This window comes from Hippoglossus hippoglossus, chromosome 6 (genome assembly GCF_009819705.1).
Source record: "Hippoglossus hippoglossus isolate fHipHip1 chromosome 6, fHipHip1.pri, whole genome shotgun sequence".
Lineage (NCBI taxonomy): Eukaryota > Metazoa > Chordata > Actinopteri > Pleuronectiformes > Pleuronectidae > Hippoglossus > Hippoglossus hippoglossus.
In genome coordinates this window covers 20,353,489-20,413,627 of record NC_047156.1, presented here as the reverse complement: position 1 = coordinate 20,413,627, position 60,139 = coordinate 20,353,489, and the positions used below count along the sequence as shown (strand labels likewise).

General features: G+C 40.8%; 4 protein-coding genes and 1 non-coding gene across 7 annotated transcripts in view; all 5 read left to right on the top strand.

Moving 5' to 3' along the window:
• Positions 1-2,119: 2,119 nt before the first annotated feature.
• On the top strand, positions 2,120-45,860 carry pik3c2a (phosphatidylinositol-4-phosphate 3-kinase, catalytic subunit type 2 alpha). Its single transcript, XM_034588929.1, has 33 exons — positions 2,120-2,443; positions 7,476-8,718; positions 18,744-18,835; positions 19,938-20,098; positions 24,655-24,775; positions 26,256-26,367; positions 26,601-26,680; positions 27,207-27,270; positions 27,986-28,132; positions 28,239-28,272; positions 28,624-28,864; positions 31,757-31,879; positions 31,995-32,162; positions 32,818-32,935; positions 33,084-33,226; positions 34,724-34,915; positions 35,178-35,271; positions 35,454-35,548; positions 36,553-36,733; positions 36,839-36,943; positions 37,720-37,812; positions 37,990-38,119; positions 38,826-38,962; positions 39,551-39,720; positions 40,767-40,923; positions 41,689-41,798; positions 42,204-42,411; positions 42,543-42,667; positions 43,309-43,426; positions 43,694-43,775; positions 44,121-44,227; positions 44,318-44,443; positions 44,579-45,860. Exons 2-33 carry the CDS (start codon positions 7,558-7,560, stop codon positions 44,759-44,761), a joined length of 5,178 nt encoding a protein of 1,725 aa, XP_034444820.1. The 5' UTR covers positions 2,120-2,443; positions 7,476-7,557; the 3' UTR covers positions 44,762-45,860.
• Positions 45,861-48,618: 2,758 nt separating this feature from the next.
• rps13 (ribosomal protein S13) lies at positions 48,619-51,810 on the top strand. Its single transcript, XM_034589053.1, has 6 exons — positions 48,619-48,728; positions 49,255-49,303; positions 49,396-49,474; positions 49,999-50,168; positions 50,971-51,071; positions 51,734-51,810. Exons 1-6 carry the CDS (start codon positions 48,706-48,708, stop codon positions 51,765-51,767), a joined length of 456 nt encoding a protein of 151 aa, XP_034444944.1. The 5' UTR covers positions 48,619-48,705; the 3' UTR covers positions 51,768-51,810.
• Positions 51,166-51,295, top strand: LOC117763924. The gene has a single exon (XR_004614277.1). It is a non-coding gene; the product is annotated as a small nucleolar RNA SNORA19 (small nucleolar RNA).
• Positions 51,811-52,565: 755 nt separating the features above from the next.
• Positions 52,566-57,829, top strand: LOC117763665. 2 transcript variants are annotated; one of them, XM_034589001.1, is made up of 3 exons: positions 52,566-52,997; positions 54,024-54,916; positions 54,950-57,829. In XM_034589001.1, the coding sequence occupies exons 1-3, from the start codon at positions 52,835-52,837 to the stop codon at positions 55,304-55,306; spliced, it is 1,413 nt and encodes a 470-aa protein (XP_034444892.1). In that variant the 5' UTR covers positions 52,566-52,834; the 3' UTR covers positions 55,307-57,829. The 2 variants fall into 2 exon arrangements, with proteins under 2 accessions (XP_034444892.1, XP_034444891.1); XM_034589000.1 differs by having other exon boundaries at positions 54,024-57,829.
• Positions 57,830-59,290: 1,461 nt separating this feature from the next.
• The window catches only part of ppp1r15b (protein phosphatase 1, regulatory subunit 15B), a 3,655-nt gene continuing 2,806 nt past the window's right edge, over positions 59,291-60,139 (top strand). For both annotated transcript variants that reach the window (XM_034588983.1, XM_034588982.1), the window contains exon 1: positions 59,291-59,715. In XM_034588983.1, the coding sequence (XP_034444874.1) occupies positions 59,553-59,715 (163 nt within the window). In that variant the 5' untranslated portion in view covers positions 59,291-59,552. The remainder of the gene's footprint in view (positions 59,716-60,139) is intronic.

The following is a 60,139-nucleotide window of genomic DNA, read 5'->3' as shown; positions in this document are numbered from 1 at the left end:
GCACCTTTTCTAAAAAAGAACACAAACAGTCTAAAAAGCCAAATAAAAATAAAAAAGTGTATTCAGTCTCATTGGTTGCATCATTACAGAGTTTCCATTTACAATGTGTACAAGATAAACTCAGTTGTCAGTTTGTAAGATACACTTGACTAAAACTAAGGGCATCTAATACAAAATTACAAATCCTCCCTCCATGTTATAAATTCACTTTTTGTTGTAAATGTTTTGAAGAGGTGCTGATTCTTCATTTTGGAGGATGTAGTGTGGTGCGCTAACAGCACTTCAATTGTATTCAAAATGTACAGTGTATTATTAAAAATAGAATATATGTTGCTGTGTGGAATATTTTCTGACACTGAAATGTGTACTTATGTACCTTATTAAACAAAAAGGCCCCTCACAGATATAGACTGTTCCTTGTAATTCACACTGATGCATTCAGTTTTTATGTTTTTACATTTTAATGTAAGTGGTAATGTAACAAGCAGCTGATACCTCCCTTTGAATACTGGTTTTAACAGACGACATCACATCATCCCCATCCTTGCTTCTCCCAATTGGCTCCCTGTCCGTTTTAGAATTGATTTGAAGATTTTACTTGACATCTTTAAAGCACGCCGGGCCCTGGCCCCAAGCTACATCACAGAAACGTTGACCTCTTATGTGCCTGTTTGCAGCCTTAGATCCTCAGGTGGAGCCCTGCTGGCTGTTCCAAAGACTAGGCTGAAAACTAAAGGTGACCAGGCTTTTGCCATCAGGGGCCCTGATGGCAAATGACGTCAATGTTGATGTCTGGCCTTCCTGTCCCATTGCTTCCTTCCGATTGTTATTTCTCTTGAATTTGCCTTTTGCTTCGTTGTAAAAGTCCTTTGTAAACTCTGTTTTTAAAGGTGCTAGATAAATAAAGTTGATTATTATTTGAAATGAAGTACAGTAAAAGTATGTAAGTATCTTAAAACTGTATTTTACTACAGTACTTAAGTAAATGTATTTAGCAGCAATTACACTGCAGCCACTTGGTAGGCCTACTAGATGTACAAAATAGTAAAACGCATTTGAAATTTGTATGAACGTTGCTGTGATTGTGTATACCTTAACACACATAACTGTGTTTATGTTTTGTGCATTGATTGTGTTGTTGTGTAATTATTTTCTTGTCGAGTGTTGTGTATTTTGAAAGCCTATCTTGAGAATGGCATACTGGTTCAGGCTTCAGATTTGATACTGGTATGTGGCAATAGTAATAAATAAGTTTGTACTTTAACTTGTTTGTACATTGTTTTGTATCATTAATCTGAATCTGGAACATAATTAAAGCAATCAATTAAATGTAAATACAAATTGAAATGTTGTGGAGTAGAAGAGTAAAGCCCCAGAAACACTCAAGTAAATGTGCGAGCCATGCAAGAATGCACTTAGGTAAAGTATTGGCTACTTTCCACCATTGAGTGTCTCACTTGTAGCACAACAACATTACAATGACTTTTTACTTAAGTTAAAGTTAATTTAGACAAATAAAGGGACAAAATGTACCCAAGTAAAAGTAAACGCATCACATTAACTTTTCTACTTGATTAAAAGTAAGTAAGGTCAACTACATCATTAACTGTGCCCGCTGCATATAAGGTTTATTACAAAAAGAGTACAAACTCTCATATTGCTAAAGACTGCGATGATGCTACTGAACACACTTTAATTGTGGTTTTGGCTGAGTCTCAGTCTCTTCCATCCATTAGAGGTGTTTCTTCACCAGTGAGTGCAGGAGGCAGAGTCTAATGTTACCTGCCCGCTGTGATGGGCTCAGTGGACCAATTCCACTCTGATTGTTTGTTACTTTTAAACAATTTGAACAAGTAAAGCAGTGTATCGTAAAAAAGGAGTGAAATAGAAAATACAGATATCTGCTGATATATGTGGTGGAGTAAAAGTGAAAAGTACCTGCAAATAAATCTACTGTAAGCACAGGTACATGCAAAATGAACTCGAGTACAGTAGCTAAGTAAATGTACTTTGTCACACCCCACCACTGGACAGGAGCAGTTCTGCTGTGATTACTTCTACTTTTGCCATTTTCAGTACATCCTGCAGACAATTCTTATGCGAGTTTGCAAAGGCAGCATTTTGAATGTGTGTTTTTATACTTGTGACAGAGTATTTTAACTTCAGTGAAAGATGTGGGTACTTCCTCCTGCACTCAGCATGAACGTCCCTGCAGGATTTTTTACTTTCATTCCCTGGTCCCTACACTTGCTGCTGCTGCCCGTGCGATGGCGCTGTTCTCCCGTGTAACCCGCGGTGGAGCGCCCCACTGTGGCAGAAGCGCGATCCAACCCAACCTCCGTCCAACCACCTCGACAGGAACTGACGTCGCCTCTGTGCAAGTGGATGGAAAAAAAAAATGCAGCTGCAGGAAAAATGGCTCCAGACGCCACACCGCTGAAAGGTAAGAAGACAAACCTCCAGGGCAGTGGACGTGAGTGTGGAAAAGTTTCAGCCCGCGGTCGTGTGGAAGCGGCGGCGGCTCCGTCGTGCTCTGCCCGGTCCCGACGCACCGAGCCTGCTCCTCTTCCTTGTTGTGAGCGGTCGGCAGGAGCGGAGCACAGTCCTGGTTACTTTTAAATTATTAAAACCACTGTCTCTCTCAGAGCCCGGGGCACTACTCGGAGTTGTTCCCGTTTAGCTAACCCCAGTCCGCCTTTGTGTTCCCGTGAGCGACGCGCTCCTCCACTTTGTGTGCAGTTTTGCGAGCTTTAGCCGCTAAACTTAGCATCCAACAAAGTTAAAGTTGCTACCAAGCGCTACCAAAAGTGTCCAGAAGTGACATTTGATGCGGCTCACCGGGTTGTTTGGCTTCGCAACTTTGATATGACGTGTTGGAATGTTGTTAACTCTCATTAACAAGCAGCTAGCTCGTATTTGAAGAGTCGTGAGGAAAGCAGTTGTTCGTTGAACGATTCTCGACGCATCAGTTGGTGTCAGGTGAGCATCAGCCGACAGGTTGGTTATCTACCAGGTTGTGTACTAGAAAGATGTAAAGCCAGATGTTGTGTATTTTAAAAGCAAAAAACATCCGCTCGGTGTGATTTGCGCTGTCCTGGTTACTTTCAGTTTGTGTTATCAAGACAAACAATCACATTTCCGTGTGTTGAATACTTGATACTAGCACACCACCCCAGTGCTATCAAACCCCTGTGAGCACGTGAACACACTGTTTTTCCATAACACCACACGTAGATTTGAGCTTTTGATCTAATTTAAAATGCAAGAATTAACTTGATATAGTTCAAATAAGTGATCTGAGTTCTCTGTAGATGAACTGTCCCACATAGAGAGGCACCAGATCCCCAAATGTGCATGTTTGTGTTCAATTCCAGGTCTTGCAGTTTAAAGAATTACGAAACTCTTGTTGTTTTTTTCAGTGGTGGTCTAGAATTTTCCTAAATCAGGGGCCATTAAGGGGCCACTCTTTGCACAGAGGGGCAAATTATATGTCCAAAATTCATGCACAATTCCTGATTCAGTGAGGTGCCCATATAAGTCAATCCATGTTTGCTTATAGCTCTATGACTTTGAGCAAAGCCACACTTTATTAAATATATTTTGATAATGATTTCTTGTTCATGCACATTGTGAACTTCAAAAAACTTTGACGTTAAAAAATTCTTACTAAATTGTCATTTTGATTGTTGTGTTATTAAGTGACTAGACTATTAAAAAAAAATATAGACAGGGGCACTTGAGGAGCCAATCAGATTTTTGCTGGGGCCAGTGCTCCCCTGGATCCACCCCTGGCTCCGCCCCTAGGTGTTATTCTGGTTTTGGTTGCATTTTATCAAAGCCGATACATGATTCAGTCCGAGTTTCTAACTACTGTTTCAAAGCTACGTGATCTAATATGGAATACTGTACTAACAGGAAACTAAGGGCTTTTTTTCCTTCTTTTTATGGGCAAAGTTCTGAGCAAGTGCAGCTGAGAATGGCCACAAGTTTTACTGTCTCGTTTCCCTAGAGCTACAGAGCATACTTAACAAAACCTTTAACCTGATCCGGTTACTTATTTTAGTTACTTATATTTATTTTAAAGATGTTGGCCTGTACTTTGATCAGCGGTGTGTTGCCAGTATCTGAATATTGCTGTCCATGGAGTCATTGTCAGTTAACTGAATTCATATAAATACTGAAGACATGAGAACTAACTTGGGCAAAGAAGTAGGTCAGTAGCTGTTTGTTGTGTACAGCTTCGTTTGTCATTTGTCTAGTGTATGCACTGATGCTTTTACACCATAGAGGTTTCTTACTCATAAAACATATTTTGAAGTTGAAGGAGTAACAATGTCTTTTAAATGTTCTTATGGATGTTAGTGTATTCAACTAAGAGTCCTTGGAGAATGCCTATGAGATCCCGTCATTAGGAAAACATTTTGGCAAATGTCAACTTATGATAGTAAATAACTGTAAATGGTTTATATGCATTGGAAAGTAAACTTTTGTGAGTCTCTCTTTGCTGTCTTGTAACACAAAAACACTGAATACATTTATTCAGCCTAGAGAGAATAAATATAACTGTTACTAAAAACTTTGTTCCTTTGTGGTATTTCCATCTACTTGGTACAGTTGTAGTCAATAAATTGCTACATGAGCAGTGGCATCTCTGTGCATCATTGCTTTAATGGACTTATTCACCATCTTATGTAGAATTTAAGGCAAGAATAATAATTTACATTGGTTTATCACAGTTTACTCACACATATTATCCGTCATACGGTAACTGATACTGTGAATACAGTCTTTGAGTTCTTACCTATCCATAGACACCAAGGTCATGCATATGGATCTGATAGATGTGGAGCTTTTCTTGATTCATTTTGAGTCCCAACCCCCCTGTAATCACCTCTACATACCTAAATCTTTTAACTCAAACAAGCATTTTCACAGGAGGCTTATGGTTAGAGTAGCTGTCGTCTTCTCAGTAGAGTACGGATGTCATGCTCAAGTGTCCTGCAGGACATGGGCTCTGCCGGCCTTTGCCAGGGTGCAGTGGAACAGATTTTGCAGTGTTTTTCTTGGCTGCAGTTCCCTTTCCTTCATGTGGGGGTTTCATCTGTTGTATGTCTCCTGCTGCCGTATATAGACCTCAACAATATGGCTATCTTGAATCAGGGTCGTTATAGAAATAGTTTTGGTTATCTAACAAAGCTTGGGTCCTGTTGAACGTATAGTTAAAATAGAACAGGTTGACCCGCTGTACTTAACTCAGCCTTGCCTGAAGTGGGAGCATATTAGATCAACTGCAACGATCCACAGTGTAGAACAGTTAGGAAAAACATGACTGATGTTCATGAAGTTTAATTTCACTGTCTTGTTTCCCAGATTGACCCTGAGTTTATGCCCAAAATCAGGAAGCAACGGCCGCTCAGTGTGTGCTCAATGTGTTAACTTGAACCACGCAGTTAAGGGGCTTTGATCTTTTGATTTTGATGGCTTTACAGTGATATTGTTGCATACATTCTTACTATGTACAAAATAAATAATATACAGTGGAACTACTTTGGTCAGTGACATTTCTGCAGAGATTGAAGCCATCACTGACATGAGTTCCCAAGAGCCGAGCTTTCTTCTCTCCTTCTTTTTATGCTTTTAGTTACCCCAAGCTGTTTTCCTGGTAGAGTTTGGAACTGAGCTCTCCTTGTCAAAGGCTCAATGAATGCAGCCACATTGTCGCTGCCTGCTGGTGTTAGCACAGCTGATAAGACAATCTTGGGCCGTGATGCTAACATAATGCTAACAGAGTGAGTGAAAGCCAGAAGAAGAGAGAGAGAGACCCATTGGGCTGCTTAGCATGCCAAATTCCTCAGCTGCACAATAGTGCGAGGATAGCCTGAGCCCCAGCAGAGCCAGCCTTCACCACAATGGGAGGGGAAGCTCAGGAGAGGCCGGTGACGCCTGGAGAGAGAGAAGGAACTCACTCAACTCTGGGGCTGTGATCATTCGATGAATGGTTGCTTTGAGAAGGCGCCGTGTCATTTTAGGACCACAAAACAATCTTTGCACCAATGTTTCTCATGTTTTAGAAATGGGAAACTTTAGGCTCCTTCCTGTTGTTGTGATGATCAAAAACAAGCTAAGATTGATAACTTCACTGTAGGATTTATAATGGGTATATCTTTCACTGTATTTTTATATTCAAACTGAATTGGCAGATTAATTGATGAAGTAAATAAAGGAGCTCACACATTTTTAAGTTAACTGCAAGCCAATAAGTGAGGTGAGTCATATGTCTCCTCCTGGTTAAATAACACCTTGAGCAATTGTTTGATTTGGTCTGTTTTGGTACGTGGTAAGCCTGCTGCACTGTGCACCTTGCAATGTCAAGGGGAAAGACGCAGTAGGGCACTAACGGAAGAGAGCTTGGTGCGAGTGAGCGAATCAATTTAAACGCCATGAACGTGCTGGTTATGATCCCCATTCTAGTTGTATGACCTAGCTGATGCCCTTGACTCTAAAACAAGCACAAGCAATTATTGGCCATGCATGTGTGACAAATGCCTGCAAGTCAATAAGCAATCGAAACATGGGCCCAGGGAAGCCTGAGATAAAGAACTGCCAATTAACAAATGAAGCTGAGCCTTGGATGGCTGTGGCTCAGGATTAAGAGCATGTCATACCTTACCCACATGCTGCAGTGGACTGGAGCACTCAAACCCATTCATTCATTTATAATATGAAATTGCATATGTGGGGAAGGCACAGATAGCACTATATATGCATGCAGTCAATTAATTATTTGTCCCTGTGGTTTCCAGATTCATGTAAACTGGCTTATTATGGGGTTTTCATACAGTTAGGCCATGTAAAATTTCCCTTTGTTTTATAATAACCATTGGTTTTCAGAACGGCATGGTAATATGGTTAAATTCATACTGACAGCAATATTATACATAGACATCAGCCACGCGTCTTGTACTATAAACAATATATGATACAGATTATATTTACATCAAGTTAAACTCTTAGCGCAAACTCGTAGCTGTTAAAGTGATATGGTGATCCTAAAATGCTTTGCACATACAGAATCAGGAGTCATTTGTATCAAATTATCACACCTTTGGCCCACACCGCCACAGATCTTGACATCCTGATTTTGTTACACAAGAAACCTACAAAATTTTTTCCAGCTCTTTATTTATCTAAACATTGCGCCATTCCCAAACAAAAGCATTATGAGCGATTGTAGTAATATTTATTTTAAAATTGGTTCATTAATCCTAATCGAGGTAAAAGTTTGAAACAATCGTGATATTGATTTGAAGTCATTTCACCATCTACGTTTGATCGAATGAGCAGTTGTCAAAAAAAACATCCTTCAGTTGCTGTTAGATGACATAAACATTCTAAATGATGTACAGCTTTCTTTGAACCTGCTTGACCACCTCTTGTGTTTGTGTTACTAAACCAAATGTTTCCCCTTTTTGTAGGTGTTTAAAGCTCTGCTCCACAGCCTTTTGGGCCACGCTGACTTAAAAGCTATCATACTCATGGCACCTTCCAGTTGACAGAATGGCCCAGATATCAAGTGGTAATGGGTTCAAGATGGATGTCCCCAAACCAAAGGGGGTTGTGGGTAAAGAGGAAGCCCTCCGAATGGAAGAAGAAGCTTTGGCAAAATTGCAAAAGGAGAAGAGGCCCACTCTTTCAACTTCAACACCCTCATCTATGTATGCAACGTCCTCATCTTCCTCAAAACCAAAAACATCTAAATATACCACTACTGCTCCTCATCCTTCACCCTGTGTTAGGAGACCAGAAAAGGACCTCATTGTCTTCCCAGAGACCAAGAAGCAGGCAGAGCAGGTCAGGTTCAGGGATATTGATGTGGACAAGCTAACCAATGAAGAACTTGAAAAGCTCTTACTGGATGAAAACTTTGGGGCTAACAGCAAAGTCTCCCGCCCCTCGTCACTGCTGGGGTTTAATCTCAGTGCCTCTTACCCTGGAAGCCATTCCTGTACCTCCTCACCTTTCCAGGGCAGTCAGTGGTCACCTGTTCTGTCCACTCCATCAAGCTCTAGTGTGTCTACTCCCACCCATCAACCCACCCCATTGTTTCCCTCTGCTCCATTCCCCAAACCAGGCACTTTTCAAAATGGTTTCACTCCAACCATATCCCCCTTCATGGCTCTGCCAGCACAGCAGACATCCTTCATGGCCTTCACTCCCATCCAGCCCGCTGCTGCCATGGTCTTCCCACAACCAGCTGTGGACCCAGAGATGGCCAAACTGTTTGACAAGATTGCCAGCACCTCAGAATACTTGAAGAATGGCAGATCGGCCAGCACTGACCTAGATTCCTCTCAAGTGGGCACAGCTTCGCTGGCACCCAACCCACCAGCCCAGCAGCCAGCAGGAATGGAATCCTCGAGCGTCAATCGCTTTGACTGGTTAGATCTGGACCCCCTGACAAAGCATAAAGCTGAGAATGAGGAAGGGACCCAGGTGTCAGGAGATACTGCACAGACAGTACCAGTACCTGCAGGGGATCCTTGGGATGCAGTGCTCGAGACTGAAGGGAACAGTAGTAACAGCAGCTCCCCGCTGGAGGTGAAAGCACCACTGTCAGTTCGCTCACAGCCCAGGAGGGCATCCACAGGAGCTGCTGTCACTAGGAGTCACTCGCTCAACATCCCAGGGACCTCCTCCCAGCACAAACCAAACAATCAGGTAGGATAAGATAAAACTTTACTGATTCACACATCAGGGAAATTCAGTTGTTACAGCAGCAGACAAGTCAGAATGAGGAACACCTGTAAATGTTAAAAAAATATTTTCTTTCCTTTTGAGATTTCAGGTTTGTTCTGCAGAAATTGGGCCTTTTCGTGATACTTATCTTGGTGTGATATAGCAGGGAGAGTTATTAACATGAAATGCTCTTCAGACCTCAGACATTTTTGGCAGTTTTCAGACATTTCAATGCTGTTTTGACTGCTCTATTTCACTGGTTTTCAGTGGGTAGGGCTCGGTTAGAATCATTTTGTCGCATACTTAAGTGCACATGTCATGATCAGGATTGGCAGTAATATTTGAGTCATTATCTTATAACGATTGAGGCATTGTTTGCCAATAGTGTCAGACCACTGTTACGTAAATCTGATCAACCAACAGCCACACAGCTCTGATGAAGCAGAAAAGCTGAGCTTTTGAGTGAGAACTTCAATGGAAATTTGCAGTGTTAGTCATTCCATTTCCTCAACCGCATCTTACAATCCAGACCAGTTGGGTTTGAACCTTCCACCTGCTTTGTAGTTGACACCCTGAAAAGTTGATTAACAAGTTTGCAATCCGTCTTTGCATAGCCTATTGGCTCACTTATGTGTGGCAGAATAAATGATCAAATACAACCACAACTCATATAACATGAGTGAGTGGGCCTAAAGTTTAGTCAGGGGAGATGATGGTTGGTCTTCTTGTTCAGACAAAACACATCAAAGTCCTGCTTACAACTGCATGTATACTCTTCATTCCTTTACCAGCACACGCAAAACATCCCCTTTACATCTGCTCCCTGTAATGAAGTTTTTCACTGTGGCTAGCTGCCCACTGATTCACCCCACAAATTTTTCTTAACCACATTTTGTGATTAATTTTGCCAAAGCAAGACACGAGTGATCTAATTTCTTGTGATGAATATTTATAGAATTCATTTGGGACAATGCTGTGGGCAAGTGGCATGGGGCATTGTTTCGTCTAAAAAATCTAAATCATTTTCCCCCTAAAACCAAACAACCATCTGTCATTAGGCTAGCAGCTCTGGCTTGAAGTGCAGAGACAATGCTTGGAAATTAAAGCTTTTCTGTGTTTAATTAGAATTCATTTCCAGATATTCTGTCAGAAGTGAATGGCTCCTTTAGGATGTTTAGGCAAGCAGAGTCTGGTTTTCAATTTGTATCACCCACATCTGAAATTGATAGAAAGTGTTTAGTCACTCCTGTACCAGAAACGTGCATATCCCAGCACACATACTGGTAGATTACACAATACTTAATTCCTAACACAATACTTAACAATAGTGTACATGCTATTCTGCTGGACATTGTGTCTGTGTTTTGCTGATCTCAAGATGCCCACTTCCTGCACATAGTGTTTCTCTGTGTCAGAAACAAACAACTGGTCTCTGTGGTGTGTTTCTCACACCAGGGTGATAATTAACCTTACAGCCCCATACAAGGCTCTTATTTGCTGAATTCCTCATGGATGCGTAAAACCAGGAAATTTGACAGAATTTGAACATGGTGTTTGGGAAGGTTATGGTACAGTGGACCATGACATCACTGTAGTGTTCTAGTTGGTCTTTAAAGTGCATGTGTGGGATTGGAATAGACAAAGGCAACTTCTTCAGTTGTACACCAAGCTGTATCCTCCACAGTCTCTGTTTCCTTGGAAGGATAAAACTGTGTTTGTTTACACTTGCCTATATGTTATGTCTAGGTTCAAGCCTGCGTTTGCAGGTCAGACTACCACGTTGTGTAACCTGAACCCTTTTAGCTCAGCGCTCTTCTCATAGGCCCCTCTACACTCTCATCTTAATATTGTATCTAGTTGTTTTGTATGCGAGGTTGGTGTGTGCGTTTGCTTGCACTGCTTGTTTCGTCAGCACCCATGTTGTCATAAACAGGAACAAGCAACACCAGAATGACCGAAAACAAAGTGCCCTCAGTAGTTTCTGCGCAAGCACTCCTCATTTACTCTTGGGAGAAAGAGATGCTGTATTTCTTCTCTAAGTTTTGGATTCCTCTTGCAAGCCATACTTTATAGTGGTGTGATTAGAAACTGTGATGTGGGCTATTAAAACAGTACTTTCAATACCTGCTTCCCCAATAGTCTGTGGATGGAAAGTTTGTAATTTGAAGCAACAGCTTGAAATGTTCTATTTGCAATAACAGCTATGCAGTTCAAAACTGAACAACAAAATAAAACAAGCAGAAAGTAGGCCCATGTCTGCAGGGTGTAGGAACATGCATACAGAAACCACTCAGCTGAGGGGGTCACTGTAAAGTTTGCGAGGATTGACCCTGCTTTCCAAGAAAGACTCAAATACTGCCCTGAACATAGTTTTCACCTCACTTTCCTTGAATGACCAATGTTTTTATGCTGAAATTGCTGAGTGGTTTGCATTTAGATTGCATGACTTAAAACTTGCTGGAGCTATATAAATCTTGGTAGTGTATCTATCTCCTTTTTAGTGATGTCAACATTACTTTATACATCTGTGGGCGTGGTAGTTTTCTTAAAAAGGAAAACCTTTTTGAATAAGATACAGTTGTCAAAGAGGAAAACCAATCATGGATATTATAATGGGAATCGGACAGGACTTTGCTTTAAGAGTTGATATAATGTCATGACATTTAACAATTATAATGACTTACTGCCAAGCAATGACTCGATTGCAGTGGGGCTTCAACTTCCTATCAGTAAATCTGTTTTTATTGGAGTCAAACAGATACTAATAACTTTGTTATGCTAATAACACTGTTGCAGTAAATATGGCCTGTATGTTGGCTGATCAGTTCCAGTACAGATCCAGACACAACTCACCTCTCAACCATTGCTCTGAATGCTTAAAGAAACCTTCAGCTACTCAGCAACACTTTCTGAAACAATGGTTTGAGTCGCACTGTGGTTGAAAGTTGACTAGTGTTTTTCCAAGCCACATAAGAAATCTCTTTTCTTCCAAAACATTACATCTCCTCATTAACAGACAGGAAAGAAAATGGTGCACAGTATTTTATCTGCCCTGTTGTTACACTTGCAATGTGCCCCAACTGTTTTTTATGCGTGTCCCTGTGCATCAGCCTGCAGTGGCCAGGCCTTGTTGTGGTTGGCAAGAGTGCACTGTAAAATGTGGTCGGCCGGGCAGAGGGCTTTAAAATGGAACAAATAAAACATAGTCAGAACAGGGCTATCGAATGTGTCACCCCACCGCTTCTATATGCTTCATTCTCTTTCGCCTCTTTTAGTCTCCTCACTTTCTGTTTAACTTTTTTTCTTCCATTACTTACCATTTCATTCTCTGTCTTCACAGTCTCTCAGTTCATGTCCTCAGCTTTTTCACTTAACTGCATCTGTCCACCTTTCTTCTCCCCCGATCGTCTTCCACCTTAGACTCACTGACTGCCCGTGACTAGCTGCTAATCCGTTCCTTTGGCCTCTAAGTTGGAGGTTAAAGATAATCAGCAGTCAAACAAATATCTCTATCTAAAGTTCAGTCGTCACACCTCACTGCACCAATTCCTGTTCAGACCTGGCTCTGAGAGTCCATGCGTCATTTACCTCACGTCGCCATGTCTGAGGCAGAACAGATTCATATTACTTATCTTCATAATTGTTTTAAAAAAGGGTCATTTCCTTGATTCAGAGTTACTTGTTTTTTGGTTCATGTAGTGGATCAACAAATCCGGAGATCAAATGGTAAGAACTGAATCAAGCTACAAACTTTATTAGTCTGCAGAGAGAGGAAGAGTGAAGGAGAGTATGAAGCAGATTTGATTGTAAATGTATTATTCGGGATGAATTACTCCTTGTTTTTGGTAACACTAATGATGCACAGTATGAGTGTGGTTAATGGGAATTATAGTTATGTAATAAGATGACAACCCGGTCAATTAGATTCAGTTTTTGGGAGTAGTGTTTAAACACAGTGAAATGTTTTTGCTTGCCCTATCATTGCAGATTGGTCGAGCGTGTTCATGCCTGTTTGTTCTTGCCCTGTTACCTGAAAATGATCTGCAGGCTCAATTCTATCTGAACTTGTTTTGTGATTCAACATCACTGCAAATATGATCATACAGTATGCCCGAACGTACCGTACATTTTAACACTGACATATCTCCTGCCTCCGCAGACTTTAAGTGCTCTGGGAGCTCTTTTACATCTCTCACACCTACACACCCTCCCACTCCAGACTCTGCCCCATTTTCTTTTCTTTTTTATATTCTCTATAATTGCACCTTAAGCACAAGTATGAGATGCTGGAGCAAACTTAACACCCAAAATACCAGGAAGATTGTAGGGCTAGAGGATGTTGCAGTGCACGGATGCAGAATGGATTCCAGTTAAGTTTGTGACTCACTGGGCAGACAGCTCTGTGTCTCCTCACCTTTGATCTTGTTTACTGTCAGAAAACAGGGGAAGCTTTGTGGAAGATGAAGTGAGGAAGCAGGTAGAGAGCAGATACATTATAGGAACCTTGCCAACAAGTTGGAAAGGAACTGTCAGTCACAGAAAAACTAACTAAACAGAATGTCTATTTGCCTGTCTGTCCCTAGAATCTGAATTTATTAAGCCTGCGATTTCACTTAATGACAGGAAGTGTGAGTGGAATAGTCACTACTCACTTCCTAATTGAAAGAAGAAGTTGATATGTGCTTTCAGAGCAGCTTGTTCCTCTGATGTAAACCCCAGAGCTTCTGTAGTCACTTAGGAGTCTCATTGATGATGCTATTTTCAAACACAAGTACTGAGGAAACCTTGTTCATCTAGACAGTCAAAAATGTTTTAGCTTACAGTCAGAGGTTGCTGAGAAGTTGCAACCCATTAAAATCAATCGTCATCTCCTCAGTAAGTGCTGGATCAGCATGACAGCACCACTCAACATTTCCCACAAACAGTTATGAAAGCCTAATCTTCCTCTGATAGGAAGGAAGACTACAGATTATTCTTCTAAAGATTTTAGAAGTTTAAGTTCAGTCAACTCCCCATCATTTGTTGCCCTACAGCTTCTCGATTTAGAAAACTATATTTATGTAATTAAATACATTTTATATATGAGTGCACGTTTGCTATGGCAGGGTTTTTCCTGCATAGAGAATTACAAGGCGGCCTCCTCCATCAAATTCCAGGCTGCCTCCTGACAAAAGTCTAGTAAAGTGGAAACCCCTTATAGTGATCACGTTTTTCCCGGGCCACTATGTGATTGATTACTATAAACAAATTGTGTAGCTTCTGTATGATAGACTCAGGACTTGAGAGAAAGGTTACAGTGCCTCTCTCTTTCTCTTTTTCTCTGACATGCAGACAGCCAGACACACACACTTGCACACACACAAACAGTGTGATTGGATACATGTGTAAACTCAGACTGTGTAAAAACAACAGAATTTGTAAATTTAGTCAATTTACGGGGAGCCGGAGGAGATGGCTCGATAAGGCTAGGTTCGATTCAGTTGGCAGTGTGCTATGCGAGTGATAGACACAGAGAGGATCAGTAAATTACTGATAGGGCTGGTAAAACTTTTTTTACGGCCCAATCATGTATGAAAATTCCCAAAATGAACACTATAAGCAGACTTAGTGGCTCCCTGGGTGTCTGCCCCGGGCTTGGTGGCCCTGTGGCCAGGCTAGCAACACTCTGGACTGGGCAGTGGAGCTCTCCGGGGTCCCTGGGTCTGTGCCAGTCTGACAGCTCAGTACCCCCCTTGCCTAATTTTCGGCCAAGAAAATCCCTGTATGGTTAGCCCGGGATCATTTTCATTAGACTGCCACAGAGAGTTAATGAGGTGTCTGATGTCTCGATGTGTACTGTAACTCAATACTGATGTTGGGCCTGGAATTACGACCCGCCACCAGTCGTAGCTGGTGTTGGTTAAGCCTTTCAGTTCTGCTACTGTGCACAGTCAGGCTTCCTTGTATGTCTGGTACCCATGAAACGCACCACAAACTCAGAGAGTTGTTGTCTGTCAAATTCTAGCGAAAAACAAAAATGTTTCTGCTAAAATGTGTCTGCTCTGTTTTTTTTGTTTGACCTTGTTTATCAGCCGCAATCATGAAAAGCCTCTGCATGATTGAGCCGTGATTCCGATTGTGATATCATGAGCTTTGAAAGTTATTTACTGTGAAAAAAGTTGATAAACAGTAAATCATCTAGCAGATTAATGAACACGTAGATGTTCTATTGTTTTCTTGCATTACATTAGAACTTCATTCTACTTGCTCCAAATTATATTGGTTTGGATTTTTGTTAGTAAAAAACTGTTATGTAATAAAAGGTTTAACTAAGGCCAGAGATGGAGTTACATTACAACAACTGGCTGTGTTTTGAACATAATTGTTCAAATACTTGCCTATGCTCTAAATATGTTATGGGAGGAAACCTGTAGGGGGCACACTAGAGAGCTCAGACAGTACTGGATAATGTAAACAGTAAACATGGCAACACCCACATTAGAGCCTGACTTATATATCACTCGGCTGATATGAGCCTTTCACAGACATATTGGTGTCTGCATTTATGTTGCAGAGATGGGCCAATGTGAAACCTTTTATTTTACAGAAAAAACTATGCAGAATTTTATATATATCTTACATTAAAAAGTTTATTTTCTATTTCAAGTTCTGTATATTTGGTTGAATGTGTCAATTTTCTTTTTCTTTATATTTATTTTTGTAAGCTTTGGTAAAAAATCAAGCTTCAGTTACCGGTAAACATCTTTGTCCTTTTGGATTGATGATGACATACTAGAAATCATTCTCCGATTTTTCTTTTAATATATATATATATATATATATATCAGCCAATAGATCGGTATCTGAACTCTACCATACTCACTTTGTGAAAGCCTGATCTCAGTGGATCAGTGATTCTGTATGTGTGAAGCGTTAAGTGCTCATCAGATTTCCAGCTCTGAAAAGTTAATGAACATTTCAGATGAACAATTTTTACATTGAGAGGTAGGAGTGGAGGGGGGATCAGATTTTTTTTAACCTTTTGACATCACCCGCCCTATTTACCTGATATGGCAAACTCAGATTCATTGCAGTCATTGCTGCTCTGGACCAATTTCTAGTCATCCATTATATAGAAACTATTTGTATGCCGCACAACCACTGGACTAAGTGTGTATTTGTTGGACTATGTTGGAAAATATATTTGCTAGGATTTCTAAATTTGATTCCCTTTAACCTTAAGCTGTTAACAAAAGTTGTGTAACAGTTACCTTTAATTAACCTAAAAGTTATCCTGGAATAAACACCATAACAATATTTACAGTGTTAATCAATTATGTCTCACTGTCAAGCACAATGTGGCCAACTAAGAGATGAGGACACCCATGACAGAACCTTGTCCTTTAAGGTACGAGACAACTTGCAGCAGGGCTGGAAATGGTGGAAAAATAACTTTTGACAAGTTCCATGTCTAGTCTGTCTGAAAGTGGACGGAAAATGCATTAAGGAAATCCATCATAAGAAACTTGGACGATTAGAAAAACAAATTTGAATTGCACTAAGCTCTGTGAAAAGATTTTGCATCACAAAGTCTACAACTGACTTTCTGTGGATTATAGTCATCTCTGTTGGGATCACTGACCACATCAAGTTACTGGTCACATTAACTCTCCATGACCCTGAAGATCAGCCACCCTTAGGGTTGTAATCTTCCTTTCTTGTACAGTGTGTTCCTGGTATTACAGTCTGTATGGTCACACTCCAGTAGCAGAGGAAGTGTGAAGCATTAGTCAACGTGTGAATCATATAAAGCTCTTCCCATGACTTCAGATACCAGGAGCTCTCTGTCTAGGTCCAAACAAAATCAGTAGAGCGGAACAAAGACGGGTCTGTCCCACTGTACAGCCCGCTGTGTGTGTGTGCGTGTGTGTGTTGTAGTGTAGCGATCAGCTAACATGGCCTCATTGGATTATGTGCCCATGTTTGTTTTTGCTGAAGCAATCCTGTCTTTAAACATAAACACTGCTAATGTGCTGTGAGTCCCGCTTTCTAATGTTTTTAAATCCAGTCTCAATAATAAAATATTACAGAAACACAGGCTTGTGACACATTTTGGTGTTTGTGGAGAATACTTATCAAATATATAGCAATATGTTTGAATACTCATTGAAACTTTAAATAGTAATTTTGAAGGTGAGGAAATCCTTGAGATTTGAGATAAAAAAAAATGTGCAGGCAGGAACTGATTGTCCCTTCCCTTGCTGGGAGATGCAGGTGTTTTCAGTGTCAGGCTTTGTCCTCTTTTCTCAAGTCCATGCTGACTTCTGATTTCTGTCTCATGGTGTTATGTCAGGTGAGCTAAGCTCTTTGGACTTTGAAGCCTCTTCTCTAGGGGCTTTGCAGCTATGGTCTAAATGATAACTAACAAATTAGCCTGCTGAGCGCTGGTATCTTGGTCAGTAGGTTTAGCACTACTTTTTTTTAATTTGTCATTATTTGGGTAATTTTCCTTAATCAGATATAGTCATAGGTAAGAAACAAGAGAAAGGGGTTTCACAGGCATACTGTGGTTATGTGGTATGGGTGATTACCTGGACATCCTCGACTTGGTTTATGTGGAGTAGGATGATTTTACATGGGCTCAGGGCTCGATCCCTAATCATAGGATTGGCGTTTTTTTTTACCATTAAGTGCAGTCCATTCACCAGTAGACTATATTTCTTGTGAAGCTGAAACAATAAATCAAGTAGGCGATAAGATTTGTCGAAGATAGGACCTTTTGATATTGTTTAAAGTTTAATAAATGAAATAATTTGAAGGTCTCTTTCCAGAACTAAATTCATCTAAAAATTGTACTGGGCTCTTTCTTTATGCACTCTCATGACAATAGAAATATCATATTTATAAAAATCACAATAATTGTAAACTGATCCAACAGTTAATCCAACAAATTGTAAAAAAAACAAACCAAAAAAATGGTTGGCGTTCTGTCATCGTCATTGCACATGAAAAGTAATCTCTCTGCCCCTGGGTTCATCAGCAAACTCAAAAGTGTACCAGAAACCTCTCAGGGGAGGAATCGACCAATATTCTGACATTCCAAACTCCCTTTTCTCCCCTTGCTCTCCTGCCCTGTCTACAAACCTTCCTCATTGGGAGTGATGTCAGAGTCCCTGTTATCCAAACTATGACTGAGCACTTTTGCAGACAGCCCAGAGCTGGGCAAAGGAAGGGGTGGTGCCCTTTCACTTCTCATTTCCTGTGCCACAGGAAGCGCATTCCTCAGCCGCTGGCAGTAAGACAGCCGTAAAAAGCCGGTGTAACTGCGATTTCCCGGCAGCAGGCGAGTCTCCAGGAATCTCTTAGAGTAACTCCCAGGAGAGCTGTCTCAGGTTTTTGCGTGCGTGTGCGTGTGTGTGTGAGACAAAGAGACAGATTTACAACTCTTTGAAGTGAACTATTCAAATGTTTAAGAGGAAAAAAAACTGATTTGATGAAAATAAGGAACTTCCATGTATTATGATATTTTTTCCAGTGAAAGTTGGCTCAGCTGCTGGAGGGTGTAGTTGTTCTTGTGTGTGCCTGTGTTTGTTTGATTTTAAAAGTAAACCTTAATTTAACATAAACTTTTAATGCTGCAATTTAAGAGTAAAGGTCATAAAAGGGCTGGAGACCTCAGTGGGAGTTTCAAACCTTTGTCCTCGCTGACATGTTTATTCTCCCTGTAGGATTCATCGCATTGAGGTTGTTTTTAATAAAACTGCCTCTTCAGCAATCCCTAAACGCAAATCACCATAAAGACCTTCGGCATGGCTGTTTACAGTCTCTTGTATTGTTAAACTGATGTCAGGAATTCATACAGTATGAGCTCGACACATTATAATGACCACACACCGCCAGTCCGTGTCTTTGTGTCCTGCCGTTCTCCATCTAGCCTGCTACTGTTTGAACTGTGTAATGTTATTAATACTTGTGTATTTTTTTCAGTTCCCTAAATCTGTTTGTGTTTAAATGTTTTGTTAATGTAGGACAAGGGAACAGGTTTGGTGAAGAACGCCGCCCTGGAACAACAGGACGCTCAAAACCTTGAGGTTGTCGCCTTCTGTGAAGACGTTAAAATGTAAGATGCTTCCTGTTAGATTGAATATAAAATAATCCTAGTGATGTTTTCACTAGTGTGTTTCATCTAAACTGTACAAATTGTTGTTTTTCTTTACCCTACAATGCGCCCCTTATATTTAAATACTTTATATTTACACCAGGAGCGGGTCCTCTCTACGGAGGCCGCCATGTTTTTTTTTTACAGTCGTCTAAACTTGAAAAACTAAACTCCTTTTGAGTTTTTATGACAACCGAAGGCTGCCACAGCTTCTCTGTCATGTTTGGAAGGGGAGGGTGAGGTGAGGGGTATTCAGCTGCAACAAGAAACTTCACCACTAGATGTCACTAAATTCTACACACTAAACCTTTAAGCTTATAACAGTGTGTCAAATTGTAATATGAGAATAATATGAAAGAGTTTTCTTTTAGTATATATTATATTATTATTGACCCGCTGCTCTAAAATTCCTGCAGAAAGAACATCCACATGTACTACATATGCCGTTAAGAGCTGTGTGTGTGTGTGTGTGCGTGTGACTTCTGTTCATTTCCTGAGGCTGTACAGAATTTCTCACTCCCGTAGTTAGTATGGGTGGAGCGATGATGAAGCTGCACTCTGGGAATCCACTTTCATTATGATGAAATAAGTCAACGCCTACTGCTAATCCATGCATGCGTACTGGTCAACACACGCTTTTACACATATGGACTGCAGTTAAAAGGAATTTGACCTCTCACAAGGGTAAAATGGAAAATTAAAAAAAAGTTTAATGATTTTTATCTCCCTTCACTGGTGAAGCCAACAAACATCTCAACATCACAGGCAGATTGATGGGTTATTGAGCATCGATGCTATTATGATTTGGTAGAAATAGTTTGTTGATTTGTGTTTTTTTATGACTGTGTGCATTTGCTGCTAATTCCTGTTCTATTCAGATTTACAGTTATAATCACAGCCCATAGTAAATCCAGACGTCTTATCCAAGCAGTCTGATCCATATGCGCAGCCTGGCCCTGGCTGCACCTCATGTGTTTCCACTGGCCAAATAGATCAAAATATGATGGGAAAAGTGTTGACTCTGTTTCTTTTGTGATTTCTTTTTCTTTTTCGGTCCCACCAGCCTGCGTTCAAAATTCCCTCATGGTGACATCTCCACCAACCCTGGCTTCGTCCTCAGCCCTGTCATCACCCAGAGAGACAGTGGAGGTGACAATAGCTGTTCTGTCAAGGTTTCTATTGAAATCTCGGAATCTCAGCAGCCTGTAACCTTCACCTGTGACGGTAAGAACCCCTGGAGAAAAAAATGTCTGTAATCCGAACCTTCTTTGAACCAGGTCTTAACAGGATTGTTGTACAACCCTTTTTCTTCCCAGTAACAACATAAAACATTTTGTAATTTAACTATAGGAAGTGCAGAAAATCCTTCGGTGCACTATTGCTTTAAAGTCAGCTCAAAGAGAAACCTTGTACCCCCCTGCCTTGGAGAATGAACAGCTCAGATTGCAGATAAGAGACGTCTGAAGGAGGAAACAACATTCACAGCTGCCAAACTCTTCACCCCCTTCCCGTCACATTTTTTCTTTTCCCTTTCATTTTTTCTGTCGTGGGAAGTACACTGCGTTCCTTTTCCGCACAAATAAAGGTTTGTCCCCTCGCCACGGAGTAGCAGAATTTGGCAAAAAGGGACTGGAGTTAAGCCCCCGCCGTCTGAGATAGGTGTCAGATGTATAGTCAAGCACGGTGGAGGCTGTCAGCAGGGGCGGATTTCCTGGGGGGGACAGGGGGTCCGGACAATCTTCTAATGCAGGAGGTCTTCAAATACTTGAAATGTTCATAACTCAGTGAAATTTCAACAGAGATTTAAGCCGTTTGCTTTGTTGTAAATGGCATTTGTGTATTTATGTTACAGAATGCTTTGTTACAGTATAAATGAGGGTTTTCATACAAAAACATTTGTCTATCTTGTTCCCTGAGGACCATCACTGCCATCAGTGTATATATATATATATTATATAAACTTGTGTGTGTGTATTCTGTCTAACAGACTGTCCTACTGACCCAGACACCACTCTAAATAGCTCAGTTCAACACTAACAACCTGTAGGAAGTATATTTCCTACTTTCCTCGTTCTACATCCAAATAGTACTTTCTTAGCTTCCTGCGTTGACTCTGAATTTATCTCCATGTTAATCCTGGTGCTTGGGGTCACTTCCTAGGTATACTTCCTTCTTTCCTGGTATGACGTCCAGTTCATTGTTTCCGGGTTGACTTATGTTGTCAGCAGCGTGTTGACCCACAAACAGTAGCTGGTGTTTGGATTCCTCTGGTTAGACACATCTGCTCTCAGGAACAATAGGTTTTAGTTCTACTCAAAGCTTGGATAGATGGATAGAGTGCTAGAGGACAGGGCAGGTACTTCTATGTATCCTCTGCTCTTCTCTGTTTTGCTCTGTTGTCCCACTCTTGATCTTGTCGTCCCTTCAGAAACTATACACATTAATATGACACATAAGAAATTCACTGCCCTATTTATTTTCTTCTCTCTGACTGTTATTAACTGTGGAAATTTCTACATTGTGTAACTTTGACTAAATAATGCAAACTATTTTGACATTACCATTTGGCTGGTTATCTTGTGAATGATGTAGGTTTACATGTATAGCTTAATGAATACTTAAAAATGTTTGCCCAACAGTTCAAAAAGGACATTAGTATGTTCTGAAATACATCGGTTATTCCTAGAGTCATTGTATTTGATTTTTCCATTCTTTCTAGAGAGTAGGCAAAAAGAGAGACAACTGTTTCTTCTGGGGCTTGGCTGTGAACTACTTATGGCTTCTGGGGATTCCTCACATACTGCTGCTGAGAACAGGAGATGGAAGGAGTTAGAGGGGGGAAAAGAGAGGGCAAGAAATGTAAATGAGGTAAAGAAAGCAGAGTATGAAGAAGGAAGAGTATGAGCAAAAAAAAAGCAGAGGAAGAAAATCATGGAAAAGAAAGAAGAAAAAAAGTGGAAAGACATTTTATAAAGAGAGAAACTAAATAAGTGGGTTAAATTGAGAAAGAAAGGGGTTAAGTAGCAGAGAAAGAAAATGAAACGGAGTAAGAAAATGGGATGTGATGAAAAAGGGATTAAACAGATGAAGACAGAGGGAGTAAACACGCTTGCAGTTTGGCTCAGGTTACTTTTACTGTCTGTGGTTAAGAGGGTGTCAGCATAATTTTTCTCATTTCACACATGTAGAGAAAAGAACTCCCCCCTCTTTTAGAATCTTTTCTTTTTCACACAATACATTTGCAGGAATTTGACTTGAAGGATGCTAATGCACATACACACAGGTCCAAGGTAGCAACAAGCATCAGTCTACCTACACAGTAGCTAGCTTTGGTAATCCTGGAAAAGCTAACAAGAGCAGGCAGCACTTTGAAAACAATCAAACATCCAGCCCAAAGCTATGCCCCCAAAACACTTCCTCACAACTGCTAGAAGCCGACTTTTACGTGGCACGGGCAGTGTGTGCGCAGGCAGGCCGGTTGGTTAGCGACATGAAACAATTTTCGAAAGCGAAGAGAATTGGAAATACAATTGTTTTTTAATTTTAAAAAGTGTTTAAGAAGTAATTTACCACCCCCACCTTCAAGTTGGCTGATCCAAGATTTGTTTCACTTTCTTTAACATTGCGTTAGCTTTGGCCAAGGTTATCGCTCTCTGTGTGCCCTTTAGTATCAAATGTTATTGGCACACCACAGTTAACGTACAATTTGAAACACTAAACAACAGCATTCTTATTTGTTTGCATATGTGTAGTGTGACATTCGGGAGATACCAGCTGTGGGTGAGAGGTCAAGTGGTGAGATTGCTGAATTGAAACAACACAGCAGCACACACATAATGTATTAACATTAGGGGTTCACTCGAGCTCTTACAGTATCCCTTACTCATGTATTCACAAGTACTTTAACCTTATAATGCTTCCATTCTCTGCTACACTATGATACTGTGACAGTGTTCCTTTGCTTCTTCAATAACTATGGTTTTCCAGTTGCCTCCACATTTCGCCTTTTGTATCTGACTGGGAGCTGTTACAGATGCAGAAATCAATTTTTTTCAGTCACAGAGGAATTGAATCATTCCCCTTTTACATCTTCACAATGTACTTCCTATGGATTTAACAAGTGTTGAGTAACCAGTCCTTTCACGATCCTACAAGACAGCGACCTAAAACTTGTATCAAAAGAGTTTTTTACTCTAATGTTACTTAGAAACGCGTGTGTGTCTCAAGTCTACCATCAATTTCTTTGTCCGTATGTTTCCCCCGCCAAAACCTTTCCCCAACCATGTGTGAAATGGTTAGCAGAATGAGGTACAGGAATTGTATCCTCTTTTTAACTGGTGCCCTCAAAAATGCCCTGCTTGGAATTCCCTCACCACCTCAGAGGGCTCACAACATGAGGCGTGACCTGTCTAATTGCTTTGTTACTAAACACTCCAGTACGTATATAACCGCGGCAGCCACCGCTGCCACACAGCCACTCTGGACTGTGAAGCTAAACTCACTGGCATAAGCAGCGAGAAAAGACACCATTCCTCTAAAGGGTGGAGGTCTGTTATTGCTGGAGCCAGGGGTGGTCTCCTACCCTGTGTCTATGTGAACGGCTATTAAGTATCCTCTGTGTGTGTGTGTGTGTGTGTGTGTGTGTGTGTGTGTGTGTGTGTGTGTGTGTGTGTGTGTGTGTGTGTGTGTGTGTGTGTGTGTGTGTGTGTGTGTGTGTGTGTGTGTGTTTTGAGATGTGTGTTTATGTGAAGAGTCTGTATCTGTCTGCCTGTGTTTGTCTATAGGCATTGTTAAGAGTGTGAAAACCTCTGCAGAAGTAGTTAAACAGCCGAATAATCTGCCTTGTGTCAGGTTTCACGCTCCACTCAGTCTTGTGTTGGCCGGACACATCAGATATCGAAGCACACACAAACATCGAGAGCTGACCCCAAATCCTCCTGAATTAAAATCCTTCCACAAAACAGCACATGGCGTTATTCTTTTGATCCGAGGAGAGGTTTGATTTGAAATGAAAGTGGAGACGTTCACAATGTGAGACGATGGTTTGCAGTTGGAGAGAAATTCCAGTAAGGTCTAGAGTTCAGTTCCCACAGCAGCAAATATGAAACCCTTCACATTTTTTGGACTAAGAGCACGGTCACACATGTGTAAATGCGAGGCGAATATCCCAGGTAAGAGTTTAGCAAAGTTTAAATCCACGCAAAGCCACGCTGTGGATTTGACTCGCTACAGGAAGCCAATGTTTTGTTCGCCCCTCTCTCGTGCTGATTGAAAGTGAACCGGGAAGTGAAGGTTCACCTCTGATACATTGGTGTATGTGTGTAAGACTGTAATCAAAATGACACCTATATTGTAACCCTTGACCTCTGACCCTCTAATGCACTTTATACATGTGTGGTTGTGTCCCATGTCAATTACTTTGAAATATGGTAACTTGAACCACCAAAAAGCCATTTCCTGTTGATACACCTTGTATCATGCCTGTTCCTGTTCGTTTGTACAGTGTGTTATGTGGTTTTAAAAAATGTAACCTTATTGTCATTTCGTCTTCTCTCTTCTATCATTCCCTTTCTTCCCCTTCCATTCTCCTCATCTTTCTCTGGATCTGTTTTTCACCAACCTCTAATCTGTCCTTTCTGTCTGGCTTTTTACTTCCACTGCCCTTCCCCCTCACATCGCTCTCTCTCTCTCTCCATCAATTCCCTCTGATCGCCCTCTGTCCCTCCAATACTGTCCTCCTTTTTATCTTATCTCTTCATCCCTTCGTCCTCCTTCCTCAGTGAGTTCTCCGGTGGAGTTGTTGATCAGCCAGACTCTCTGCTGGGTCCATGATGACCTGGATCAGGTCAACTTCTCCAGCTACCTGCTCAAAGTCTGTGGCCAGGAGGAGGTGCTGCAGAAGTGAGTACAAATTATTGTTGTGTTGCAAAACTTAATATTTCCAAACTACTTATTCTTAACCAGTGGAAGAAAAATCTTCTTCTGTGCTGACTTTTTATGCATGTTAATTATTTATATTCAATTGGTTTCATTTTGTTTTCTTAAGCAGCCTTCTGCTTTTCGTTCTCCCTCCCTCACTCTTTCTATCTTCTCTGTTCTTAACTTTATCTTGGCATCCTCTCAAAATTCTCCAAAAATAGACGCGGGGGATGTTTCTATATCTCGCCTCTGCTCTCTCTTATCCGGGATACATGGGAATGGATATCACTATGCCAAGGCTTAAAAGCCTCGTACACCCACATGTTCAAAGTCGCATATTTAATCTTTTGTGATTATAACAACTGATCAGATAAACGCTGCTTAATTATACACTGTGACTAATCATTACAACCGTTTACCGGCCATACTAAATGCATTCATGCTCAACGTTGGATACGGATACGGAAACGGTATGATGTGACTTCACCAGGGCTCAGGGACAAACTGCTGCTTTTGCCTCTTTTCTTTTTTAAAGATTGTTGCCGTGTTTTTTTACTGTCAGAAACTCTTGACTCTGTGCTGCCCCCTAGAGGATGTGCTGCTTAACAACCATGCCAACGTACAGGGCACATTGAAGTATGTGGGCACTGAGCAGTTACGGTTACATTGTGAAACTGACAAATCTCGTTTTGTACATACAGTCAGAATAAATTAGCCTTACGAGTGCCCTTAAACTATTACAATATCACACATTTATTTAGTTTTGTCATTCTTGAAATAGCTATGGAGATTCCTTTATTCTTGACATACAGGAGAACCTAGTGAGAGGCCCATCCACACAAGTGAAAACTGGTTAAAATGTTAGCAAACTAATGCATTGTAAAAATGCTTTTGCCTTTTCTCCATAATGTGACCTCTCGCTGAGTACGATCAAATCAGACCTACACACCAGCCCAAAAGTTAATTTATTCAATCAAGCTGCACTAAATAGCACAAACTCAAAGATAGCAGTCCCCTAAATATAACTGATCTTCATTAAGATGCATTAATGGTAAAATAATGCATGGAATTGATGAAAATGTCACAATGTTGGATCCTCCCTTTGTCAGGATCTGCGTCAACATTTAATGGTTTTTTTCCTGGCTCGTGTCTCATTCTTCCACCAAGTTTTTTGGAAATCCATTCAGTAGATTTGGTATAATCCTACTGACAAACAGAAAGGGGCGAAAACCTAAACTCCTCGGCTCCGATGACAGACAAAGTAGTGCAAATGTTTTCATGAACATAGTGAATTATCCCAAAATTTAGACTAAACAAATCTAATTTTACATTTCTGGCAAGAGTCCGTGATTTTAAATGGATAATCCACTCTGTACTCTTACTCATAACTGCTTGTCATTTTCCTGCACAAACATATGGTTTGTGATTTTCTTAACCTTGCCTCTCTTGCCCTGTGCCACAGTAAACACAGCATCGGCAGCCATGAGTATGTCCAGAACTGCAGGAAGTGGGAGAATGAGATCACATTACAACTACTCTCTCATTCCACCATGAGAAGAGACTTGGCACGCAGTGTAAGTCATGACATCATGCTCACATATGAGATCATATCAACTGTATTGGAGATTTTTACTTAATTGTGACATAATACGATTCTCCCACTGCTGGAAACTGACAATACATCCTCCTCATTTGATGAGGATTTCAACTATTTATAATGATCTCCACTCGTTAGGAAAAGTAACACAACCTGCGATCTTTGCAGCTCATATGTGTTGTTGGTAAATGTTTACTGCTGTTTTGTTAGGCTGAGGATGACAACTCTACAATAGACCTAGACAAGCACCTGGGCCAGGTGGAGAGGCCTTTTAAGGAGACTGTCACCAGGTATGAGGGCCCCACACTTTTTGAGAAAATATATGGAAGAACACGTAGTTACAGAGTTTAAGATTTTATTTGCCAGTAAAGAAAAGTGAGTTTTACTACTTCTACTATTTCAGTTGCTTTCTTTAAACTACATGTGTAGCCTGGTCTTCAAAGTGTTTACCTAGTTTTGAGATAAATGTGAGGTTTTTCTTTAGTTTTCAGGATTGATGAAGGATTAAGTTATGATAAATCTTCTAGAAGTTCTCTGTTTAACTTTACTGATGTGACTTAATGGTTTCTGCAATATTTTCTTCCTAATTCATTTGTGTGAGCACATGTCCAAATTACATATACAGAGGTTTTTGGGGGTATTTTATTCTTATTTTTAAAACATTTAAGACCAAATCTTAAGTTAATTTTATTATTAAGTTGAACGTTCTATTATCTGTTAAGATCTGATCAGCTCTGATAATAAACCAAATTTAATTAAAGTCCTCCTGTTCTTCCTCTTTCACCACTAAACTCTGTCTCTGTTTCTTCTTTGCAGACAAGGCCTGGTTGACTATTTGGAAGGCTATCACAATCAAGTCAACATCTGCCTACAAAATCAGGTACATGTGGTCCCTGGGCAGGTTTGGGGAGTTATGGAAAAGATATTTTGATGATTTCCAGGTCTTCATTTTGGTACAAAATAAAACAATCAAGATGAGTCTGGAAATGTAACATTGCATTGTGCACATATTGCACTTATTAATTTATATGTGTAGACCAGCTAGTTACATGTCCTTAGTATCTGCACTCCTCTGCAAATGTAAGATTTTTTTGATCCCATCTCCAATGCTACACTTCAATACAACTTGTACTGAATTGTGTCAATTAAGATGGTTTTGTGTTGATTCCAATGCTTCACATATAAATATTAATAAACCGTCAGTGTGGGTTGATGTGGAGCTAAATTACTGTTTGCCCCCCCCCCGAGGCCAACTAAAGTCTCATGATGGCATGATCCCTGAATCATAATCCTATCATGCACAGTTGTTAATGCACTATCAGCGTGAAGAAGTGTGCTGTTTTGTTGTTTTGCCTTGTTTAGGCAAATATACACACATTAGGCTGGTGTGATTTTTGAATTGCTCTTCAGATGATCTGTTTGATGCGTTGTTGGTGGTAGTCCTCTCACAGATGCCGCCTGGTGTGTTGTTCTTGAGTTAAACAATGTATTTGACTGTGAAACAAAACAGGTGGATATTGCTTTCAAAGCACTGGTGAAGAGTGATGCAGTTTTAACACACATGATATGCTCATCTTCTCCATCTCTGTATTCAGAGTACGCAGTATAAGACGGTGGACCGGGTGGTGCAGACAGTGAAGAACCTGTGCTGTGCTCTGGATGAGGTGGAGACCCAAGCCATTACAGAGGCCATCAAAAGACTGCGACACTCTGTCAATTTACCACGGACACGCTCACCCAAGGTGGGCTCTGTCACACATATATGACAATATGACAGAATGCTCACTCGTTTACACATGATGTTTTTTTGATGAGAATGACTTAAGACCAGTTTGTTTTGCCTTGTAGATAGGGTCCACATCACCTGGTCAATCATCAGATGGTAAGTTTTATACACACATCACCGTTACGCTCAACGTTCGACTATTTTAGCCATATTTCTTGCTGTCCAAACAAAAAAAGGTACAGGCAGTTTTGAAATGCATCGACAAATGGCTGTAAAACCCGCACAGAGAGTTAATAAAGTACCTGAGAGTGCCAGTGTATATGTCGCTGTTATTTAAAGATCATACAGACGGCATTGTGAGTGTCATAAGATTAAGAAAAGTAACTTCTGACACTTACTTTTCTTTTTCTTATGTGAGTGATTTCAATGCTATTATACTGTATATCTCACATTAAATAGCTGTGTTAACTGTCCTAACTGTTACAATTTGATCTCTCATTTTATCAGGTTACACCAGTCCTGTGGAGGAGAGCATGGCCTTGCTAACGCAGGCTGTCTACGACCTGGCCAAGCTGTACCTGCGCTCCTTCTCTGCTACCTCCTCCTCCTTCAGCTCACGTCCGCTGCCGGAGCCCTCAGACGAGGAAACTGTGCAGGGGAGGAGCAGCAAAGAAGCTTCTGGCACCACAGACCACCTTCAGTTCACCCTGTTTGCTTTGCATGGCATCCCGGCCAACTGGGTCAGCAGGTAAACAGTCAGAGGATTTACATAAAATCACTGCACACACTTTTATTGGTTATAAATAATATTATATTGCACTGTTGATACACTGATCATTGTAAAATCCGACATATTTTATACAATATGGACATGTATTCTATGTGTTTTATAAAACCATACAGTGAGAATTGAGTGGATCAAATAATTAGATACTGCTCATCTGACTATTGTTAACGATTTTATGTCAAAGCCATAAATTAGTGTGTAATTATTCAGGATGTATGATCACATGAAACCTGATCTTGGATCTAGGTTGCACCAGAAAAAAAATTTCAGACCTAACTGGGAAAACATGATTGTATTTGAGGTAGTCGATCCTCCGCTGCAGCATAATTAAACCCTATCCATGCATTTATTCTTACATAATGACCCACTTGCTCTGTATTATTAGTGCCACACACATTTCACCTAATTGTGATATAGTCTAAGGTCAGAGACAGCAGTTGAAGTTAGGTCAGCTTTGTATTGAATTTTTATTTATCAAGTTAGCAGGAAAAGCTTAAATTCACAAAAAAGCATAATACAATGGTCATAATAACATGGTTTGTCTCTTGTATGGTAACCATTTGTTGGTAAGCAGCTGAAATCAAGCAGTGTTTTCACAGGCTGTGCTGTCTCCAGGGTAGTTTTGTTTTCTTCGACGGCTCCGGTGTTGTTCCCTGTGGCTTAATTTTCCATGCCAGTGTCCAGTTTCACCACGACTTTATCTCCTGTGTGCGTCTGGAACAGAGCTCAGCCAAGTTTTCCGTTGTCAGCTCTGTCACGCACCAAAGACCAAGAGCAGTACATTTCATACATGAAACGCAGGCAGAACAATAAAGAGTTCAGAGGCTTTAAAACTGCACAGGAAGTTGAGTGAATATGGGAAGATAGCGTTGTCACCAGTTTCCCTATCACTAAAGAATAGTCTTCAGCTATAGTTATTGCTTAATCACGGGGGTATATTCAGTAAGTCATGGTGAACCAAGACCAAATCTGGTCAAGAGCTGAAAAATGTAGCAAAACAAAACTATATATGAAGTGTAGCCCTGTCTGTAAGATGGAGGCAGTTTAAAAGCTGTCTTGAGAAGCGCTGCTGTCCCGTCTTTCCACGGTAATTGTCTGGCTAGGGAGGCCCTCACGAAGAGAGGAACTGCTTAATAACAGGCCTATTTACTGCAGAACTGCCTCCCCCAGCAGCTATTTTGGGCCAGCACCAAACATTGCTGCAGTGACAGTCATTCCAAAGACACCTCCAAAAATATTTCACTCCTGCCCAGTGGGACGCAGCGAATATAGTATTTCCCAGTCCAGACAAGCAGCCAGACATATCTGTCGTGTTGTACTGTTACTGTAATTGTTGAAGTCTTGAGTTTGGTGTTGTGGCTAATGTGTAATCCATCTGGAGCCTCAGTAGATGCCACAGCACTGCCAGCATATTGAGACACCATGGTGAGTGGTGGAACTGCCAACACAGATGGCACTGTGCAACGGATCAGGCCTGGAGTAGTGAAAATGTGTAACTGATATATCCCTCCCCACTCACATAATGTATCTCTAAGTGAAACAGAGAGGTTATTTTTGATGTGTGGATCAAACCAAATTCTATTTATGAACGATTTGTTCTCATTCTATTGCCTTATTCGAAATGTCTGGATGCATTAAGGACATGTTTCACTCCTTTCACTGTGCACTTACTTTGCATTTATGTGTTCCTTGACATTAGAGGCTATTATCTAAAGATCATTGTTTATTATATTATGTAAATTGGTTATGACATAAAGTGATGACATCAGCAACTTGTGTACCGTGGACTTTCCATGTTGTTCTTCAAACTTGAGGTGATATTCACGTAAACTAAAGTACTCGATTATTCTGACCCCACAGGAACACGCGGTTGCAGTGTGACATGTTACAGTGTTGTTAATACATGCAAGCATTTAGAATTGACAGATGATCAACCCGTACAGGTGATCATGTTTGACCAGCGTCTCCCTCTCTAACCTCTATTTAAAGCTGTCAGGTGCATTTCACTACATTGATAATAGCTTCATTCCTTTTAAAGATACTAGTTCCAGGGTCCTGGTCTTGTCTTGACCTCAGGTGATTCTCAGCATGGCTCTGTCCAAAGTGGAAAGTGAACCATTGAGGAGGGTTGCTGGTTTGATTATAGACTGACAGGAAAATAGTAGTTTTACAGAACAATCAGGGCTCTTTCCCTCATTACCACCACTGAGGCTCTGAACTTGCAACTGTTCCAGTGAAGCTGCTCAGTGTCATTCAGATCAGGCTGTGGCCGTCTAAGGGAGCTCTAGTCATGAGGTGAACAGCTGTGTAGTGATAGTCTGTGCTCTTTAAGCCCCTTTCACAGCCATGGTCAACCCACACAAGCATTTTCACTGACGGTCGCTTAAGTTGATCTCTCCTCAGGTATCTGTGGGCAGGTACCGAGTAGATTCCCTGGAAGAGAATCGCTGAATTGTCATTAGAATAACTGGAAACGCGCGTGGGTGTTGAGAGCCTGATAATACTAGTACAATACTGGATGCAGTTGATGTGATCAGTCGGATTCAGAGCAGTTTGCCTGTTCGAGCCTCAAACTGTTGTAAAAAGTCCAGGTTGGAGAAAATAAACGCGATGTTGATGCCTCTCCTTTGTTACCTATCGGTGGCCCTTGGTGAACGTGGATGTTAAAGTCCGCTTGTGATTCCAAAGTGTAAATAAGCAATCTGCCAGCAGCAGCTGACATCACTGTTCTACCAGAAGAATGTAATGTTTGTTTTGCTTTGTAAAACTCTTAATAAGCTGTAGATTGTGTTTTACTGACTGAGACTTATTAAGTGAAGATATATTGTGTTGTTGTGTGCTGTGTTGTTTCAGCTATGAGAAATACTTCCTGATGTGCTCCCTCACCCACAATGGCAAAAACCTGTTTAAACCGGTCCAGTGCAAGAGAGTGGGCACATACAAAAGCTTCTTCTACCACGTCAAATGGGATGAACTGTGAGTGATTACCTTGCCCGCTGGCCTTTCCTCAATCTCTCTCTTCCAATTGTTTCACTATTTGAATTTACCCCAACAACAGCAACAATGCTGACTCTGTCCTCGTCTCTCCCAGGATCAATTTCCCCATTGCAGTGGCTGTGCTCCCACTGGAGTCCATACTGAGCCTGTCTCTGTTCGGGGTGCTGAACCAGAATGCCGGTGGCTCCCCAGACTCCAACAAGCAGAGGAAAGCTCCAGAGCAGCTGGGCAAAGTGTCTATGCCGCTCTTTGACTTCAGAGGGTGAGGAGAGAGGGACAGCTGGCAGTGGCTGAATTCATGTTTTACTGTATTTGACCTGCTGTATCCATGCACATCACATTGTTTGAGCTTTTCATCCAACCACACAAAGCAAACTGTAGAGGAAGCTCATAGGCAAAGACAAATTATTAGAAAATTGTCCCCATGGCACAGTCAAGTAAAAGGCCTCCTGCTTCTCTTTTACAGGCCCCCCGAGACTGAAAGAGACACTTGTTGCGTTGTAGTTGCTTTTTGTGTCTTTTGAGTCTTTTTATTGTAATTTTGTTCCTCTATATGTCTTTTAGTAGCCCTGTTACATCTGTGTTTGGTAATTCTTCCACCCTTTATGGTCACACTGCCTCCCTTTTGATATTATCTTGTATCTTTTAACTGAGGTATTTACAGCCAGCTCATACAGATGCTCTGACCCAGTCTCCCTTTGAGTTCTTAGGCGCCTGGTCCTGTGACCAGTCAGCCCGTTGATTAATCCATCCATGAAACCAGAAATGAACAATATTCTTGTTGGATGTGGAATATTTGCTGTAGCAATAGCATGTAATTGCAATATTATGAATTATATTATAACTAATGGCTTTGGATGTTGTTGTTTGTTTGTTTGTTTGTTTGTTTGTTGTTTATTGCTGACGGTGTGTTTCAGGGTGCTTGCCAGGGGCAGCAGGCTGCTCTGTCTGTGGACGTCTGCCCAGGGAGCTGCTGCCACTGCTGGCTCTACAGGCGGCCACAAGAAGATGCCCACAGAGAGAATTACAATGCAGGTTGGTGGTGGCACCAGCATGTTTTTGTTTTTATTCAAATTTTTTTTTCCCTCAGGTTACTTGTGACGAAATGTGTCTTCTTAAATTAAAGTTACCTTAGAGGAATAAAGTGAGCCAAGCTTTGCACATGTATTTGTGTTACCATCAGGTGGACTTTCCCAACTCAGCGGTGGATGTTTTATATGTGGGACCCAAGGAGGACCCCAGCCCGGAGCCCCACTCTCTGGAGGAGTTGGACCCAGACCTCCGACGCAAACTGGAGAAAATCTGCAGCCGAGCTTCAAATTTCGGGTAAGGGATTCTCCCTCATGTTTAAATAAATATAATGTAGGGATTGCAATTCAAAGATTTGGATGTGAGAATAAATATCAAACACTTCACACTAACAATTCATGTGTCTGGCTTTTCTGTCGTTTCTGTTATTTCAGTCCTTCAGAGTTTGAAGGGGAATTTAGTTTGCTGGAATGATTTCAAATATAAGGTGGTCTTGATGTTCCTTCTTGAACAAACACAGGAGGCTTTATGTAGCTGCTGGAAAGCGTAATGAAGTCTAAAATTCTGACTTAAATGTGAATCTGCATGAAATAAAATTCAAACTAAGTCCAATTTACAATTTTTCTTTTTAACATAAGCTGCTTTCAGACATGGACTGAACTCCAGATAAACTCCTGACGTTCTCTGGAGGAAATGTATGTGAGAACGCAAATGTGCAAGTGGGCGTGCTGATGCTTTTCTAACACGCGACAGATACAAAACTGAAAGTACAAAGAAGTGTGAAAGGCAAACTCAGGCCTCAGTTTCCCATAAACGCCTGTATATTGCCTGCTCCAGTATCGCTGTTCGCTTCCAGCTGCTCCCGGCGCTGCTAAATGCTCTCCTTTCCCGCTGCCAGCCAAATCTCCTCCACCCTGCCAACATCCATGAGTCTCAACCAGCACTTTAGGACAGAGCGCTCTCTCACTGGGCTCACACCGCCTGCTTTCTGTCCTGCCCATTTATTTCTCCCGCCTCTATTCACTCAGACATGTTGAGCATCTGATGTGTCGTGTGTCCATTTCAGTGTGTGTGATATTTCATCATTCCCTGAAAGAGAAATCTTCAACATCTGCAGAAAGGCAAATGTTAGCTGAGCCTGGGTCAGTAGTGTTAAAGGCATGTTGTCTCCTTGTGTGATTTGTTAATTTACAAGAGACAAGTGACTCTTAACTCTTACGATACGAGTGTATCTTTGTCTCTTTTATTTGCCAAGGAAAGGTGATCTGAGCATACCAGCTCTTTTATTTTTAAACAGTTTCACTTTTACAATCACACAAGACAGGGAGTTATTCTTGATAACCAGTCTAACACTTAGGATTTCTGCTAGAGATGAAGTCATTCTAATGACTTTTGTAATTGCTTAAATGCACATTGACTTGTAGTTTTTGACTAAGAGCAGAGAAGTTATGACTCACTTATCCTGTACTGATTTTCTCAGATGTTCTGAGAAACTGGTGACCTTACAATCACATTGCTGTTAATATATTTTGCACTGCATTTGTGTGATTCTATTTTTCAGTGGTCTGTTTTAAGCATTATTGTTGATGCTGCCAATTAGACTCCACATTCTTCAGTCCCTTTTCTACTCTATGTTTAGTGTGTTGAAACAGAGAAAGAGACTTTATCTGATAACTCTGAGTTGGTTATTTTGATGGATATATGTGATTAGAAATCTGTATGCGATGTAGCTTATACATGTTTATATATTTTTATGTAAATACCATTCTCCTCTCTTCTCCGCTCTGTCTGCAGGCTAAAACGGGCTGATCACCAAATCATATGGGACCATCGGCTCCACTGTCAGAGGGACCACCCCAGCAGCCTGCCCAAAGTGCTGGCCAGTGCACCCAGCTGGGACTGGGCCAGCATGGCTCACATCCACTCCCTGCTGCACCAGTGGCCCACTCTGCCCCCCGTCACTGCACTGGAGCTGCTCGACTCAAAGTATGAACTGTGTGCCCAGTACTTGTAAACACATTTGCTCTGTGGCACTGCAGGAAAATTGCTTTCTCTCTATATCAATAAATGTGTCATTCAATTTTAATTGGATTAATTAGGTTTAATAAGTGTGAAGCTGATACAGTTTGTTATTCGGTGAAGCTAAAGTCCAATTTTAAGTCATGGGGGGAAATTCTCCTTTCCTTTTAACTGTGCTGATCTTTATTGTTGAATGTTTAGTGTCTTATGTGTGTGTGCGTGTTTGTAGGTTTGCAGATACAGAGGTGAGAAGTGTGGCTGTTAGTTGGATTGAGAAGAGTAGTGATGATGAACTAGCTGGTTACCTGCCACAGCTTGTACAGGTACAGCTAAAAACACTTAACATACACATGTCATTGAATCTCTCACATGTCCATTCACCCATTGACTTTATAACTCAACTTGTCTTTCTCATGTAACCCCCCCCCCCCCCCCCCCCCACACCTGTTTCTGCACATTTGCTCAGTCTTTAGTTCTAAGTTCCTCTTCTCTCTTGTTGTTCCAGGCCTTAAAGTTTGAGTGTCACCTAAAGAATGCCCTGGTCATCTTCCTGCTGTCCAGAGCACAAGGCAACATCAACATCGCCCACTACCTCTGCTGGTGAGTGAGTATGCAGCGGCACTGACGCAGCAACCAGACGCCTGAGATGAAATGATGCAACAAGTTTGTCTGATTAATGCTGAAATTAAGAAACAATCTAGTAGAACTGAAAATGTTGATCACAGGAGAGCAACACATTTGCTAATCCTCTTATTAAACATATGTGTCTACACTGCTGTTTTCACAAGTCATTGTATGACATTATTAGTGGAGAACGAGGCATTGTGATTTTGCAAAGAACTAAAATATACCCACCTTCCTCTATCTAATCCCATTTCCTAGACTCTCTACATGAGCAGAGAGTAGCAAGAAAGAATACTACTGATAGAACTAATACAGATTTTTATTTGGATCCGCAGGAAATTTTACACACATTGATACAAACCCCCTATATATGTGATTTTTTTTTTTATCAAGATTCACACAATTCTCTAAGGAATCAACTAAAATGTTCAAAAAATCTGGATGTGCCCCCTGATCAGGCTCCACACCAAACTGTAATTGTTTCTTCCCCCGACCCTTCCATCAAGTTATCATGGAAATTTGTTCTGTAGTTTATTGCGTAATCTTGCTAACTAACAAACATACCAGCAGCCATTATGAAAACATAAAAACGATGAATAGATGCTCCTAGCCAGACCATTATACCCATGTGCAGTCTAAAGGATCCTATGTGTGGTCTGGCCGTGTGTGTTGCAGACAGGTAGCATCCACAAAAATGATCAGTGGACCTTACTGTGAATGGAATAATCACAATAACCTCTGATTGCGTACCACTTTATTTTTCCAATTTCAAGATAAACAGAGTATGATACAGCACAGCTTTAAAGGAGGGTGGCATTGGGGATTTCCACAGAAGGAGAATTTTATCTCTAGCGAGAGGGGGCGAAGGAAATAACGTTCACTTGAAGTTGTTGTAGTAACTTCATCATAAAAACAGGCTCGTTTCCACAGAGAAAGTCTCCTTTAAGTGTTGACTATTGTGATGTGTGTAATGTTTGTAGGCTGCTGAAGGACGCTGTGCAGGATCCTGGCTGGGGCTGGCGTTATGAACGGGTGCTGGGTGCCCTGTTGTGTCTGTGCGGAGCCAAGCTGAGGGCGGAGCTGGAGAAACAGACTCACTTTGTCACCCTGCTGGGAGCCGTGGCCGAGAGGGTCAGGCAGGCCGGGGGCTCCACACGACAGGTTCGTGCATGTGCAGTTGCAATCTGATCTGACATTAATTTAGTCTTTTAGTGTATTGTGTATGTGGATAATAAGATCTGTGTGTGTTTATTTCTGTGTGTTTAGTTGGCACTGCAGGAGGGCCTCGAGAATGTGCAGAACTTTTTCCAGAGGAACTCCTGCCGACTGCCTCTCAGCCCCAGTCTGGTGGCCAAGGAACTAAACATCAAGGTAACACACAGACACACACAGACTGAAAATAGAGAAATTGACAATAATTTTGCATGAACAAAATCGGCATCTCCCTCATATTCATATGTTTTCTTTATTTTATTCAGGTAAATAAAAAAAAGAAGTTTTGACACCACATTTACCTGATCTACAAAGATGACCTTCAGTGAATTTATAATGACGCTTAAAAAATAAATACAAGAAAACCTGAAATGAACTGTGGGTCAGGACAGAGAAAAAGAAAGTCTTTGTAGAATCTCTGAGGATTAAATCACAGAGGAAATTAGCTTATTAAACTACAGTTTCACCAAATAAAAAACACATGTATGCACATACTCTCAAATATCATACAGATATTCGTTTTAAATAATTAGATACTTTAGGTGGTGTACTCCAAACATCTGCATGCATTCTCCGAAGTAATAGAGGGATAACCTCTTGGCACAAAAGGTACAGGGTATAAAATAGCTTTTAATCAGACCATCCTCCTCTGGTTCATTACTCAGGCTTTATTTCAACTGATAATTAAATGTATACCCCTACACTTATTAATTATGGATCTCTTGCATGTATATGATTCAGATATTATGTGTCAGAATTCAATTACATCAGGCCACATAAATGTGTTTGGGTTCACTTTCTCATTATCTTTGACGCTCAGAAAGAACCTTTTTCATACGGTCATTGGACAGTGATGTTTTTGATCAAATGAGAAAGCAAAACAGTGTGATGTAATGCACAAGATACAATCACACTGTGCCTGTATCTGCTTGTAGGCCTGCTCCTTCTTCAACTCCAACGCAGTTCCCCTCAAGTTGGTCCTGGTCAACGCCGACCCACTGGGAGAAGAGATCAATGTTATGTTCAAGGTACACAGTATTTCAATAGATAGAAATAGTTCTTGTTCATCTTTCAGTCATGCAGCATTCATTTAAACTGTGTAGTTGCCATCAGGTAACTAATAACTGTGTGCATGGTTCTTATATGTGCATTGCACCACCTGGTGGCTGAAGTTATGTTTCTATGTGTGTCTGATTGTTTATCAGGTTGGAGAAGACCTGAGGCAGGACATGTTGGCTTTGCAGATGATCCGCATCATGGATCGCATCTGGCTGCAGGAGGGGCTCGACCTCCGCATCGTCAACTTCAAATGCATCTCCACTGGCAAAGACAAAGGTAACAGAGAAACACATGCAGGCACACTCAGTGTTAGACATACCGACAAAACACTCAAAATTCACAGCACATTGGGTCAGAAGAAAACATTACTTAATTTGTTGAAAACTGGGAAAATACAATAATCAGCCATTCTCAATTTGTGCTATTCACAAAGATAATGATCTTCTTGTGTGTTTTAATCTGTAATGGCCACAAGAATAATACATGTCTTCACTCAAGTGTTATATTAAGAATTGTTGATGATCTGAAACCATACAATACTTTTATGTAACCAAACTTGTAAAACGATGATCAACCATCGCTGGTGATTATCATTCTGCATTTGTGTAACGGCAATTTCATTTGACTATTATACAATTTAGTACATATTCATCCTCCTCTACCATAAAATACAAATAATAAAAAGTGTGGTGACTGGTGTGTCCAAAGCCCATAAAGTCCTCCGCACTGTTGACAGCCAGTGGCCAGAGGCTTTATGTTTTCATGTTGTCTATCTGTCCGATTATTGTGAACATAATATCTCAAGAATGCCTTGAGGCGTTTTTTATATTTACAAATATTCACTTGGACTCACGGATGAACTGATTCGATTTGGGTGGTCAAAGGTCAAGGTCGCTGTGACCTCACAAATGTTGACCATGTGTCACTTGGACTCATGAGTGTGCTTACATTGCTTTAATAAAAGCTGTCTTGTGTCATCCAGGCATGGTGGAGCTGGTGCCGTCCTCCGACACCCTGAGAAAGATCCAAGTGGAGTATGGCATCACCGGATCCTTTAAGGACAAACCATTAGCAGAGTGGCTCCGCAAGTACAACCCTGCTGAGGATGAGTATGAGAAGGTACACACATAAAGGATATGCTATTGTAAGCAAAATGAAAGGAGATTATCCCTGAACCCACAGTGGCTGTTGAGGTGAAGTGAGAAATGTAATACCTTCACTTTTTTTCAGGATTATGTCAGGCCAAAGTTTAGATGCAGTCATTGTTGCTAAATAAGTTTTACATACACACCTACTTACTGTATCAAACGATATTGAGACACAGTGTATTAGTATGTGAAGCAATAATGGCTTGAATATTTAAAACCATAATTTTCTGTCTGTGTTGGAGTTACAATACAGAGTGAATGTACTCTTGGAGTTTATGGCAATTGTATAACTGTATGAACTTTGACGCCTATAAATGTGAGACCTTACTCCCTCCTCATCACTCTGAATCTAGAGGCATAAGCACAATGTTTTCAGGCTGGTGACGACTGTGGGTTCTTTTGAAATGTAGGGAAAACCTCTCGTCTCTAGTCACAATCTTCACTTCCTCCTAAGCATTTAGGCTTTTGTCTTCCCTCACAAAATCTTCTATTATTACACTGCATCGTGGCAGTAGCAGCACAGCACTGTGCTTCACTCTTTCTCTTTGCTTCTATTTAGGCATCAGAGAACTTCATCTACTCATGCGCGGGATGCTGTGTCGCAACTTACATCCTGGGCATCTGCGATCGCCACAATGACAACATCATGCTGCGCTCCACTGGTCACATGTTCCACATTGACTTTGGCAAGTTCCTGGGCCATGCCCAGATGTTTGGCTCCTTCAAAAGGTAAATTATTTAGTATCTATGTATGAGTTGGAGTGCTTGTCAGTTATATCAGCTTTGATGCACTACCAGTGTTGTACCAGGATGTCAATTGTTGTCTTTTGTAATTACCAAGTAGTTATCATGGTGTAGGTTAAAGGTCCTGTACCAGCAGTGAGGAATGCTAACCTACAATTAAATGCATTAAGTTTTTGCCTATTGACCGATTCATTTCTTTATGCATCAAGATGAGTAGTGCATTGCACCTGTTAGGAATGGGCTGTTTGCCAGCCTGTGGTAATGCTGGTTGCAGCTTTCTTTCAGAAACTGTAACAGAACAGAACCTGGAACTGGAGAATCAGTTTCCATTACCATTAACACGCTGTTGTCGTGATCGACATCATCACTTACGTTGATGAGTCACTGGTTGGCTGTTAATTCAAGTTTATTCAAATTAAACGTATCGTATGTCCAAATCACACCAAATGGGACACTGCACTTTCCTGGGCCCTTAACAACACACAAGTGTGATAAGAGGAACAGTTCTTAAGAAATGCGAGAGAGATAGTCCACAGACAGAAAGACTGGAACTAGTAGATCGATGGATAGACAACAACATTTACACTGAAGTTGTCCTGATCATAATTTATGCGGAGGAAATTATTCATTGAGGACACATGTATGGTTTCAATGTTATTTTTTCCCCTTAATTTGGTAAAGTTATCTACAGATCTGTCTCTGAATTACATTTTTCGAGGAGAAATACAATCGCAGGATTAGATTTGAGGCATCACCTTGTTCATAGTTTGCACATGCACACATTTCCTGCTAGTGAGTCCAGGTGGGCTGCCCTACTACCACAGCACAATTCAGTTTTTGGCCTTGAACATCTTCCCTGAAGTACTTACAGGCTTTGTAGTAATTTGGTGAAGGCTGCTTCTCTGGTATTCGTGGTGGATTTTCCCGGGGATTTAAACCAAACCCTTTTGGATCCACACGCCTCTTTTTTCTAACTTCTTAGCTTCAGCAAAAATTGAAATTTCCTCTCCCCCCTCTTTCTCTCCCATCAGGGACCGAGCGCCATTCGTCCTGACCTCTGACATGGCATACGTCATCAACGGAGGCGAGCGTCCCACCAGTCGTTTCCAGCTCTTTGTAGACTTGTGCTGTCAGGCCTACAACCTCATCCGCAAGCACTCCGGCCTTTTCCTCAATCTGTTGTCACTGGTGAGACAAAACACACGCATTGGGCTTAAATGCACAGAGAGAGCGTGAACCCATTAATACATCAGTTATCTATATACACATACTTACTATCTTTTTATATATTCAGAGGTGTGTGTGTGTGTGTGTGTGTGTGTGTGTGTGTGTGTGTGTGTGTGTGTGTGTGTGTGTGTGTGTGTGTGTGTGTGTGTGTGTGTGTGTGTGTGTGTGTGTGTGTGTGTGTGTGTGTGTGTGTGTGTGTGTGTTTTTCTGCAGTTTTGGCCTCTTTCTTTTATTGCATCCTCTCTGTTTTGCTGAACTGTTTTTCACAGAGAGCAGTGCTCCGGCAGCTGTGCCTTGATAATAGATCAGTGCTTTACTGCTGACCTGGAAATGTCAGTTTATATGTGGCTATTTCATGATGTTTCTCTCAAGAATTTAGCTGAATACTGTATTTCTAAAGTGGAGAGTGTATTTATATCACTTTTCCAACACGTAGACAATTCATAGTGCTTCATGTAAGGCACAGTAATACATAAAACAACTTGTCTTTTGAAACTGTCTTTATTCTGAATATATAAAGTCATGAATGAAAATGGTTGACAGCCTGGAAGCCAAATATCACTTTGTGGTACTTGTATTCATGTTGTGGTTTTGGTATTAACTTCAATTAACTTTAATATAGATTTGCACTATTTTCAATATTTAGTCCTAATTGTATTGTTAATTGTCAAAAGTGTATTTGAACTTTTGTTCATCTCTTCTCATTGTGTGTCTTTGTGTTTATAGATGACGGCGTCAGGCCTCCCAGAGCTAACTGGCTCTCAGGACCTCAAATATGTGTTTGACGCTCTGCAGCCCCACAACACAGACGCTGAGGCAACTATCTTCTTTACCAGGTAAACAAGCCACAGCTTCTCTCTGCCCTTTAACTAAAACAACTGTGTCTACTAGAGAAATCAAACTATCCTCTAAGGTTTTTTTCTCATTTTGCCTGTTGTTTTTGATGGACATATAAATAGGAAAGTGAGTTGTTCACTTTTTAGTTACAAACACAAAATCCACCAGGTGTCAGTATTAGCTCAGGAGAAATAAGACTGCTGTAGTGGTTGTCTCATTATACCGCCACAAAGCTCCTGCCACACTAGCAGCAGTATCAGGTGTACGTTGTTTGTGTAATACTAGTTAGACTGGATTGGAACAGAACCCTGACAACAGAAGAGCCTGAGGTCAGAACACAATCTTGAGATTTTTGCTTTTGTCACTATCTCCTCTCTTTTGTCCCTGTATTTTCTCCTCTCTAGGTTAATTGAGTCCAGTCTGGGCAGCGTGGCCACCAAGTTCAACTTCTTTATCCACAACCTCGCCCAGCTACGATTCTCTGGCCTTCCGGCCAATGATGAGCCCATTCTGTCTTTCTCCCCCAAGACCTACACCATTAAACAGGAGGGCCGCATTCTCCAAACATCCATCTTTTCCTTCCAGAAAAGATACAACCCTGACAAGCATTATGTGAGTCCCACTGTATATATTTATCTTAAATCCTACTTACGTTTCCATGCTCCGTCACATCTCTGTATGTAAACTGGAAAACTGCTGACACCTGATGCATGGCTGTCTTCCTCTCTGTCCTCTGTGTGCAGACATATGTAGTGAGGATCCTGAGGGAAGGTCAGAACGAGCCGCAGTTTGTCTTCCGCACTTTTGATGAGTTCCAGGAGCTCCACAACAAACTGACCATACTTTTCCCGCTCTGGAAGCTACCGAGGTAGGATGTTCCCTTGGCTCTGACCCTCAGCCTCTTTGGCCCTGTTCAGACCTGGAAAAGACATCCAGTTTACAAATGTGTCCAAAGAAAATGATTCTGTCGTTATTTGTTGATCAGTACTGATATTGGGGGGGGAGGGGCACACAAACAAATCAACTTATGGGTACAGAAGCATAAAAATACATATGATTGATTGTTAAACTGTAGCTGAACAGAGCACATCAGGTGTATAGGCGGTCCTTCATATGTGGCCCAGGACGTATTTGTGTTCACACAGTAAAAAGAATGTGGCCACTTATGTCTCAGACAACCTCTGAATGTGGTTTGAGTGTTCTGATCTCTGAGCACATTGAGGGTGCGTTCAGACTGACCACTCATTATTTTAATACCAGGTCTGAATAGGGTCTTAATATTTCAAATGCTGATCTGATTTCTTTAATAGTAATCATTCAAACATTCCATTTCTTCAGTGGCACATCAGGGCATATCCCAGTGTGTTTATTAGCAAGGTAGATAGAATGTTTTTGGAAGACCTCGTGCTGCCAAACTTCAAAACCACTATTACCCACTTAGCTAGGTCCCTGTAACCTTTTCACAGTTCTGTGGTAGTAGATGTTCCATGTCTCTCTCTTTATCCCTAGTTTCTCGAACAAAATGGTGCTTGGTCGCACCCACATTAAAGATGTGGCAGCCAAGAGGAAGCTGGAGCTCAACAACTATGTCCACAACCTGATGAGGAGCTCCACGGAGGTCACTCATGTACGCAAACACAAACACACAAAGTTTCACTGATGATGCATTGCCTGGCTCCAAAACCTAACCTTAAACCTAAAACCCTCAAACAGCCCTTTGGATTTGTGTGGACTGTCCTAAACGTCCTCTGTCTGTATGGTCTAATAGTTGAACTGGTCGTCACAAAGATAGAAGCACAACTACACATACAAACGGAGTAATCAGTAAAATTTTGGGGGCAATTAAAGTAATGTGAACATGGCAGTGAAGTAATTGCAATATTTCTGTTTCTAGTGTGACCTGATCTACACCTTCTTTCATCCAATTGCACGAGATGAAAAGACAGAGGGTTTAGACGCCGTGCCCAAAGCACCAGGTAAATACCCGCTCTTTTCTTTCCTGTTCTTCTACTATTAATTATACTACTCACACACAAATATTCAGTGGAATGTACTTTTGGTTTCTTTCTCAGTTCAAATGAACACCAGCAAAAATGGCGGTTTCTCGGCCACAGAAGTAGTTGTCAAAAATGTACTGACAACAAAGAGCCACAACAACTACAATAAATACAATCACTGTGTAAAATGTTGAGTCTCATTTAGAAGCAAAATAAAAAGGCTTTATTTTGAAATGTGTGGTTTGGACTAGCTTTTATTGAAGAATCTGTGCATTCTTGTTATTCCACCTTCAAGATAATGATGTGTGACATTTGCCGTTGCAGAGCCTCCACTCAGTCCCACTTCTGGTCGGGTGGAAGGAGAAGTGAAGCTCTCGATCTCCTACAGGAACAGCACTCTCTTCATTATGGTCATGCACATCAGGGATCTGGTAAACACACGGATTCATTTAACTTAGTTCTGCTGCTTCATTCGTTTATCCGTCTGTTGTTATACTATTAATCCATTTTCCCCCCTCCAGGTGTCTGAAGATGGAACCGATCCCAACCCGTATGTTAAAACCTACCTGCTTCCAGATCCACACAAGACTTCCAAACGCAAGACAAAGATCTCGAGGAAAACCAGAAACCCTACTTTCAATGAGATGGTTAGGAAATCATTTTCTGTATTTACACCATGGGTTCAGTTTTAGAAATGCCAACTTCTGTTTTAAGTTTTTTCCTTTTGATAAGAACATGATTACCTGGGTCTTTACTCACGTCTTCATCGTCTTCTTCCACAGCTGGTGTACAGTGGCTACAGCAAGGAAACCCTGGGCCTGCGGGAGCTTCAGCTCAGCGTGCTCAGTGCTGAGTCACTGCGTGAAAACTACTTCCTTGGCGGCATCACGCTCAGACTCAAAGACTTTGACCTCAGCAAGGAGACGGTCAAGTGGTACAAACTTACAGCCGTCCCCTACTTCTAATCCCCAACCTGCCTCTCCCTGTAGCCGGGAACAAGTCTCCACACAAACGCTGCATTCACATCAAATGGGAATAGCTAACTGAGGGTGCCGTACTTTGAAAATATTGGTCTCCTCATCTCAACAAAATGCTTCTTCGTTTTCTGGGATTTCCGACATCACCAAATTTGAAGTATATATAGACCGTTTCTTTCACATTTACCATATTGTCGTTGAAAATATGTGTAGAACAACTGTAGAATCAGTAGGAACCTGATTCTGTCAAATTTCCTCAAGGCATCGTTACTGCTGCAAATAAGTTTTAACCATCGTTGTGTTGCCTCAGAAGTTATTCCCATGTGATGTCAATGCAGGCGGGCGACAGAACAGGCCAATTCACACACACCCCCTCAAAGAGAAGCCTGCTCATTCTTCACTATTCTCTCTCCCTCTTTAACTAATCAAGATTGTTTCTGTGACAAACAATCTCCGCTTATTTTGTGTCTTTTTCTCCTAAACTATAATGAAGAGCTGTAATGTTTTGTACATTTTGATATTAGAGGACCAAAACGGCTTACTTGCAGAAGAGTATATATAGATTGACACATTTATTTTTTAAGGACTAGAAAGGGGGGCTCACTTTTACACTTTCCATGTTTATTTCCTACATAGACAAATAGGAGGCATCAGGGTTCCCTGCACTCCGGCGGACACTTCTGGGTAGAGTAGTCCAACACACACCAGATTCCACGAAATAAAGAGTGACCTTATTATTCCCCGAGAATGTGCCAAAACGAATGAGGATGGCAAATCAAACCACTCTCCCTGACAGGGAGCTGAACAGGGTGCCTTTGTTTGTGCTCACAATCTCTTTTTAATGCTCGACTTGGCCTATATATATTTTATTAACAATGTGATATGTCCTTATTAAAGAAAAATCTATATTCTGTAAAGCTATATCAGTAGATCTTCCAGAGCAGGTCTGCTGCCGGACCGCCATCATAAGGATTTTTTTTTGTTGTCACAGTGGACTGCCACTTAATGCACACTACCAGGTCTTTCTCTCGTGGTATTACTTGACTATTTTCACACAGCACACATTAAAGGGGAATTTGTATCATAAGCTTTGGAACGTGCTCTTGTCTGTGCTCTGGATGAGGAAATTACAGTTGCCCTGATCATGACACTGATCACATGTCAGTTTCAGACGTTTCCCAGTTTCCCGTTTTTCAGACTTGCAGAGAGCCGTCTGGGAACCGGATTTAAAACTAGAGACAGGACATGAGGCTCGTTCAGCTCAGGCAGCGACAGCAGACCCACTCCTAGTGCCTCACTGTGGTGTAATGACGCCATGCTGGCCAAACGTCTCACAATAACTCAAACTGCCAGTGAAGTCCACATCCAGTCAGGTTTTCTAGTATTTCTAACTGAGCACAGATCAGCAGTAAAAGGGCAACTTTAACTTTACGTATCTTTACAAAAAGGGAACCAGATGCTGAGCAAGAAATTAGCTGCTTTCCCCTCCGCTCGCTAACTATAAATCTAAACTTGTTAATGTTTAATAAAGAAATTATGATGAATTTATCTAAAAAAAGTTTTTTTTAAGAGAAGATCTACACAACAGTGATCTGAGAGTAACTCTCTAAATATTAGTGACTTGATCCTCTCTTTTAGTGACTGTACAAAGAAAGCAAGCAGAGTTTGTATTAACATGGCCAGTTATTTATTCTTAATTGGTGACCTGTAACCTGAATGGATCAGTGTGTACTGTAATCCCTCTTTCCTAAAGCAAATAAATGTTTTTGGAACAAAACTTGATGTGACACTTTACTTGGGTGTGTTGGGTGTACATGGGGTTTGTGTTTTATTTGAACCAGATACATGAGGTAACTGCCGTCGGCTTCATGAACACAGACATGAGTTTGAATTGTATTTAATGGATCATCTACATTGAGCCAACTGATCCAGTGACACAATCCAGGGTCGGTGCAATCGCCAAGTGCTTGAGGAGAGTCTGCTGGCAGTGTCTTTTTCAACAGGGTTTTATTAAGTTTACTTTTTTCCTTTTTTACTGCATACGTTTATTTCTCAAGGTCAAGGTATGTAGACAGTTCTCAGGCCAGTGACCAACAGTTGGGCCTCTTACAATTTCATTTTTAGTTGAAAGTTTACAGCTTTAGACCCAGGAGCATAAATCTAAATTCTAATCTCTCACCCACATGTGAAATATAACTATTAGTAACTTGTTTAATTGGACTTTTATAAACTCAGATTCTGATAAGAACATTGCCAGCAGATATTCCAGAGCCATAGTCTACAACACTTGAGAAATAACTTCATGTGTTAGTTTTAGGGCATATCATTAAATTTAGAGATTTAGGTATATGCACAATATACAGACCGTTCAATTAACTGCTGTAAGTGTAGATTCTGACATGGCCTCCATACAGGCCAGAGGTTAGACTGGGCGAAACAATGATATGACTTCCTCTTAATTTTGATGTATTTCAAATGATGTTGTGCCACAACCAAAACGAGGCTGATGACAGACTGCCTCTTTTTCCAGCCAGTAAGTATTCAGTCCTCTTCACTTTGTCTATTTTCTAATTGTTAATAGATAATTTGGAAATTTGTACTCGGCTGTCCACACTTAAGAATCCACAGTTGCAAAGAGAATATTTTCCAAAGTCATAGAAAAATCACAAACTCAAATCTCTTATTGACATAAGTACTAATCCCCTTGATTCAGTACTTTGTAGAAGACACTTTTAGCAGCATTTACAGCCACAAGCTTGGTGTTAGTTTCTATGAGCTCCGAATGCCTGGATTTGGGCAGTTGTCATTCCAGTCTCAGGTCAGGTGCACTCAGGAGCAGGTTTTCTTCAATGGCTCCTCTGTATTTGGCTGCATTCACTTCTCCCTCAGTTACGACCACTCTCCCAGTCCCCGAAGCTGAGAAGATCCCCCGTAGCTTAATGCTTCACCAAGATATATTTTTGGGAGTTATGACTGCAGAGTAGAATAAATGTTTTCCTCGTGGCGTCAGGATATTTTAATAACATTTGACAAACTCAAAGCAGGTTTTCATTGGCCTTTTTACTCAAAGTGACTTCCTTCCATCACCTCTGCCATAAAGATTTGATCGATGAAGAGCGTCTGAGATGGTTCTCCTTCCAGCAGGTTCTGCCTTCTTCAGAGAACTACCTCTTTACTCAATTTGACTTGATGGCCTACTGCTGGAAAACCGCTGGTGGTTCCAAACTTCCTCTATTTCACAAATTGAGGTCACTGGGAACACTGGAAGCTTTAGAGATGCATCACCACAGGAGGTCTACAGAAGGTTTCTTGGAGTCATGGTTTGGTTTATTTCTAAAACAGTGTGTTTTGTGGGACCTTATCACAGATGTGGGCCTTTCTAAACGATAATGAGATGCAATTCAGTTTTGCCACATGAGGACTCCATCGAGTTCAAGCCCCTTCTCAAGGAAAATGAAAGAAAACAGGATGTTCCTGACCACAATCTGGAGAATTTGTATTTAATTGACACAAATATCCCGAAAGCATGTTTTAATATTATCATTAAAGGTGTGTAGATTGATTGTTATAGTATATTAAATGAAACATACATGACAGAAGAAAATATAAGGTCTAATTTCTTATATATAGTTTTAAGTTATCTATTATTTTAATCAGATAAAAAGATGGACGCCACTTCAACTGTATTTAGTCCGTTACTAATCTATCTTGGACGAAATTACCTTTAAGCCTTTGAGTTAAAATTATTTTTTATAAAATCCTTTGGTTTTTTTCACGCTGTAAATAAACGTTCAAACCTTTAACAACAATTTTACTCGAAAACGTTGAGCAGTGTTTGTGACGCACCCTTCTGCGTCATTGCGTCATTTCCGACGCAGGCGCAAAATACCATTTTCTGTCGCGTGTGCGGCCTCTCTTCCTCTACCGCCATCATGGGTCGCATGCACGCTCCCGGGTGAGCTCTCGTTCTATCGTTTAAAGTTATTATTTAGCCCAGCAGGCTCGGCTTTTATGGCGAGATGTTATTTGTAAACGTGTTTGCAGTCACCGGGGATCAAACTGGACTCTTTAATTTGGCCTAGAAAGGAGAAAAAGACTTAAATACTCGCAGCCTCGCCATGTACAACACCTCCAGCTAGCACGGTAGCTAGCACGTTAGCTAGCGTTAGCTGGTTAGCTAGCATTAGCTAACAGCGCTGAGGGCTCACCGCGATTTTCTGTATTTAGTTTCCAGTATAAAGTCAGTGATATGACACACACTTAGCACCTACTATAATAACTTCCTGCTCTGTCTGAAGAACAGAACCAGATTTAATGAAGCGTTTGACGTTCAGTAGCACGAGTTAGAAGCTGACACCAGCCGGGCCTCGTTCAAGTGCGGCTCCTGGAACGATTTCTTCTTTAGTGTTAGATGTGATTGTTTCTCTTGGTTGTTCTCAGTCAAACGGTCACACTGTCTAACTAGTCTGTATTTTCCACAGAAAGGGCTTGTCCCAGTCTGCTCTGCCTTACAGGCGCAGTGTTCCCACTGTGAGTACACGCACACACGATGTGGTTTAATATCTATCACTGGCACAAAGAGAACCGTGAACCATATTTAACCATATAATCATGAATTGCAGTGGCTGAAACTTACATCTGATGATGTCAAAGACCAGATCTTCAAGCTGGCCAAGAAGGGTCTGACCCCCTCTCAGATTGGTAAGGCCGTCTATGAGACATAGAAATTCACCAATGTCTTATTATAATGGTTTGTAAAGATGACGATTTCATTTTATTGGTCACCCAATAAATTGTACTTGTCATGTAGGAAGACAGACTTCCTCAGAAGCAGGTTCAATCAAATGTTGTAAATTAAATGCTATCATTGGTCAAGGGTAGTAAATGATTAGTAAAAATCTTTTTCTTCTAACTTTTTTCTTTGATATTAATTTTACTGGGGTAAATAACAGATGTCATTTGTTGACCTCCTATAGTTTTTGCTATTAAGTCAATAAGTGGGATGAACAAAATAATGGAAACAAAATGCTACTTAACACCCAACAGGCTGCAGCCTCAAAAAGGGAATATTTAGCTCATGCTTCAAGTTTAGTTTGTCTCTTATTTGTTCAATGTTTTGCTGAATTATCTGGGGTGAAGAAGCTGATATGGCAAATAACGCAAACTGTTGTTTAATGAGAAACAAACAGCCCCCACGTTTCAAGCCTGTTTGTCACCATGTCTAGGTGTGATTCTGAGGGACTCTCATGGTGTGGCTCAAGTACGTTTTGTCACTGGAAACAAGATCCTGAGGATCCTCAAGACCAAGGGATTGGCCCCTGATCTGCCCGAGGATCTTTACCACCTGATCAAGAAGGCTGTGGCAGTCAGGAAGCATCTGGAGAGAAACAGAAAGGTATAATCAGATCTGATAACATATATCAAATATGAGCCTGTGAATGGTGTTCACTTTGCAAAGCCAGGTGTTTTAATGTTGATGTCAGTTCCTGGTTTCTGCATCTGCATATCCTGAAGGGTATGCATGGTGTAAATTGCATCACAATCTGAAGTCTGCAGCTGTTGTTGGACATTTGCATGCAGTCCTACATCTTATTCTTTTACTGTTTATTCCCCACCATAATCGAATTCTTATATAAATTTTATGCTTTCTGATTGTGGCATTTAATTCAGCCCGAATACAACAATTGAATACTTCCCTTCTATTATTTGGAGGTTGTCCTCATGTTTTCTATTTTGAATGTATACACATAATTCAGTTGTAGCATGGAGAGAAACACCTCCGTGTCTAGACTGTCCTTCAGCGAGCATGCAGAAACCATGAACTCACCTTACTACTGACTTGCTGTTTTTTTTAGTGTTAGTGTCCACTCGCATACTCTGGATTGGTGACAAGCTGGATTTGCATGCAACTTCAAATGTTTTTTTTTTTATACCATAATTGAACCGATTATGTGGTTATGAGCTTATCACAACCGAGTTGATGGAAATCTCCAGAATTAACTAATATCAAATGAATTGAGCAGTTTTCTTGTTTTTTTTTTTTAAACCTAAATTAAGCTGCTCAAAGAGTTAACCAGTTATAAAGGAAAAATAATAATTTGAGTCCCTAGCAAAGGCAGTTATTGGGGTTTGCATGAATGGATTCAAATGTTAAGTAATTCCAACGCCACATAACATTTTGTTTTCTGTACTCACAGGACAAGGATGCCAAGTTCCGACTGATTCTCGTTGAGAGCAGGATCCACAGGCTGGCCCGTTACTACAAGACCAAGAGAGTACTGGCCCCCAACTGGAAGTAGTATGTATTGGTTCTGCATTGGGAACCTTTTCTAGATATATTTAGTTTGAAAAATACTAACCCCATGCTGGTACACACAGCTTGTCATGAAAAAAAGCACAATTCATTGTCCTGCTCTTCCCTTTATAAAGTGCAGCGATATTTCTATTGTGCTATAAAAAAGCTGGAGGTAAATTAGCAAAGTGGCTACACGTGCCACCTTTGCCAGTCCCCTTCACACAGTCAAATATACATTTCCTGAGTGTTTTCTAACAGTTTGGTCATTAGACTGATGCACAGTCAACTTTTTAGCATCATTATACCAGACATATAGATCCATATTGGTAAAGTTTGTACTTATTTCTCACAATGTAATCTAGTCCTACATTTTTGTTTTTCAATCAAATGTAAGTCTACACTTGATTCCAGTCACCCACATAGCAATATGATCAGTTAATTAACTTCATTAGTGGAGGCTGGCCATAAACAAAATGAATGCAACTATAGTTAGAATAATACACAAATGCTATGCTGTATTCACACTTTGAGATGTCTTTTCATAATCACTTCCAATCACATAATGGCTCTATAAAAATTCTTCAACATCTAGTGTTACTTATTAAAGTCCAGGTGGTCCTTTTGAGAGGTGCTCCCTCTAATGGTTTGTTTCTTTCTGTTCACAGTGAGTCCTCTACGGCCTCTGCTCTGGTGGCATAAAGACACACTTTTTTTGGGTTAATAAAACCATGTAAATTGGAAATTGTTCTGTCTTTTTTATATGACTGGATCTTAAACCATTGGATTAGGCATCAGTGGTTTAATGTAACTTTACTACATTTGCTCAAGCGTTGTTTAATTTTGAGGTGCTTTACTTGAATATTTCCAGTTTATGCTACATGAATAATGAAATAGTCCACAACATTTAATCTAACGGTTTTGGCTTGTTCCTCTTCTGGTTAATATTTTGTTAATAAATAAATTATAAAATAGTTACAAGATCAAAGATGTTTCAAACCATTTAGACACAGTATGAGTTAAAACTAATTGTATGGATGGGTCTCATTGAAATCAGCTGTTCCACTGCAACATTTTACATGAATTTGATCCAAAAATAATTGGCAAAGATTATACTTGTAGTGATATTAATTTTGAACTTGAGTAGGGTTTAAATGCAGTATTTGTACTATTATGAAACTGGTATTGATTCACAAGCATCTCATTAGAACTTTTTTCTATGAACGCAGGGTACTATGTGTTTTTCTGGGGGCGGAGCATAATACTTGGCTTCCATTTTAACAACTTACATAAAATCATAAAAAATGAAATGGTACATTCATTATGTCAAGAAATTCTACATGAATACAAAGGACAGAAACGGAAAATATCGGGAAGTTACGGTCACTTTCCATGCGTCATACGTAATAACGTCATTTAAGGGCGGCGCCTTTGCTGAGTGACAGCTGCTGCGTCCAATCACAGCTTGGCATAACGTCAGGTTTGTATATTTAAAGAGGAAGTTACAGCATCGAGTCATTTCCAGCTTCTACACCGACGATAACACAACACAGACAAACATGGAGACAACACAGGACAACATCTGACGGAGCAAAGCGACAACATGTCTCGGACCCACCGGAAAATGAAGCGACAGCTGCTCGACGTCTCTCTGTCCCCGACAAGTTCTCAACATCTACTAGTTTTTGACGAGGAATACCAGAATACGTGAGGGTTTAACCGCCACAGGCCAAGAAGAAGAAGAGGAGGAAGAGAGAGAAGAAGTGAAAATGTCTCCGACTGTCGGTGTCGACCAGGCTCCGGAACAAGCGGCCATGGAGAGATTCGGTAGCGGAGGGAAGGCGCTGCTGCCTTGGACCAAACAGATGCTCACCGTGATGTGGGAACAGCTTCGGCTGCTGCTGCAGGTCATTTACTGCACCTTCATGTCCGGTGAGAGCAAACCACCAGCTACAGCTGCTTTGTAGCGTTAGAGTAACATGTCCGGTTTAACATGTTTGTTTTAACATGTCAAGTTTAACATGTCAGGTTTAACATGTTCGGTTTTATGTCAAGTTTAACACGTTCATATCACTGTGGTAAAGTTCAACCGTTTTGATGCGTCACGAGAACGACTGACAGTTCGTCACTCTCCTGTTTCCTTGGTATCAATAACGACATAATGTAAATTTAGCAGCGCATATAAAAACACACACTTAGTATGTCCTTAGTGACCACTTGTCTATATTTAGATAGGGAACGTGAGCTGGGTTTAGACCGTCGCGAGACAGGTTAGTTTTACCCTACTGATGATGTGTTGTTGCAATAGTAATTAGTGGAATGAGAGGTTAAGTGATGAAACATGTAGTATATCTAACAGAATCGAGCCTTTAACACCAATCAAGCTCCGCAAACAGCCAATACGACACATACACATGTAACAAACAAGGATCAATGAGAAAACACATACCCACACCGGATCATACGAGCGGATCATACACACGTATTGATCATGAATGAAGTTGGAAACCACAGATGAGTGATCTTAAAACAAAACTATTTAATATGTAACAAACCAAAGATATCTTGAATTAAGTTATACACGCTAACATTTTATGATGGTCTAATACTAATGTAGAAATGATTGTTAAATTATTTGTTATTTTGTCATGGTTTCTTTCTTTACTCACTAACCTAAGCTTCAACTAGTTAAGTTAATTCTGCGTATAAAGGATGGGCGTATTAATCCTTAATACCTTTTTGTCTTCTACCAGATTTCTCATGTAAAATGAATATGTGGACCAAAATAAACCGATTGGAAAAAAAAAATGAATTGATGTTTGCCTACTGTAGATATTATTTTAAAGAAAACATAGGATTTTCTACTTCTATTCTATTTTCTATTACTTCTGTGTGTGTGACTTATTTATCCTCTGTTGAATTTCAAACCATTTTCACACTGTCTTCTTGTTTTTCCAGTTTTTCAATTGTTAAGGTTCGAGGTCCACGTGAGAATCACAGATGAGACAGGTCAGCACATCCAGCACATGAGCACCACAGCCAATCCAACAGAATCCTTCCTGTTCTCCTCATTGTTTGACGGAGACAACGGAGTCATGGTCGGCGGATCAAATCCCCTCTCTGAGTTCTGCTCGGATGTCGACCCCTTTGCCGACGACCTGTGCTGCGGACTCGTGGATGACTTTGTGTCCAGAACGGCCGGAAAAGAAGAGGGCATCTTTCTGGGCTTTGCTGGCGACTGGAACGTCTTTGTGTCAAGCAGCGACAGCTCCAGTTCAAACGAGGCCTGTCATAAAAGACGTGAAAATTTCTTCAGACAAGATCATTCAAAAACAAAAGTTGTCAAACAGGAGACTTCAGAAGAGGACAGGAGCTCAGACTGCAGTAGTGAGGAAGACCAGAACTTAGTGGAATTTGACAGTGAGGAAAGTAAGGCCCTTTGGGAGTCTCTGTCAAAATCGAGTGATCCTTACAATCCCTTCTTTTTCTCTGCGTGCATTTCAACAAACACCGGCATGGGGAAAAGTAAAACCCAAGCGAGGGACAGTAGCGACACTGACATCATGTCAGTGAGCAAGACCAGCGAGAAGACGTTGGGGCCTCGAGGCCTGAAGTTTTGGGCCAGTCGCTCTGACAGCGAGAGCAGTTGGGCCAGTTCGGACGATTCGAGCCCTGATGTGGACAAAGAGGAGAGTGAGAGGCTTTGGGAGTTCTTCAGCAGTCCTGCAGACCCCTACAACCCCATGTGCTTTACTGCGTGCACAGTCGGCAACACATCTCTTCAAACCACCTCCACCACAGTCTCTAAAGTACAGGCCTCCCTTCCTGCACCCCCCTCCAGGTCAGACACCGATGAGGAGAGCAGCCTTCCTCCTTCATCTGAGGATGATGAAGATGACCAGTTGTGGAAGTTTCTCTGCCAGAAGGATGATCCGTTCCACCCTCTTAACTTTCAGGCTTGCCTCCAGAGCTCAACCACAGCACTCCAGTCTGAGGAAGATCCAGATGCACTTAAAGTCCACCACACAAAAAATTCACCCACGAAGAGCAAGAAATGTAAAAAAGACTCCAAAACACTCAGAAGATCCAGCAGCAAGCCCTCTCGACCAGACAGGCTGTCAAAGCATCACCCCCACCAAGACAAAACACTGGTGCCGTGGAAAAGACCTGGACAAACACACCAGTCCCCTCCAGAGGAGAGAAAGGAGAGCAACACCTGCACCAAAAAGGTGATGAACTAATAATAACTCATTGCTACACTGTCGGATTAGATGAAGCATGAAACGACAGAGTCTGAAATATAAAAATAGACTTGATATTGCTGAGCTTTGAATTGGCTTTGATTGTCAAGACAAATGGTGAATTAGTTATAAGAATTAGCTGTAACCCTGGACTCGCAGATTTGAGTTGCGTTAATGCTTGATGGTGGGCGCGTCCAACACTTGATGCTGGTGCGATCCTTATGATGACAACAATCACATCATGCTTTCATGCTTAGGACACACAACACAGTATCATGGTAACGTGTCATACTATCTGTCAACGCAATGCTTCAAACAAGTACACAGCAAATTAGAATGGCACTCAGTAGAGCACATACGTCCACCAGGCCCAACAGTCCCCCCATGAAACGATCACTTACATCACTGTATACTGGGGTAAAATTCCCCACAGTTAGTTAAACTGTTAAATCTTAATTACTGTTATGATTATGTTGAGACTGTCAGGCGTCAACCAAAGTTAGTAAGACTCCAAGACTCAGGCGTAGCAAGCAACGGGCTTGTGTTGTGAAAACATGGCTGAGCGAGTGGCAGGCAGGTGGGGACTGCAACCAGGAGAGCTGCTAGTGCTCTGGCCAGAGCTAACAAATGTTAGGATTCACTGTCACCAAACTGTGAGCATTTAACAAACGCTGATATATTGTCCTTACTTTAATATCTGGTGTTGACGTCTGCACTTAGCGTTACAAGATGTGGTGTATCTTCAGTGGTGTATGTCTCCCTGGCTGAAGTCTCCGGTCACGTGCAGTGAGCGCACGGGCAGGGCTCTAGCAGGCACGCAGGTTGTTTACTGACTGGTACACCGACCAATCATTTCATTAAGACCAAATGAAATGATTGGTGGTGTTTATGACAGTCCTGTAGGGCCACATACTGGCTTCTTTTTCGTTCTTTTTTTTCAGATGATTCATTTTTATTTATTAAGGGCTACCAGGAAGGGGATTAAAACAAATCAGATAAAAAGTGTTGCAGAAACAAATTACCAACCCCACCTCTAAATTGATATATTAATATATCCAGGGAGTGTCTTCTAATGACTGTAGCTGACTGAGACTGAAAGTCAGAGATAAGTGCCAATTCCTGTTGTCAGCCAACTCACACTGTACTGTTCAGTGTGTTGTTGATTACTGTTGGTTAGCAACGCTGTTGGTCGTCATGACTAAGTCGGTCATGTGACTCAATAGAGTCAGCAGAGACTAAAGAAGTTGCAGCAGGATTACATTGTCATTTTAAACCCATCTAAATTATTACATCAGACTCCAAAAATACATCCTGAGGCAGAAAAACATGACTGAAAACACGTCTGTCTGAGAAATGTCAGTGCTGGAAAGTACCTGCTTTCTCTTTTTTCATTTGTAGTTTAACACTTATGGTGATAACCATTTTTTAATGTCTCTTTTTGACATTTAATTATCTCTTTACTTACATTGGCAGCTGATAATAAACTCAAAAGAAGCTCACATCATCTGGATCATTTCAGCCATGTTTATTCATTATTTTTTGTCTTTTCTTCTGGATTTCAGGTGCGATTTTCTCCTCTGGTCCAAGTCCATGTCGTGCGGACCTGGCTGTTTGCTCGCCAGGCGTCTCGTAAAGGACGCTGGGAGGAAATGGCACGAGACCGGGACCGCTTCCAGAGGCGGATCCAGGAAACTGAGCGGGACATCAGCCACTGCCTCACTCTGCCCCACAGAGAGAAGATGAGGGCGTACCTGGACGGTGCCTTAAAATAGATAAATAATTCTTCAGCATTGAATTTTTTATTTCATTTTTTTTGGATGAGAACTCGTGATTGGTTGCAATGCAACAGTGATTTTGATTTCGGCCAAATAGAAATTTGATGTTAGGCCAACGTCAATGTTTGGTGTTGTGTTGAACAACTTTGTACCTCAAAATGATTTTTCTACATTGTGTGACTGTTGCACTGACTGACATGTTCTCATATTAACCTCAGCATTAATGTGTGGAATGTTGTTTTTGTACGCCTTATATTCTGACCTAGTAATGTAACTTATGTATTTATGCCCTATGGAGCTTGTCTTTGATTTTTTGATGGTTTAACTGTTATTTATATGTTTGTATGTGACATGAAACAACCACCACCTCAGTGGTGAGTCTAGAAGGTGAAAGTAGATAATGATGATATCATTAAAAACAGACTTTTACAGCACCATGTGTTTTGTAAAGTTTTAGTGAACTTTCACCTTGTTTAATTCTGGTGTCATTTGAAGATTTTAGTTTGAGATTTAAGTTTTTGTCCTGTATTTTCTTTTATGATGGCAGGTCACAGTGGCCATTTAGCACTGAGTACGAAGATGGATGTCTTTATTGATATTATTGTTGTAATTATATCCACTGCAAATATTCAAACACTGTCCCGTGTGACTCACTCAACTTTTCAAGGTAACACCACGTATCTCAAAATATGATTAGCAGAAGATTTTTCTGAAGGTGCTTTGTCAAATTAATAAACTTTGTTACACTATGTTTTGTGGTTTTCACTTATCACTGCACAACACTACACTCACACAGCTAAAAATTGGACAAAGGACTTGTACATGTCAGATTAAAATCTTTAATGATCAACAATATTTACTTAAGAACTCAGAAAATAACATACAAACAACATCAGTGCGGCAGGCACTACAGGAATTTAAAAAGGGAAGACCTTTTTTTACAATAGATAAATAGCAATTACAATAATGGAGCAAGACTATCAATCATGAGGGAAATATTGTCATGAATCAGTAGATGACATATTCCTGTTTAGCAACATTTTACATTAAAATTATACAAGTTCATAAAATAGATATTCCATGATTAAATCAGTAGTCTCCAAAAATCTTTAGCACACGATGAGTTTCAATAAGTGTAGTTGGTCTCATTGACAGTAGTTCTGCACCAAACATTTCCGATGGTGTTGATCCCAAATTTCACAACAAAATCAGGAATTGGACAAAAGCCAAATTAAGAACATATTCAAATGAGAACATACATATAAATGTGTTTATCAGATTAGCTTTTTATTACATTAATAGTCTCACAACCTTTTAGGTTTACCTTATCTTTTTTATCCTTTGCAGGGGCCAAACTAATCCTGGGAACCTGTCGGTTAAACAAACAACAATTATAATAGTTATAAACAGTGTTAACTCTATCAACTATAACTGTTAAACTCTGCTTATACAGTATTTCATCAACATTTTCAAACTAAAAACGTCTTATCAGTTTGGGGGGGCATTTCACTGCACACTTATTCTTTTTTTACATTTTTACTGATAAATGTTTGTGCTTAAGTCGGGTTTTAAATGTAATATTTATACTATTCTGAAACTGTGACATTTATTCTGAAGAATTTGACTTCTTCTCGAATCCCTTTTTGGCAGAATTATAAGAAGACAGTTTATTTAATTTTTTATGGTGATGTTGATTTTCAGCAAAAAAATAATGATGGGACAGTAAAATTGAAACTACATCATTTTGGTATCAATTTGATTAGAGTCCCAGGACAAATACTCAATTATTATATCATTATTTAATTAAAAGATTAATTTTGATGAATTTATTTTGATGAATTAACGCGAGGAACGAAAACGAGGAACTAAAGTGAAAACACTAAGTGTTTTTCTAGGTGCGGAGCTGAAAGTGAGTTTACGGGAAGTTACGGTCACTTTCCATGCGTCATACGTAATAATGTCATTTAATGACATTTACAACTTACATAAAATCATAAAAAATGAAATGGTACATTCATTATGTCAAGAAATTCTACATGAATACAAAGGACAGAAACGGAAAATATCGGGAAGTTACGGTCACTTTCCATGCGTCATACGTAATAACGTCATTTAAGGGCGGCGCCTTTGCTGAGTGACAGCTGCTGCGTCCAATCACAGCTTGGCATAACGTCAGGTTTGTATATTTAAAGAGGAAGTTACAGCATCGAGTCATTTCCAGCTTCTACACCGACGATAACACAACACAGACAAACATGGAGACAACACAGGACAACATCTGACGGAGCAAAGCGACAACATGTCTCGGACCCACCGGAAAATGAAGCGACAGCTGCTCGACGTCTCTCTGTCCCCGACAAGTTCTCAACATCTACTAGTTTTTGACGAGGAATACCAGAATACGTGAGGGTTTAACCGCCACAGGCCAAGAAGAAGAAGAGGAGGAGGAGGAAGAGAGAGAAGAAGTGAAAATGTCTCCGACTGTCGGTGTCGACCAGGCTCCGGAACAAGCGGCCATGGAGAGATTCGGTAGCGGAGGGAAGGCGCTGCTGCCTTGGACCAAACAGATGCTCACCGTGATGTGGGAACAGCTTCGGCTGCTGCTGCAGGTCATTTACTGCACCTTCATGTCCGGTGAGAGCAAACCACCAGCTACAGCTGCTTTGTAGCGTTAGAGTAACATGTCCGGTTTAACATGTTCGGTTTTATGTCAAGTTTAACATGTTTGGTTTAATGCGTTAAGTTTAACATGTCAAGTTTAACATGTTCGGTTTTATGTCAAGTTTAACATGTTTGGTTTAATGCGTTAAGTTTAACATGTCAAGTTTAACATGTTTGGTTTAATACGTTAAGTTTAACATGTCAAGTTTAATATTGTTTGGTTTAATATGGTAAATTGAACATGTTCATATCAATGTGGTAAAGTCCAACCGTTGTGATGTGTTCATGATGATTACGTAATAGTGAGTTGTATACGTTTGATTTGTTATGATTGAAATGCTTCAAGATCAGACAATGCAAACACAATCTCCAGGAGGTTATTACTTCTCGAAGAGTG

What these genes read in the sequence shown, in the direction of transcription:
- pik3c2a (XM_034588929.1), top strand. Translation starts at nt 7,558, where the DNA reads ATGGCCCAGATATCAAGTGGTAATGGGTTCAAGATGGATGTCCCCAAA. An exon ending in CAGGAGGAGGTGCTGCAGAA is followed by an intron (nt 24,776 to 26,255) that starts GTGAGTACAAAT and finishes CCTGTGCCACAG; the next exon opens with TAAACACAGCATCGGCAGCC. An exon ending in CCGCTCTTTGACTTCAGAGG is followed by an intron (nt 32,163 to 32,817) that starts GTGAGGAGAGAG and finishes GGTGTGTTTCAG; the next exon opens with GGTGCTTGCCAGGGGCAGCA.
- rps13 (XM_034589053.1), top strand. Translation starts at nt 48,706, where the DNA reads ATGGGTCGCATGCACGCTCCCGG. An exon ending in GGTCGCATGCACGCTCCCGG is followed by an intron (nt 48,729 to 49,254) that starts GTGAGCTCTCGT and finishes TATTTTCCACAG; the next exon opens with AAAGGGCTTGTCCCAGTCTG. An exon ending in ACAGGCGCAGTGTTCCCACT is followed by an intron (nt 49,304 to 49,395) that starts GTGAGTACACGC and finishes CATGAATTGCAG; the next exon opens with TGGCTGAAACTTACATCTGA.
- LOC117763665 (XM_034589000.1), top strand. Translation starts at nt 52,835, where the DNA reads ATGTCTCCGACTGTCGGTGTCGACCAGGCTCCGGAACAAGCGGCCATG. An exon ending in TTACTGCACCTTCATGTCCG is followed by an intron (nt 52,998 to 54,023) that starts GTGAGAGCAAAC and finishes TTGTTTTTCCAG; the next exon opens with TTTTTCAATTGTTAAGGTTC.